Source organism: Ixodes scapularis, unplaced genomic scaffold, assembly GCF_016920785.2.
Source record: "Ixodes scapularis isolate PalLabHiFi unplaced genomic scaffold, ASM1692078v2 PGA_scaffold5__190_contigs__length_132052651, whole genome shotgun sequence".
Classification (NCBI taxonomy): Eukaryota; Metazoa; Arthropoda; class Arachnida; order Ixodida; family Ixodidae; genus Ixodes; species Ixodes scapularis.
The window spans coordinates 5,367,142-5,439,230 of NW_024609880.1; the positions used below are offsets into that span (position 1 = coordinate 5,367,142).

Genomic DNA, 72,089 nt, shown 5'->3' on the forward strand with positions numbered 1-72,089 from the left:
TGCTAGTAGCAAACCATGACTGTGAAATTATTGAAAACTATACCTTGGTCACAGATGATTACGAAGTACTGTGCGTAAAACATAATTTTAACATTTTTTCGGTTGTATATCGCCCACCAAGTGGCAATGTCGCGAAGTTTTTTGATTTTCTGGACAGGTTATTATATTATGCAAACGAATGCAAGTATTATCTCTTCTTAGGCGGAGATTTAAATATGAATCTTTTAGAGGAAACCCCCAGCACTGCTGAATTAATGTTGTCGTTAACGGCAAATAGCTTCTCGAACGTTATAACTTACCCGACTCGCATTACAGCTTCTACATCAACATTAATTGATTTGTTTATTACAAACTATGAAAAGGAAAAGGTCAAGGCTGGTGTAATAGCTTCAGATATAAGTGACCATTTGCCCATATTTATGCTAGTCAACACAACACGTGAACCGCGTAAGCAAGACACAACTACAATAACATTCCAAAACATATTACACCAGCCACACTAGACATGTTTCGAAATAAGCTAATTAACGCAAGTTGGGAAGATGTATTCCATACTCGTAACGCGGATAGTGCCTATAACAAGTTCTTAAAAAAGTTTAAACATATATATTTTGACTGTTTTCCAAATAAAACCGTAAAACTCGCTCGAAAAGGACGGAAGCCTTGGATGACATCGGGACTCTTAAAAAAAAGGACGTAGGAAATACGAACTTTATCATTTATTCCTTGCGACTCGGGATGAAATAGTGCTAGCCCAATTTAGAGACTACAGAAATAAATTAACCACGGAAATTAAAAAAAAAAAACTAAAAATAATTATTATTCCAGTATTTTTGACGCCGACTGCCTAAAAAAGGCCGATATACTATGGAAACGTATAAAGAGCGTTTTTAATACTTCGTGCAGATTAAATCCGATTGAAAATATAGAACATAATGGTGAAGTTCTTAATGGATCGAATCTTGCGAATGTATTCAACAATTTTTTTTTGTTAATACAGGTAGCAGCTACTATAACCCAGAAGGGTCAAAAAATATCTTATCAACTCCAGAATCGCTCTTTATATTCCCAACGGATGAAAGTGAGGTCTTTTCCTCTATCATGTGTATCAATAGCAGTCGGAGCCGTGATGCAGACGATCTACAAATTAGACCAGTAAAATACGTAATTGATATCATTGTCCCATGCCTAACTTTTATATACAACTTCGCCCTATCATCTGGTACTTTTCCGCGAAGCATGCAAGTTGCGAAAGTTATAGCTTTGTTTAAAACTGGAAACAAAAACGAATTAGGGAATTATCATCCCATATCTATACTTCCAGTATTTTCGAAAGGTTTAGAAAAAATAATTCACTCGCGGATTGTAAATTTTTCTGACAAACATTCTCTTATAACAGACTATCAATTTGGCTTCCGGAGAAATCGGTCTACAGAAGCAGCATTATTAGTTCAGAAAGAATGTATACTTAGAAACTTCGAAGAAAAGAAACTGACGCTTGGAATATTTATAGAGTTCAGCAAAGCTTTTGATTGCATTAATCACACTATTTTTCTAGATAAACTCTTTGCTTACGGTATTCGAGATCTTCCGCTTGCACTTATAAAATCATATCTACAATATCGCTCTCAGTTTGTGGTAATTAATGACCAAAAATCAACCCTTTCAAACATATCGTCTGGAGTTCCACAAGGAAGTATCTTAGGGCCCCTTCTTTTTATACTATATATTAATGACTTAGTAAACATTGATCCAAACTGCAAATATATCATCTATGCGGATGACACTAGCATATTGTTTTCAGACGGTTGTGAGCAGAGCCTAAGAAATAAAGCCAATGCATTTCTTTTAAAGTTGAAGGCATGGTCAGAAATAAATTGCTTAAACATTAATGTGTCAAAAACAAAAGCAGTCATGTTCCGACCTCGTGGTTCGGGGGAGAGACTTTCCACACCCCTCAACTTTGGATCTTTAAGTATTGTGTTTGTACACAGTATAAAAACACTTGGAATTATTTTTTCTGAAACCTTGCTTTGGAATGATCACATTAAATATCTTTGTGCTAAACTTGGAAAGATAGCAGGAATTATGAATAAACATAGACATGTTCTTCCCACGTATGTAAAAAGGGTGCTATACAATTCATTATTCTATTCCCATTTATGCTATTGTAACTTGGTCTGGGGCAATACATCCATGTCAAATTTAAATGCGATACATTTACTCCAGAAAAAGGTCGTAAGAATAATTGCAAATGTTCCTTACATACATCCAACACAACCATTGTTTAAAATTTACAAAATTCTTAACATACATCAAATGCATGATTATCGACTGACACTCTCGTATAAGTATGCGGCACATGGACGTAACGATATAATTTTTGAACTCGCTGATTTAAAAGAAAAAAGTTACTATTACTCATCGAGACATCGCCAGCCTTGGCAGATTCCAAAATGCAGAACCAATTATGGTAAGCAGAAAATGAGCTACACGTTACCTATGTTATTAAATGATTATTTTATTCGGAATATAGATGTTATTCAGCTTTCGAAGAATAATATCCTCGAATTGTTTTTTTCTTAAATATTGATCGTACATCTGTTACTTGTAATAATATCCTCGATTTGTTTTTTCTTAAATATTGATCGTACATGCACAAAAAATGAAATGTTCATTGTAAGTACATTTATGTGTCGTGTCGCAGCTGCTGAAGGGGGGGTCCGTAGCTTCGTCAAGCTGCGTTCATGCAGCTTTTTCTCTGGCCTCCCATTCACCACATGTATCTGTGGTGATGAATAAAGTTATTATTATTATTATTTATATTAAGAAAAAAAAAGTGAAAGCCGCTTACAACTCCCTGTAACGCCGAATTGGAGCGCAGCTCTTGAGGAGGAGGAGGGAAGGGCGCTGGGGGGGGGGGGTTAGACTAACCAGGGGGGGGGGTTACGTGACCTTGGGGGGTCATCTGACCCCCAATGCCGATGATGTCATCACTGACGTCACTGATGACGTCATTAGTGACGTCACTGATGACTTCACCAGTGATGATGACGATGACGATGCGAATGTCGGTGACGTCATCAGTGACGTCGCTGACGACGTCATCAGTGATGATGACGATGACGATGCGGATGCCGGTGACGACATCAATGACGTCACTGATTTCGTCATCAGTGATGATGACGATGACGATGCGGATGTCGGTAACGTCACCGGCATCCACATCGTCATCGTCATCATCACCGATGACGTCACCGGCATCCACATCGTCATCGTCATCATCACTGATGACGTCACCGGCATCCACATCGTCATCATCACTGATGACGTCACCGGCATCCGCATCGTCATCGTCATCATCACTGATGACGTCATCACTGATGACGTCACCGGCATCCACATCGTCATCATCACTGATGACGTCACCGGCATCCACATCGTCATCGTCACTGATGACGTCATCATCATTGATGTCATCATCACTGATGACGTAGCCGGCATCCACATCGTCATCGTCATCATCACTGATGACGTCACCAGCATCCACATCGTCATCGTCATCATCACTTATGACGTCACCGGCATCCGCATCGTCATCGTCATCACTGATGATGACGATGACGATGTGGATGCCGGTGACGTCATCAGTGTCGATGACGTCATCGGGGGGTCACGCGACTTCGGCGGGGGTCACGTGACCTCGGGGGGTCACGTGACCTCGAGGAGGGGGTCACGTGACCTCAGGGGAGTCACGTGACCTCAAGGAGGGGGTCACGTGACCTCAGGGGAGTCACGTGACTTCGGGGGGTCACGTGACCTCGGGGGGGGGTCACGTGCCTCCCCACGAAGTCACGTGACCCCGGTGGGGGGCTCGCGCGGTGCATTATGGGATATTTCCCATGATGCACCGCGCGGTTACGCCGACGGCGACGGCGACGGCGACGCCGCTCAAGCCGGAAACGGGCCCCTAAGAGCTGCGCTCTAAAAACTTGCCTGACATGGTGAACAAAACAGCGCACATACCAATTCGCCCAACTTACAGCACTTCTGCAAACTTACTTGAGTAAAAGATAGAAACAAAACAAAATAAGGATAAGAGTCAAGTCTGGCGGGGGAGCGCAACGCTCTTTTTCATAGAAATTATCTCATAAACACATCCTAAGTTAAAAAAAAGCATCAGCACGTAAGGTGAGGGTCCTCATATTATGGCGTTAATTTACTAATTGTTAATACAAATACAAATCCACAACACAGCTGGACCAGTGCTGCGGATTGTGAGCATGGAGTCATGTCCTCGGTACTCTTTTTTTATTCTTATTTTTTTATTGCGATGGATGCACGCCCAAGCACCCCGGGGTGTACCAAGCAACCCCCGTGACAATAGTTCAGCCACATCGAAAGTACGTAAAGTTGGCGGATGTCAAGAAGCTTCATGTGAGTCGAGACAACGCCAGCAGGAACCACGATTGTACGCAAGATCAACGATAATCTCCAAATAGCTTTTGAAGTTCATCGAAATATGCAGCGACAAACAGCAGAGCGGGGACTTAATTGGTTCCAAGCCACTGCGCTCATAGCGCCCTCTAATAAAATTTTCGCATGCGGAGCTGCTGATATAGTGCTCCGATGGCCCCGCTCAATCGTTTCTAGTAGACTCTAGCCGTCTTCTAAGCAGAGGCGTCTGATTGGAGCAACAGCCGTTAGATATCGAAAGGGGGGCTATCGATATCGATATCCCCCCGTCGAGAAGGCGGGGGGGGGGGAGGGGGGGGGGGTCGGTGGTGAAGGCACCGAGTACCGCATTTTTGAACGTCGGCTTCGGTGAGGACACCATTGTTGCCAGTGGTTAGTTTTGGAGGTCTCCAAACCTCGTCGTAGCGCCTCACCCAGCGTAGAATCTTTTGGGAGCCCGGAAGTCGCAGCCAAAACTCTGCCCGAAAACGTCGGCGGACCTTCACTTGCTCGTTGGGAGCTCAGCATACCATAAAGATGACTTACACTCCTGCTAGACGGGTACTTTAGAGGAGTTCAGAACAAACTCGTTTAAAGGGTCGGCGAACTAGCGCAAGCAGATAAGCGGGAAATCGGGAGCTGATTCGCCGATATTTTTAAAGCAGTTCGTTCTGAACTCATTTTAACGTGCCCGTCTGACAGAGGTATTATACCCCAAAACAGCACGGGTAGATGTTGCAAACAAGAAAAGAGACACAGGAGGAGGCGATGAAGACGACGATTTATACCCAAAAATAATCGTTAAAAATACCAAAAAACGAGGCAACACATGTGTTTTGTTGTTCTCGTTTTATCCTAATTTTTTGTATTGTATTGGTAGAACAAAATGATAATGAACTAACAATTCGCGCAGAAATAGGGCGCATTTTTTTCGCTCAGAAACTTCGTCTGCTTTTGTCGAGATCGTGGGAAGCGCCTGTCGTGACACGCGCGGTCTGCGACTGCTAGAGGTCCTCAAGTGAGAGTGTGTTAAAATGCTAGATCGGGGTTCGTGTTTATGGGCGCCATTAAATCGCAAGATTTTGCTGTTGGTCTGTGAGACTACGGGTGGTTTTCAACCAAAATCCGGTTATATACAGCCCTTTAGATGCTTGAATATTTTACGCGAAGAATAAAATAACACTTTTCCATTGACACCATTTTTGTTCCGTTAAGATAAGAATTTTCTAAACGAGAAAACGACTATAATCCGCCATCTCTAACACCGCCACTAAAGTGAAAACACTCTCCATGGTTTGAGTGGAAAGCAATCTTACTTGAGGCTCTCTGGCGATTGCAATCTTACGTGCCGTCACCTGTCGGCTGTTGCGCCAATCAGACGCCTCTCGCTAGCGGAAGAACACCGTAGGTTGGGATTTCAAGTGCTCGATTTCTAACGCTTTACTCAAACAAGCTTGTTCAGTGAACTTCTTACATTAATACCGTGCCCGTTCTTCGGCCACCTTTGTACAAAATGTTAGCTTAATACGTTCACAAAACCGACCTATGGGGTCTCTTCAAATAGCCGTCAATACGCTTGTCTCGCGCTGTCTTCTGACTCCAGCTGGCGGTTGTATTTCGGACAAAAAAAAAACGCTAGAAAGAACAAAAAAAGTTGTGCACACGGTATGATGATAATGCCACAGTTATTTCTAAGTGAACGCGTTATAAAGAGAATAATTAATAACGACGACACACATTCGGAGCAGCTAGTGCTTCATAAAAACAATAAATTTAAAATAACAAGAAAGCCCACTTCTTTCATGCTTACATTACGCGTTCTGTTTTTAATATCAGTAGCGAGTAAAGTACGTACTCATGTTTTGACTCTCAATGTAATGAGTAACGGTGCTTAGTAACTTTATTTCAGTAACAAGTGCATGTTTGGCTGAAACAGTGCGTAACCAAGCGAACATTTTGTAGGGCACGGCCAAACTGGCCTATCCTGGATATAGGCAGAGGTTTGTTCTTGAAAAGATACAGGTCAATTTAATTAAAAAATAAACAATATTCTAGCTAGTTGATAAGTTTTTTTAAACATAGACTAAAGTTGTATTTGATACTTTACCCGAAATGGTTACAGGTTCTTAGTAGTAGCCTAACAATATGTATGTGACCAAGAGATTGTTATAGGTCCGCCATGGTCTCCTGTGTGTGTTTGTGTGTGTGTGTGTGCGTGTGCGTGCGTGCGTGCATGCGTCCGTGTATGGATGTGTATTTGTCGAGCCCCCAGGCTCACGACATTGCTTTCCATCACACGAAAGGATCAATAACCGGCTTCTATATGCTTGATAACATCTTTACGTGTCAGCAAGAACATGTTTGCTGAATTGAGCATCTAAATTTAAAATTTCTTTAAGGCTCTCTAAAGCAAAGTCACGAGGGGTGATCAATGAGTTTTTCCTCCTAGACTAACTTTTTTATTCGGTGAATGAATTGAAATATGCTACATTCGACAGTAAGCTGGGAATCTCGTTTGTTTGTTTTTGCAGGAGCACATAGCTCTTCAATATAGTCCCCACCGGCGGCGATGCACTTCCAATACACTTCCACTACTCTCCGCATGCCGTCGTAGATGATTGAGGGCGCCTGTTGACGGAACCAACGGCGCACTGCATCGGTAACCTCGTCGCCGGGCGCAAAACATGTATCCTTGTGATGTTCCTTTATCTTGGGAAACATCTCAAAAGTCTGATGACGCAAGGTGCGGGTTGTATGAGGCAAAACAACTTGGAACGGCAGCTCCTCCAGCGCGGCGCTGATCTCGTCAAAAGCCGCCCTCAATCACCCCACGATGGCACGCGGAGAGTAGTGCACTGGTAGCGGTTGTGTGTCGCCGCCGGTGGAGACAACATTTAAGGTTTGTGTGCTCCTGAAACAGAGGAGGCTAAAAAATTTTATTTGAATGTAACATCTTTAAATTACATCACTGAATAGAAACGTTACAGCTAAGGAGACAAAACTTATTCATGCACCCTCGTACTGTCGCGTTCAATAGAAGCTAAAACAATAATTTTTCCTTTATTTCTATTTTTACATTTTAGGTGCCTTTTAGTTTTTGAGAGAGCTGTGGTGCGCACTAGGAATGGAATATCGAATTGAGGTCCCATACTTTGGGCCCTTTGACTGATTGAGGGTAAATATAATTTGCGGGGACCGCAGACGCAGAAGGTCGTATCGAGTGATCGAGGTCATAGTGATCGTGACAGTACGCATGCCTATCAAGAAGTAAAACGGCGGGAAAGATTTGCAGGGAATCTTTCAGTAATGAAGAGGGGGCGGGGGGGGGGGGGGGGTTGATTCATTGGCGGATTCAGAGTAGTGGTCCGGATGTACTGACCCCCCTCTTGAATTCCGCATGTGTAAAAGTTTAGGGCTGGGAAAAAGGCGATGAGGGGAAGGATAAGGGGTTGTTTTTCAAACATCCGACACGCTGACCACCTCGTCTGAAAACACCTGGATCTTCCCCCGGGGGGAGGGGGGAGGGGGGTTTATTTATGAGTTCTGACGTGTATCTTGAGTAATGTGGTAGGCCCTTCTTTGAGGGTGTCGGTCAGTTAATTTAACATAGATTTTACCGTTATCAAATAGTTTAACGTGGGAAGCTTACACCAGTCTACTTGAGAACGACGCCGATGGACGCTACCCAACAATACGCCACCTGTTGTGCCTATCTGGAGACATGTGCTTCCTTTTGTTCGCTGTTTGGCGCTGTGAAACACCAGGTCGCGAAGTATACAACAGCGTTTCATGCTCTCACATCATTCACCTGAGGGCAAATACATGAAATGTACAAATTCTTTCAAATAGTTTAAGACACGCAGATTTACTGCAAAACCAAAGAAATCGAGATGCAATGTCACTCCTAATGTGCACCGAGCTTCGGCATTGTCAGGAGCTAGAAGCTTCGCGTAATACTGCTGCAGAAAGCTTATGTTGCATTCGATTTTACGTGCACAGGTTTTGGGTCTTCGCTTGACAACGCAATGTTTCCTTAGTCATATGCTCAGTGTCATCAAGACAGGAGGGGTAGTAGGGCGATCGCCTTCTACCGCCGTCCCCCCCGTCCCCTTCCCCCCCCCCCCCTTTCCAGATATTTCAAAATGTTAAAGGGGCACTCAAGTGGTTTTTGGGGAAGCTATTTTTGGTGCGATGGTGCTAGGGAAGTGTCAGTGAATGAGTATCTTCAGTTTTAGAAGACAGAACCGCCTATTAATCATGCAGGAATAAAATACGTGTGGACTCTTTTCTGTTCCTGCGCCGACCAATGAAGTTATCGTATGTTTGAAAATTTTGGCGGCCTTTGCAAAGTTTCGCTAAAGAAACAATTTTCAGTTCATTTAGATATGTTGTGCATGGTAATCTCACAATACGTAAAATAGTTCTAGTTTAGAATACGCGATACTGCAATTATCGTTTCACAAACAACGGACTACGTTTTCTCTTTGCCTTCCTCCACGGGGGGTGAATTTCCCGTTCCCTCGGGATGCGCGGAAGCGGACGTAACATGAACTGCAAACATGGCGTCGGTGGAGATCGTCGACGTGGACGGCGTGGTGAAAGCCCATCGTTCCGCGTAAAAGCGCTATCCTTGTCTGTGAATTTTCGTCGTGTGTCGCTATGATAACCCATCACGCACTAGAAGGGAAGATCTACCTACTCGTGCGGCGATGTCGTGCCGGCACTCGCAAGACAGCAGAAACGCCCGTGCCGTCGTGTTTGTTTACTTCGACTACAGTGGTGCTTTCTAAGCATTTCTGTCCTCGAACATCGCCCGGATTTGTTATTTGGCGCATTTCATGCGTGTGCTCAAGCTCAAGGTATTACTTCCGCGTACCGTATGAAGGATGCGAATTTTTCGCGCATTTTCATCACCGGAAAAAAGTCATTAGTGTTAGCAATCCTGAACGCTCGCAAGGTCTATCTGATCACGAAATCATCATTCTACGTTGCTCTATCGCTGCTGAGATTACATCGTCTTTTATAATCGTAGAAAAGGCGTGTGGCGATATTTGTTTATATTGGCAAAGTCGTGTATTAGAGTCATGATCGTCCAAGACGGCGTACTGCATCCTTTTCTGTTCTTTTTTTTTTTTTTTTCATCCACTGTACCCTGCAAGCCTATGATGAAAAAAATATAATAAAGGTTTAGGCTATATATAACTGCCTGTCTATATTCTGTTACGGCATTGAGCGGCAGTGCGTCCCCTTTTTAGGGGCGCCGCTGAAACAGCTGACGGCGGCGTAAAAGCGGTCGCCGTGCTGACGACCCGGTACGCTTGTTGCAGTGGTTGCAGGTGTAAAGGCCCGTTCACGCTTGCGACATTCGCTGGAGCGGCCAGCGACTAGCGACTGGTTTTTGGTCGCGGAGGGACCAAAACAGGTCGGTAGCGACCGATTTTGGGCAGTCGCTCCCTGACCGATTTCTCAAGTCGCAAAACCGAGTCGCTGGACGGCGGAGCCAATCAGAGTCTCGTTGGAAGTGATGTGTGCGTTTGTTTACATCCGGTACTGCTACGTGCGCGCGGGAAATAGCGACGCGCTCACGGCTGCGGTCACTGGCATGGAGTTCTCCGCGGAAGCTCTTATTAATGCTGTCAAAGACTATTCGTTTTTTTACAATAAGCGGCACCTTGACCACAAGGATCGGGGCAAAAGCTGCAGGCCTAAAACGAAATCGGCGACATTTTCGGCATGGCAGGTACGTGCAATATAACGGTTGAGGGAGCGCACATATAGCCGTTGTTTTACGTTTCGAAGCACCATTACGTTTTCTTGTTTTTTTCCCTGCCGGCACCTTTGATGAAAAAAATCTTTCAGCCGGCTCGAAAAGGTGTTGATTACTATCCGTTAAGTTGGCAGCGAGCCTGGCGGCTCGTCGGTCGCTCAATCAGGTGTGAACACTGGTGGTCGCCAGTCGCTTGTCGCTAGTCGCTCCAGCGACGGTCCCAAGTCGCAAGTTTGAACGGGCCTTAAGTACGCGCGGCGCAGAGCGGTCGTTCCGGTCGCTCCGGTTGCAACGGACGCAGTCGTAGGTAACGCGCTCGTTGCAAATGTCTGAACCAGCCTTCCCCGTCCTCCCGAGGCGAAAGTCAACGTGGCGACATCGTTTGACATCACGTACCAGGGGTTCGCTGCCATGCCAAACGTTGGTTTGGTTACGAATTGCCCCAAACGCAAATCGAAGAACGCCCGAAAAGGTCTGCGTTTCCTCGTCCTCAGAACCCGAACACGACTCCGAAGCGCTGCTATCGTCCACATTGCACGTCGGAGTGGCGGCATAGGAAATCATGCCCAGGTCGGCTGTCCGCCGAAGAATGTCATTCCTAAAGACGTCAGGTCCTCGAGCGTAGAAAACTCCGCCATGATCGAAGCACGAATGACAAAGAAGTTCGGCCTGTGCGGCTACCTCGGGATCACTGCGCGACGGAACGTCGTCCAACGCCATTGGCCCGAGATCATTTTGATATGCGTGCGATGACCATTGAGAGTGGTTTCGTTTTCGGATGTATCCGAGGTTCAATTACATTTTTATTAAATAAATAATCACCGTATGACTATATTTGTGTTTTGTGTTTAGGGATACTTAGGGCGTCTAAATTCAGTGTTCATCATCAAACCGCGAACTCAAAAAACACTTGAGTGCCCCTTTAAAGTAAAAAAGACGGGGGAAAGCAGAAAAATCTCGCTCCCCCCGTTCCCCCACCATCTCCCGAATTGTTCCGATGCTTTTGCATGCGCTATAACATTTGACTGGCCTATTGTATACCATGATGAGACTGTTCAATACTGGACAATTTTACCACTTGGACAGTTAGTGCCGTCTGCTTGGCTAGTGTCGCGAACACTGCATTTCACCAGGAACTTACGCTCTTTCTATATGTGGTTTGCACGTGACGTCATCGTCTTATGCTGGTCGCCATTGCCACTCGCTGTTGTCGAGAAAGGCAAATCTGGTGGTTTGAAGTGCCTGCGACAGAAGGTACTCGCTCAGCACCGTAGCCACCACTATGGCGGCTGATGTAACGATAGTGAAAGCCATGTATTTGAGGGAAACAATTGTTCTCCCGTACGCTCGTGCGTGCGTGTATGGTACTACACAAATGCGCATTCTTGCATGAGTGTTCATGCAAACAAAGACGTTTCCGCCGCCACGTTTTCTGGCCTCTATCGCATTGTAGATACGTGTACGGGGAGTATTCACAGCACATTATCTTCTTAAACCCCCTCCTTCATCCACCTTTCTTTTCCCACTGAGGTTTCTTTAAAGAAATGATTTTATTACTGAGCGACTCTTAACCTTGGTACGTTTTGGGATGTCAACTTCATAATCATTTTTGTGTCCCTCATGAAACTAAATAGAGGGGGGTGGAACTGGTACGTAAAACTTGACAACATACCTCCTGTGCCACCAAAAACCAAACCCTCCTCCCCCCCCCCCCCCGGACACTTGTTGGTTTACCTAACGTTCAGCTAATAAGTCATATTTAATCCTTTCAATACTTATAGTTGAAGGGACATATATTTGTGACATTTGAGAGGCAAAAAAAAACATGTTTGGGTGCCTCAACAATGTGTGCATGTTAAATGGGCTGTGAAACGATTTTTAGAATTTGAGCAAATATCGCTGAAGACTAATTTTTGAAGATAATAATCTACGAAACACGCACTTTTTTTTTTCTGCGCAAAGGCAGTCGCAGGAAAAAATGCAGCGTTTGCCCCTTCAACTACCTATTAGTAGAAGCGGTCGCGTCATCTGGTGGCGATTACATACCGCCAATGTTCATTACTACAACGCTCTGGGGATGGCAAAGTACAGGCAAAACTACAAACATTCTTAGCATTCGGCTCGTCTTTAATCGAACACAACCCAGTACCCGAATGTATGCCGAGACTTTATTGTCATGAGCCAGAGTCGAGCACTCAGACTCATGGCAGACGAGTACGCCACGGTGTCACGTGACTTACAGTGTCAACAACGAGGAGCTTTCTTCGTATAATAATACTTCGTCGCACGCGCAAACAAAGCCCGGCAGAAGTCAACGAGTTCATGCTGGAGGTAGAGTTTCTACTAAACTCTTAGGCCGTAATTGACTAACGCTAGGTGTCATGCCGAGTTGTAACGTATAGTGACGCCATCTCGAGACACCACGACCGAGGCAGGGACGTCACGTGACATGACCTCATCTACACCATAACCAACGTTACTACAGTCGATAACAGGTTAAGAAATCAGGGCTGGATGAATGGATGGATGTTAATGGTTGTACCCTTTGTAAGGGGCGGTACCTTGCGCCACTCAGCCTAAGACAAAAAAAGAAACAAAAAAACATGATTCCACTTGCCCTTTTTAGCCGATTTTCTTCCCCCGTACTTCCTCGTTTGGTGCCGTTTCATGTGATCTCAGTGCCAATCTGCCTTCGCCTCCTTGTCGACTTTCTATTCCTGACTGAACCTCTGAATTCATGCACAGCACCCCATTGCCAAAGACAGTCCTGGTACCATCACTCCTTTCCATAAGCCTTTTAGCACTTCATATCCATTATATTTCTATGTTGCCTTGAGCATCATAATAGATGAATTTCCTTTCCCTTTTATAATTATATTCTCCTCATGTTCCTCTAGATATTTCCTGCCCTCATTGAGCAAGACTCAAAGATATTTATATTTTCCTACATGGTCTATTACACTGTCTTGTATTTTCGGGTGTTCCAACTTTTTGTTGTTAAACTTCATTACTGCAGACTTGTCACAATTAAAACTCATGCTCAAGATGTCCCCGTCCTCTACATATATCCAGCTAATTCCTGTAATGTATCCTGGTTATCTTCCATAAGTGCCATGTCGACCGGATACGTTAATCCTTGTATTACCTGTACCACATCTCTCCCTCCGTCCACAAACTCACATCAAAACCTAAATTGCTCTTCTCTGATTTATTTTTCATTTCATTGAGATATATCATAAATTGTTGAAGCGACAGTGAACAGCACTGCGCGAGCCCTCTTTTTTTTATGGCTGAGGGTTGTGTAGTTTGTGTTTCTCATGTTATGACTACTGTATTGTCTGTGTACACCTGCTGAAGAAACCTAACCAAATTTGCATCTAAGTTATACTCCTCGAGCTGACCCCAGAGCCTTTCCTGGCTCACATTTTCGTACGCTTTCTGGATGTCCAAATAAGCTAACCATGGAGGAGTTTGGTTCTTCATTGATTTCTATACACTGTGTAGTGACGAATAATTTCTTTTTCAGTCTTCTATTTCTTCGGGATCCGTTTTGGAGCTCACCCAGTATTTGAATATCCTCTGCCGTTCCTCCATTCTCCACTTTACTATCTGCATAGCTAATCAGTATAATACTGAAGTTACCATTATTGGGCGATATGACTTAATGTTGTATCTGTTTCGTCTGTCTTTATTTATTAGTCTTTTACCCGTGCCACACGGGCAGCTCGAATGCAATTTACAACGAATGACATTCGTGAGATCGACGAATCGGCTCGCGATCTGTCGCGCGTGGAACGCCCCACGCTCGAAGTGTCGCCCGCTGATTGGCCGTTCCTTCAAATGTCATTCGTTGTAAAGTAAGTTCGAGTTGGCCCGTGTGGCATGGCTATTATTTTACTTAGTTTCCAATCATTGGGTGCCTCTCCTCAGATTGCCATCGGTATGTCGTCATGGCCTGTCGCTTCTGTACCCGCTGGAACCTTACTTTCTGCCTTGCCTTGTCCCATTATTTTGTAGTCGTCTCCATCGTTACACAATTCTGCTCCTCCTCTACACTGCTGCTGACAGTACTAGCCACCCTCCCCCTCTGCTCAAGCTGGAAGCAATCCTCTTCGATTGTCTACTTAATATATTTCCGTGCCTTTTCCCCTCTACTCTTCTCCCCTCTTGTGTGATCAGTAAGTGTTGGAAACCCTCTGTCTTTCTCTCCTGCGCTTTAATGCGCTCCCAAAAGCTTTTTACCGCATTCCTATCTTTTGTATTTACTTCCATCATCCACTGTTCTCCTGCACTCCCAATTATGGCCTGTACTAAAGCTGATGTCTTCCTTTTCCGCTCTCGGAAGCTCTCCTATTTTGATGCTACTCCAGCTGGCAAGGCTCCCCATTTCTTTCCCCACCTATGCTCTCTAGATGCCTCTTGGAGCCGCAATATGGCTGCTTTGACCTCCTTATCCTACCAGCTTCTTGGTTTGTGTCTTCGTTTTTGCTTTCCTCTTTGTTTAATTCTATGCCACTCTAATTATTTTTTAAAGATTACTATTTGCTCCTTATACATTCATTCTCTTTCTGGTTGTTTACTTTAATACTTTAAGACACCTTCTGTATTTGAACTTCAATTAGTTTCGACTTACCTGCTCGTTTCTGAGTTTGTTGTTTTGGCTCGGATGGCGGAGCCAAATTTAATCGTAATTCTTTTGTGGTCACTCCCTAAGCCTTGTGTGCCTTCCTTATTTATTTACGCACTATCTGATCTGTCATACAGTTGCGGGGGCATGAGGCAGTAGTCTATTTTGACTGTAATTTGTTTAGTTCCCACGTTATTTTGCCGTCGCATTTTACTAGTGCATTAAATAACACTAGGTCCTGGGCATCATAGAAATCTTCTAATTACTTTCCGGTTGCATCTGAGAATTTGTCAAACACTTCTAAGTGGGCACTCATGTCTTCTATGATAATTATTTCCTGACTAAGGCCAATTTCTTTGATGTCCCTCAATATACATGTAAAGTATTCTGTATCTTCCTCCCTTGAGTCATTTTCGGTTTTCAGGAAGGAAAATTCCAGAGGAGTGCTCAGAGCTGTTACTCTACCTTTTAGCCATAAGTGTTCTCTGCAGCTTTCCTTTTCACTTTCCCAGACCTGCCCTTGAACTAATATGCTTAGACCTCCGCCTTTGCGTTCACCTCCCCTCCGGTTGCATCTCATCCAGGAGTAGTTATTAAATACGGTCGTTCCTCTTCATCTCTAAGGTGCATTTCTGCTACCCCGTACACTCTGAAATTTTCAGCATCTAATTGTTCACCAATTTCCTACCATTTTTCTGTTTCTACCTCCCTGTATGTTTATGAACCCATGAGCTTCCCCCGATTCTGCTGCTGGTACATATGGTACTGGCACATCTACACCGGTGCCCTCTAGGAGCTGTGTGGATCCCCAGAAAAGCTTCGACCATGCAGACCCAGCCTCTCCCACTCTCCTACATGTGTATAGACTGGAGTGGGTTCCAACTTGTGTAACACGGCAGGAGCTAGCCGCATAAACCCCCGCAGTTTATCTCTATTACACCGTACTCAAGTCGTTGGCTCAACCCCTTAATCACTCGGTTAGCCTCAATGACCCGCCTCTCGATGTCAAAGACTGTCCCCGGACACGTAGGATAGGGCACATTTCCATATGCACCCCCCTGTCCGCTCTTAGCTTTCCCGGTCCTACCTCCATCTGTATTCCCAGGTTCAGGCTCCTCTCGTTCAACACATTGTTGAGTCTTGCGTGGATTAAAACTAAGTGTCCTCCATCCATGTTGTCCCACAATACCTCCTCCGCTTTGGCAAGGTCATCTACCATATACTTTCCTGGCTGGGCCTCTACTCGCGCCCTTTTGTCCTCTTTCCCCTTGCCTAGCACTCCCTCTACGATCCTTGATACGTTGGAGTCTCTCACTTCTAGGACTCTCCTAACTGTCGATGGCTGCCCTCCCTCTCCTGGCACTATGCTGCTGCCCCCTCCATCTACTACCGGTACCAGATAAGGCTCTATCAATCCATCTGTTTCCTTCTCCTTTTGCTCCCCATCACTATGGGTCCTAGGAACATCGCTCGTGTGCACAGTGTTGCTCCCTATACTTAGCCCTTTGCACCTCTGGCACTACGCTCGCTGTCGACTCCCTCTTCATCTCTTCCCATTGTGCTTCTAGGTCGACTCTCTTCTCGACCTCTTCTCTGAGAATACCCTGAAATCCTGCCATTATTGTTCGGCTTCCTCACTCTTCCTTAGCTACACAAATGAGACGCTCCACACTATTCTCACAATTTCTTTTCCTCTCTCGTAGCCCTGCTTTCGACGCTTCTCCCTGCCTGAGCTCCTTCACCTGCTTCTCGAGTACGGCGCGTTTTCCCCGTTCCTCGTTAAGCTCAGCCTCCATGTGCTCTAGCTTGCTTTTACAGTCGTTAGTGAGCTGCTTCCAACTTGCTCCCCCAGGCTCCCCCCCCCCCTTCCCCCTCTTCGTCAACTCCCCGACCTGCGTCTCATTCTGAACCCGCTTCTCCCGCTCTTCCTTAAGAGCCCCACTCATCCCATCAAATCTAACCTTCCACTCTCCATTTAGCCTTTTAAGGCCTTCCTCGATCTTCTCCCACAGTTGTCAAGTGAAGCTACTTTTCACTGCGTCTGCTACGCTCTCGAAGTCGGTTTACTCTAAATAGAACCACCGCTTGGACTCTCCGCATTCTACCATGTTCAAGTCCCCCTTGACCTTCGTGACTTTTAGACTCGTCGCCTAGCTACTAAAAAAAAAAACCGCGTCTATCACGAAAAAGAACCCCGCCAAAAACTGCACAAAAAAAGACCCTACTTTACCTTCTCATGACCAGCGCGGCCGGCTCCTAAATCCCTAAGCCTGCCGCTATTTATTACCGCTATATTTCGCCATGCACGCTTTAAACACCAAAAATATGAAGGAAGCAAGTATTTAGCTTCGGAAGTCGACCACAGCTCAAGGGTAAACTCCTCCCACTCCTTTCCATTTCAACAGAACGAACGCTTGAGAGGAGGTGATCTCCTTGCCTGCATTTCTCTCTAGCGCCATCTAGACGCTGTGTTTCAAAACATTGTATTTCATAAAACACGCTGCAGTTACCATAGCAGGCGTTTGCAAGACAGTGGTGCGTCGAACGATGGGAGGTGGACTGCAGGGAGAGGGGGGGTACTCATCTTGCAAGCAGCGTCAATGTGCAGCGACGTATGATCTGTTAACATAACGTCTCGTGACCACGCTGCACGATATCACGTGACACGCGACGTCACATAATTAATTGGAATGCCAACACATAGACATCATAAAAGCCTACCACTTCTTATAGTTATTGCAGTTGTGTATCTGACGATTTGATCGATTGATAGAAATGCAGCTGCCAATATCTTATTCCTGAATATTCAGTTGGTTGTACTAACAAGAAAGGAGAAAAATTAATTCATAAACCGGTTTGAACCGGTTCCCGTTAATTTTTTTCCGGTTTTGTTCCGGTTCAGCTCCTAAATGGCGGCGGCGATTTCGATTAGGTTCAGTTCCTATTCAACTAAAAATAACGGTTCGGTACAGTTTCGGTTTGGCACCCTAATTTACCTTGCTACTAATAATAGTAGAAGGAAATTAAAAAAAAAATGCTGTTTTTAAGAAAATGGACTTTGAATGTGCCAGATTTTCGAATTGTTTATTCATTCAAATGTATGTGACCAGTTCTATTTTGTTCATCTAATAGTGATTCATTATTTACGAAAAAGAGCTATATTTCAGCTTTCTGATGATGTCTAGATCATTATTATATTTCAAATAGGTCAGACGTAACAACTTGCCAAACTTTGCTAAATATTATCAAAGGAACACATCTTGACTTTTTCTTAATATTATAAATATATATTTTTATATTCCTTAAGCTTCATGAAATTCATTTCGAGAGTGTCACAAAATAGTCTTAGTTCTTCATTTTGAGAATGGAGAAAATTGCGAGCTGTCGGTCAAACACGCAATCTCCGACCGGTGAAAGCAACATCGGTTCTCGCTTCGGCCACTCCAGTCGTCAGCATCTTGCAACCAAAAAATCCGCAAAGCCCACCGTTTGCGTTCACTCTCTTTATAAAAAAGCTCCCGAAAAAAAAAAAAAAAAAAAAAACTCGTAGTTTCGGTCGAAATAAAAAAACTCGACCCTCAAAACGGCGCCCGAATGGAGTTAAAAACACCCATGTGTGTTTCGATTAATTTCTTAAATACTGCCCATCCCTGGTCTGTTCCCTGTACAACCGAACTCCTCATCCCACCGGATGTCTCTGTCCAAGCCTATGCACTCAATTACAACCACTGTTGCGGCAGAAATGTCGAGCGCGCGGATCTAACAGCGAGGCCTCGGATGAATGCCCGCCGGCTACAAAGCCACTTGGACCGGCCCATTGTCCCACGAGCTCTCCGGGCTGAGTGACGTCAACCACGGCCTTCCCATGAGGCTCGCTCCGGTATCGATGCACGGAGTTCGATCACGACGCCGGTGGCAGAGCCGCTTTAAAAGCAGTCTCGCACACTTCACTAGAAGTAATTGATCACAATTGTAATTACTCTTCATTGAACTGTATTCGATTCAATTGCTCGATTACTTGCGAGAAAAAGTAATTGACCGTTACCCCAAAAAGTGGCCGTTATTTCTCCGATAATTTCAAATTTTCGAAATGACGGACTTTTCTGCCGGGTTAGAAACGGGCCTTTTGTACCGTTTGTTATTGGACTAGAATCACCGAAATACACAGTACTCATCTTCTCAATAAGCCAATTATAGAAGACCATTTCATGCCGGAGCCAATTGGTTCGGCGATTCTATGCCGGGAAACTTGTGGAAACAAAAGGGCGCCATTAGGAAGATACAGGAAGGAACAGAAATGGCTAGAAGCAACTTTAGTACACCCAAAAGTAATAAGATTTAATTGTGTGTTAACTTCATTATAAAATAAATCGCTCGATTACAAAAAAAAAATTACTACAGAAAGTAATGGATTACGAGAAATTTGATTATTTGTAATGAATACCGCGCGAGTCTGCTTTAAAGGCATCGATAAAATGCACTACTCTGCATATTCCGCAAAAACCCAAACAATCTTTGTTCGAGTCGATGGTCGCGTTTTAAGCTTAGGTTTCCGTGATTTCGGTATATACAGATGAACCCCCGGAAACTCACCGCCGACCCTTTTTATGATAGAAATCGCTGGAGGAAACGAAAAACTCCCAAATGGGATATGTGTTTCGGATATATATATATATACACTTTTTTTAACTCCCGCTTTATTTTGTGTCAACCCGGAACAGACTGGAACGTTTTCCGTGTATTCCGGTCCACGACGCACGGGCATTATTTCTTGGTGGTTAGGGCATTGCATAACCGTGTCCCGTTTTCTACTACGCAGAATTGTAGGGTGCTCATTACGAGTTATCAGATTAGTTGTAATCAATTACTTTTGGAGTAATTCTGTAGTCATTCAAATTCAAGCATTAGAAACTAATCGCGAGAGTAATTTTATTCATTTGGAAGTACTAAATTTACTCGTAACAGTTACTATTTCGTCCACCCCTTTCTAGTGCAACCCTTTGTTTCTATGCGGACTGCAAGTCGTCTGCTTCTTGCGCAAGAGTTCCGGTGACGTCAGGAAGACGTCGATCTCTGATTGGTTCTTATCGAAGGATAGTGGGTAGAGCTCAAAGCAAGCTGCCTGGAGGTCTACCCGCTATCTTTCGATCAGTGCCAATCAGAACTCGGCATTCTGACGTCACCACAACCCCTGCAAGAAAAGCAGACGAACTCGCGCTCCGCATTATAGATTCTAACAAATGAATCGTCGAACCGAGCCTCCGAAAGGAAGATGGTTTACAAAAAAAAAAAAAAAAAAATTAACGAATCAAAAATATAAATCGCTTATAATTTGGTGATTTTAATTCAATAATTGAGGGCGCAAAAAAACAGTTTTCAAACCTACAGAAAATATGTCTTTCTGAAAATTGGAAGTAATCGGAAAAGTAACGGTTCCTCTTCGAGTAATGAACAATTAATTTTCTTTTCAAGTAATGAGGTAATCTAATTCAATACTTTTTGACCAAGAGTAATTGAAGTTGTAAAAGATTACTTTTTTTCGAGTAACGTAGTAACGTAACCAACTAGCCCAACAGATGATAATGTATGCGTAGCTTCTACGTGCATGTTTTCTCTGCTTCTAAGTAAGTCCCCTATGAGCACCGTTTTTTTTTTTTTTTGCCCGACACCGTCGATTGAAACAAAAAACACGCCAAATGTATCGGAAAGAAGCAAACCCCGAAAGAACACCCTTAATTTGATAGCAAATTAATCTCGAATAGGCCGATCCCTATATGAAACATAGAGTACAAGAGGCCGATATCATTGTAATAATGTGTCGGCCTCCAATGTTACCGACGCTTCGTATTGTTCAATATTGCGACTGCTTCAAAAATATGCGCTGTATCGACTCGATCTCGTTGGCTTCCCCCGGAATGGCTCTAAGGGTGAATGAAATGATTTCGGCGCAGCAGATTTCTCCGCGATCCGTGTCAAACCTGGAAGCAGCGCTGCTCCGAAACGGCCATCGGAGGACATCCATGTTGATCGCAATCGCCCGGTGGCAGACAGGCTCTACAGAGAAGGCAATCCCGAGAAATTTGCTGTTACAGTAACAAACACGTAGTTTTCCACAGACTTATTCCAAAACTCGAAGCGCCTCATCGTGGCGTAATGCCACGTAATGCATTGTGGGAATCAGTGGGAAACAACATCCATACGCGCTCAGCTCCTGGCCCACAGGTTCCCGGAATTCAACGCGCTGGGTGACGGGTTTATGGAAGTCCTCTATTGTTACGAATGATGAGGTGACGAATAAGGAATAACTGGGGAAACTGAAGCGTTTAATGGGGCGAACTTGTGCCCGAAACGAAAAGCGAGTAGAAGATAGCAAAACGGCGTCGCGGCGTCGAAGTCGGCGTAACAGCGGGATCCAACGCTGGGGCGAGACTGACTCCGGCTCGCCACGCGGAGCATATTTTGTACCCGCATGTGTCTCTGGAACATTCAGCTTACAACGTTCGTCGCGTAGAACATTCGGAACTCGATCAGACAAGAATGTTCTCGAACTTAGGAGAACGCCAAGCTGAAAGAATAAATAAAAGGGCAGTCCGGCTAACTGGAAGCGGACGTAGTCCTTTTGCGCGACAGTCAAGCACGGTAACCATTCGGCCACGCACGCGCTCGCTCAGCGACGTGCGTGGCACTATTAAGCAGACGCCCGACGGAGGGGGGGGGGGGGGGCACAGAGTGCAGCACAGATTTTGGCCAAGCATTGGCCAATGGCTGGTGATGGTCTTTTGGCAAATGGGCAAAGAGTCGCCATTCATCGGCCAATGTTTGGCCGATGACTGATGGCCAGTGGCCGTCGGATAATGGCCAGAGAAAGGGTAGTCATCAGCCAATGGCTGGCAACTGCCTGGCCACTGGCCAAAGGACCATTGCCAGCCATTGGCCAATGATTGGCCAAATCTGTCCTGCTTGGGTGTTGACTGACCGCAACTCGGAGCACGTGAAGCGAGAGCTCGCGCTGCGGCATCTGAGGGTAGTGGACAAACACCCTCCCCGCCCTTGTCGATCTACAGGATTCAATTGAGGAAATTAATATTGGTTCTTCAGCACGCATAAATAAACTGCGCATTGCAGAAAGCCAGCTGAATGTGATGCCAGTGCTGTGGATAAGAGGGGAAAGTTGGACAACATGGCGTCACGTGAATCAAAAGATAAAATAGAAATACGAAATTATTTAAGGAGCTCACGTGCTCCTAAACGTTATACCATATGCAAAAGAAAGCGCCTTCTAGTGTGCTAATGATCAATTTTCAAGTTTCCACAATATCGGGAGTTTGACTTACCGACAGGTACCGATTTGCCCCTTACTGAATGCCCGCCTCTCCCGACTTCCCCTCTTCCTCCTCACCCCAAGGTACCGATAGTTTCAACAGAAAAAATGAAAGACGTTTACCTATTATCATCATCGTTTTTGACGCCTCGGTTCGTCAGCTGGCTTCATGCACTGTTTGAGTAACGCGCGACAAAGTCTGTTTCAAGCGTTGTGTGTATTTATTGAAGTGATATTTGTAGTAAGCCATTTTACCCAAGCTTGAAATCGTGGCACGCGTAGTCGTGCTAACAGACACGTTTGGCGCTGAGGTGTTGAAGCGCTGGGATGGTGGTGGGCTGTACTCTACCACATGTATAAAGGGCTGGATGATGAAAATAGAATATCCGGCGCTTTACGCCACTACAACATCTATCCTGGCGTATAGTATGTATTTTTTATTTCGATTAGGACAAAATAAAACTGAGAAAGGAATGCCTCATCAAACTGAAAATAGGAAAGAGAAATTTGCTCGCCGTGTGTAGTAAACTTTTCAGTAAAAGTGACTGCGTGAATTCTCTTGGTTCCTATGTATTCTGTGAGTGCTGGTCTCTTATTAGTTCCAAGTAGATTTGTTTTTGAGTTCTGTAAACCAGTAAACAAACATTTCCTCAAAATAATTTGCAGGAAGAAGCGGTGGTTGACTTTCGGAGTCTTTTCAATTAAATACCTGCTTATTTACCTGGTTGAGGTGAAACGCGTGAGACCCACTCGTGATCAAAGTCTTAAGTCTAGTAAGTCGATGAAACTTCAGCTTCCCCAAAGATAAGATGTACGCAAGCTGTGAATTACTACCATTCGTCTGTTTAATTTTTCGCACTCAAATGCGTATATTGCGTGATGAGCTTCTCAGCGAGCCATTTTAATTTTGTAAACAATTCTTAGTAAACAAATGGATACAACAAATGAATCAATCGCCTGAATTTGTCGGTCCATGTCCGACAATTTAAGAATTTACTTAAACTTCTTCTTTTCTTTCGAGCAGAAGTTGCGATGTGACCAACGAGGTAGAGGGGCCTAGGGCGACAAACTGGTACGCTGTTCACCAGGCAAAAGTGACCCCCACTTGGCTGCTGCCATGTTGTACAATTTTGACCACTAGACAGGTGACCGTACCAAATTTTGAGATCTTTACACAAAACTAAGCCAAAATTTGTATTGCGATCGCTCTAACAAAAAAGGGCATGATAAACTATTTTTTTTTTTAAATACTGTTAGTTCGAGAGATCAGTTTGCAGCTCCAATAAGAACCCAAAATACAGCACCGCGGCTGACGGCATCTAGCGGAGGTATTGTGAAGCTGCCCGAGTTTTTAGCGTAAAAGCATATGTTGGACTTCAAACGATCGAAACATAACTTATCTCGTCTGTATTGTTAATAAAGATCAAAAAGCAATTATTTGTGCGTGGTACATCGTTAAATTATAGACGTAAAATTATAAGGTCACGTGTCTAGTGGCGAAAAATGTGCATCATGGCGGCGGCCAATTAAGGTTACCAACTTTTCAATGAAGGAAGTCGGGACGGAGGGGAGAGAAGGGGGGGGGGGGGTGCGGGTGCAGCGCAGCGCGAGGGAGGAGAAGGAAGATACAATGGGGTTTATACAAATGATGGTGACGATGACTGGCGCCCATCAGCATTTCCGGCTTGTCATTGCTCTTGCAAGCTAAAGTGGCTAAAGCCTCGCAGCTAACGCTACACACCGCACCATTGCTTCGATCGATTTGTGCGAACTTCGTGTTTCGCAGCGTGGCGCGCAGCGTTGGATCACATATAACTTATATGTGATCCAACGCTATAAGATTTCTAACTCGACCGCCTTGACCGAATCCAGGACATAGAGCTGTCCCGACAGGGATGATGCGGGACTCGGGACGCCTAATGAAAAGTCAGGAGAGTCCCGCAAAATCTGGGACGGTTGGTAACCCTGCGGCCCAGACATGTACGTAATCCGTTACAAGTAACGAAATTAGTTGTAATCCCTTACATTTCTCAGTAATTTAGAACGGAATAACTACGTATTTTTTAGAGTAATTCCCTTGCATTTTTTACGTAACGGATTCCTTGTAACCCGCTAAACTTTTCTTTCAGGGCCCATCCCCCCCCCCTTCTAAAGAAAGGGTTATTTTTATTTTGGTAAAGTCGAGCAAAGTTACACTGCCACGCGAATTGACCAGCGCAAAGCAGACATGTACAAATTACTCAAAAAAGTTAGTTGGAGTCAAAAAGTAATTGGATAGAGTAGAAATTACGCATTTGCAATAGTAATTGAGTAAACTACTAACTACTGTAAAAAGTAGCGAGTTACTTTGAAGTTACTTTCGAAGTTACTTTTTTATATCTTTGTGGTAGCAAAATGAACAGCAGTTTTGATCAATGAAAAACCCTGCGAGCCTAAAATAATGCAGTCTATTTATGGCTTGCGTTTTCACCAGGATAGTTTATTCGCTCGCAGAAGAAATTGACTTTCAAAGTTCTTGATAGGATAGTTTTCCCCTTTTCCATCTAAAGACGTCCCCAGCCAAGCTAAATATACGTTCCAGCGACGGGCTGGATGAAACGGCAGCGTTGAATTTGAGAAACAGGCTGTGCAGGGTCGTGTTTTAGTGTCGGCGTTTTAGGTGTCCATGACGAAACATGTGAGGTTTGCCTCGGGTAGAGGGTCTTTCATAACAAGCTTTCCTCCTTTTTTCTTTTTTCTTCGTCAAGTTGAGAGTGTTATGACTGGCCCCTCTCTATTCCGACGTCGTTCTGAGAGTACGCTGAGCGAGTGCACATTACCGTCAAGGGTTCAAGTCTCGCGCCACGACGATGAGATCACCCGGACGACTGCGCATCTCATTGTAATGCTAGTGCTACGCTACTGAAAAAAGAAATTGTTTTGGTTTAACAGAAGATGGAACCGAAGTATACTTCGCCGCTAACGCCGGGTCCAACAAAAGAATCTCCCAAGGGTAACTCGCAATCCCCGCCGGCGACTACAATATTCTGACGCGCCTGACAAGTAAATCGTTTTTTAACAAAGAGGAGGTCTCCCAGGCATGGATGGTCGGAAGGACGCGAAGGATTACGTGAACAAGCATCGTCGCTCGTATACAGTTGCAGCTGGAAGCGGGAACGTGCTCCCATGAACGGATTATTCGTACCAGGGTTTGTGCGCGGGGGAGTACGGCTTTGCAAAGGCGTATGCGCTGACAAGGCGACCATGGGAACAGGCGCCCAGCTGCGAGGTCATTCCAGTGGCGCCTCCCATGGAACCTACCGCTTGAGTCAGGACTCACTAAAGACACACAACACGAAAACAACAACAACTCTCGGGAGTGTCCCCGTCTTTCACGGTTGCAGCTGGAAACGCGGCGCCTGCGTGCATTACCGGATTAGGTCAATACCCGACCAAGGCTGGTTAAGCATCTCTTCCTGCGTTCGTGCGTGCCGGTGTTACGTTTTGGCTGCTCGTCGCCACCTTGGCCCAAGGACGCCTTCCCGAACAAGGAGGCCCCTTGTTCGGGAATGCCACTTCATCTGCCGGCGCTTATTAATTTCTGCGCTCAAACTTTCGTGATGGGCAAAATTACCACTATATAATTTCGAAAGTAGTTAGTAATTTGAGTAGAAGTTACCTAAAAAAAGTAGTTAAATTAAACTACTAATTACCCAAATCAAGTTGTAATTGAAAGTTACAAAGTTACTCGGAAAAGACTACAGTAATTTGAGTAGAGTAGTTGAACTACGTCCAAGTCTGGCGCAAAGGGAGGCTTGGCACTCTTCAGTTCCGCAAAGCCTTTTTTTTTTTTGCAACACCAAACGTCTGAATTAATTTTTTTAGACACTAACAGAAATGTCTAAAAATCAAAATAAACATTTCTACAACAAAAAAAAAAAAAAAAGGAAAAGGGGGGAGGCAAGTTATATCCGCTTTTTCTTTTGGTTCCTCTGTTTTTCTTTGCGGTCGAAGACGGGGAGAGGAGGACACCAAGTGATGGTATGCCTCTTCGAGGAACTCGAGGCGGTAAGTGTTTAGACAAGAATTAACAATGTCCTTCTCGGTTATAGTGACTACGACCATTTTCATAATGTCACAACAGCAGAGATTGCTCCGTCTACCCAAAAATTCTACTAAGAGAGATGTGATAATATGTGAAGGTGTTATTGCCACAAGCTTGAAGCATCCTCGTTCGTTGCTGCACGCTTATCAACTTCTCTTAGAAAGTCGGGTGTATTTTTCTTTGTTCCTTTCACCTTATGTGGCACTCCTTTAAAAGCTACTTACTGTTTTGTAGCCCAACTTCTAGGGTTGGCCCACTTTATTCGTGAATAGACGATTTGCAGTTTTCCAAGCGCCCCGGCCCGCGCGGGAGGAATTGTGGGATGGACTGTCCCCTGGCCTGGCCTCTCTACCTTGAGATCACATTGCCTTTTCGCTTGTCTCCTCTTAATCCTCTGCTTTTCGATTCCATTACCTATCTTTATCTAGTCTGGTGTATTTTTTATTGCTTCTAAGTGTTTCTATTCCCTTCTGCGCGTGATATTCCTTGCAGAGATATAGTTTTTGTGTCTTCATTTTGCCTTTTTTGACGGGAGTGCCGACAGACAACACGCCGCTTCGCGCGTCGTTCCCCGGGTGAGGACAACCGTTGCTACCGATTCCTATCGCGTTGTTAGCTGTTCATTTTGGTTCATTTGACCCGCGTGCAGTCGAGAGGAGCCGTTTATGAACACCCCCGTACATGTCATATGGTAGGCAGACCTCTGAATCAAAAATCGCGACGCGAGAGCCGATTGGCCGAGTGCGGTGCGATTTAGCCGCCCGCACTCGCTTCGTTGACTCTCACTGTAGCGTGTGCCTTCGAGTGCCGCTTACTTGACTAAGATACAGCACACCGCTGTATCCTCTGTTTCGTTTTCTTTGAGAACCTCTCCAGCTTCTGTATAATTAAAAGAAATTTAAAAATATATACTCAAATGTGACTTTGCTAGCATGTTGCATGTGGATTCATGGTAAGCTAATACAGTCATAGATCAATTATTTATTAAAACAACATACGAGTAAATACTTCCACGTACTTTTCATTTTTTGTTTCTGAATATTTATCTTAAGAAGGGATATTTTCACAACGCGTACACAGCGTTATAATAAAAGTGTAGACAAGAGATTTTCGAAATTTTTGGTTTAAAAATTTTGTATAACAGTTTAAAACTAACACTAAAAAAGCGTTATCGTCCACTTATAAAATGTAATACTGGGTACGCGGCGTAAAGTAACAATATTTACCAGGATAAAAAGTGAGAAGCACGTGGCAATATTTACTCGTTAGTTACCTAATTAACTGATTAATCTGGCTTTATTACCTCAATGAACACAGGTATGAACATAAATGAACATAAATTAACACACTCGCCCAATGAACACAGGTAACATGCAATCAATAGTATCTTTGAGTGTGTATTTATATATTTATTTTAATAAGTTACCATTCACTTTGTACTATGCAAGATGACCTTGAACAAGCACACAAAAGTGACAAAACGCGGCGGACCCGACAGAGGGGGAAGAAGAAGAAGATGGGCTCTACGACAAGTAGCGGGAATGCTCGACGAAGACCACTTCCCGGGCACGGAGCTGCCGCAAGCTCCAAGCAGGAAGTCGGCCCCACGAGGCACGTTTCTGAGGCAGGACCTGTTGATAGAAGGACCGCCTTCGCCGCTCCTTCCGTACAACCCGCTCCTGGTGACTCTGGGCTTGGTCTTCCTGCTTGTGCTGCCCCTCGTCGTCTCGGCTACAGTATACCTCACCATAACCAACCCACTAACGAACCCCGAGACCGAGGAACCAGACGCCGACCAAGTGCTGCCCTTATACATTCACAAGGCGATGAAGGTGAGCAAGTACAATTTTTTTTATTCATTGCAAGCTGTTCCTGAAGAAGTCTGAAAGCACGCGACATCGTGGAACAGCTATAGACCAGTGTTGCGGAATGAGCACCCCCATTCCATTCCAATTCCATTCCGGGGAATTAGAGTTTTCGATAATTCCATCCCTTTCAACTGCTAGGAATGGGGACACTGGGCCCATTCCCACTCCTGGAACGGCTGAATCGTTCCATTCCATTCCCCTAATTCCTAAACGTTAAAAGCGCCACTTGACTGCTGCATTACGTTGCAGGGTTGGGCAGAATTATTCAAAGATGTATTTGGAAATACAAATACTCGGATAGATGAAAATAGTTGCTAAGATACTGATTCTCAAGTCTCAAATATATCTGCAAAAATGTATCGCGATACGTATCGGAAATACATTTTAAAAAGAGGCAAAAACTTTTTGGAAAACAAATACAAGAATACATCTTAGGGAGGGCAGAAATTTAAATCTGATAATGCAATACATTTTTCAAATTTCTTTGAGACGCCAACTGAGGTGAGGCTTTAATTTTGAAGTAGAGGCTTATTTGTTTTTTTATGTCCAAGGTGTTGCCTTGAACACGAAACTTTACCCACGCTGCTGTATTAAAGGACAGTATGTACTTTCGTTGTAGGTGACCTCGTTGAAGACCTCGTTGAAGTTGCATTTGACGTCCGTACTTTCGTTGTAGGTGACCTCGTTGAAGTTGCATTTGAAATTTTTGAGAAAACTGAAGCACATGTCTTATCTTCTGTTACGGTTGAAAAATCGATACGGTAGCATCCCTGTTGTGACGGTCCTTCCTGCCGACTCTCCGCCTCCAACGCATGAATGGCAGTCTTCAAGTTTCGCCTAGCATCATTCAAACAGAGACCTCGTGGGTTGCGACCTGAGATGGCCAGCACAGGTGCGAGCTCTCCGAGAAACAGCGCACTCGAGACGAGTCGCAGGTGTACGAAGTCTGGGTCCGCACAGCGAGGCCACCTTAGGCCTCCTTCCTGGGTATCGGATCACCAGAGCAGCGGGTCACGTTCACGTCTGCTGATGACGTACACTTGAGCCGTTCAATATTGCAGGCGCAGACGCATTCGGATATGTGCTGAACTTCACTGGTGAAAGCTAGGCGCCCCCCCCCCCCCCCCCATTTCCCCTCTGTTCTTTGCTTTGACGCTTGTTTTTTTTTTGTATTGCATTTTTTTTTTTTTGCGTATAAGTCTCTTAGGGCCTTACTTGGGTTCGCAGATTCTCGCTCATTTTATTTCTGAACAACCGACTCGATGTAGCGAAAAACTAACAAAAAAAAAACAAAAAAAAATACAAAGAATTCGGCCCCATTCCATTCCGGACCAAAGGCATCTAATTCCATTCCCATTGCCGCCATTCCATTCCCATTCCATTCCGGGGTCGCGCAAATGCGGAATGATTCTGGAATCATTCCAACTCCGGAGTGGCAACTCCTCAACACTGCTATAGACCAAATAAAAAAAAATAACACCCGCTTGCGTTCAATTTGGATACGCCGCAAAGTGGCGTGCGCAAAAGACACCGTAATAAATGACAAGTTTATCAACTGTATGCGCCGAGGAGCTGAGGGGGAGGAGGAGACAAGAGGGGACGTCAGAACGCCGAGCGCTGATTGGCTGGATTAGTGGGTAGGCCTAAAGCCTTTGTCTCCACTGCACTCGTTGTACGCGTTCGAACGAAGAACGCCGGCCGTCCGGAGTTTGCCTCTCACATCAGTCGGTGGCAGGTTAAGCGTTCAGGTGATGCCCCCTTCCCACCTCTTTCCACTTAAGCGGACCGAAAGTGGGGAGGAGGCGACCTGCTCCACCGATGACGCCAATTTTGCTAGTGTTTTTTTTTGTTTGTTTGTTTGATTCTAGTGCATTTTTGTGCTCGGCACGTCGCATCGGCCGGGTCTTAGTCGACATTTTAATAAACTTTTTGCCAAATTATCTGAGCATCCAAGAGAAATATCGGGAACGTAGGTACATGCGCTGTGCGTGCTGGCGTCTCCAACTGTAAGTGTTCGAAAGAAAAAAGAAATCGCACTTCGTACGCGCGTTCCACGAAAGCTCTATTTTGGTTATTTACTTAGAATTTTTTTGTATAGCAAAGGCGAGCGCGTGCAGCGCGTGTACCTACGTTCCCAGCATTCTCTTGGATGCTTTGGTAATTCAACAAAAGGACGCCGCCTATAGCTGGCTCCGAAGCAAAGCGCCGGCCAACAGATCGGCCGGGGGCGGGTTCGAATCCCCGATGATGTGCCTTCTATCTAACGAAGGCGTGTTGTAAAGAAGTCCCTGTGTAGCTGTGATTTCGGAATGCACATCGAAAGATCCCCAGGCGGTTGAAATTAATCCTCAGTCCTCCGCTGGGGTGGCCAAATGACCTTCGTTCTTTTGGCACGTAAACCCCAGATTTGATTTTGACTTGACGTTTTATTCTGCATTGCGGACTCAGCAGAAAAACAAAGGATAAGAGGATAAAAAAAAAGTTAAGACATAAATTTATAAGGTGCCGACATTAAAACTTTCACCGTGTTTTTTTTTAATCAAAGGAATTCATTTGCTTCTTATTAACGATTCTTTATTTATATATGTATTTAGGTAAAAACTCTAAATTGATCTACTAGTAATACTGTTATATACAATGTTTAATACGAGGAGAGTAACATATTTGAAAGAGGGAACCAAATATATGGCTTCTTTATGTCTGCTTTTGTCGACGTTGCTTTTCACCTCATTCTGATGCTAAATCCTACTGCGCAGAATATCACCAAAACTAACGAATGTTGATAATTCTTTTTTTTTTTCATTTCCTAATGACCAGATATTCTTCGCCCGAGACAGCGCGCTGAGCAGGGCCCAATTACAGATAAAGATGGCTCCTTCACGATCCTTTTTGCTTTTGAATCTTCCAACGTATTAAAGCAGATTGCTGAAATTTTGTAACATTTGCTTTTCGACTCGAACTTGAGGAGGATGGTATGATAGTTTTCTTTTGTGAGGCGCTCGGATAGCCCGCAAGTTTTCTATTGTATTTGGCTTAGAGAACTCTCCATGGACGTTTATGTGTCCTAAGAATCCTTGAAGAGCCCAACAATTATTTTCACGTTAAATGTACTTGATATTTTTAGGGGCGAAGGGGTATTCACACGAGGGAGAAATCCCGGGGATTTCTCCCCGGCACGCGCATCCCACGACGAAAACGTCAGGCTTTGCGATGTGCAAAAGCCTCGCGTTTTCATCTCGTGATGCGCGCGTGCCGGGGACAAATCCCCGGGATTTCTCCCTCGTGTGAATACCCCTAGGCATAGGGGATAGTCATGTCCGTATGTCTGTCCGATGTCCGGCGTCAGGTGCTCGTGCTCACGAGCACGTGAGCACGTGCTTCCGTGCTCGGGTAGGGCAAAAAAAAAACGCATCTCCACGTGGTGAATGATTGTTGATTGGGGCGAAGCTCTTGTGGTGCTTGTCTGCGTAGATGGTGAGCCGCAGCATGCCGAACCTTTCGTTCGTTTTCATCCATGTCAGAAAGAGAATGTGCGGTATGGAACGTGGTTATATACGCATTTGAGCATTTGACCGCAGCGTTACATGGATGAAAACGAACGACAGGCTCGGCAAGCTGCAGTTCAGCGTCTACGCAGACAAGCACCACCAGAGCTTCAACCCAATCAACATCATTCACCACGTGGAGATGCGTTTTTTTTTTTCTTTAATAGTAATTACCATGAACAAATTTTGACAGGGTATATTTTTCTCATTGCAAAATGACGGTATGAACGTGGTAGTTGGAGTCAAGACGCCAACTCTCTCGATACGTAGCCCAATATTGAAACTATAAAAGTGAATTTAGGGACGCAGGCCCGAGTGAATCGTAGTCAGTTAGGGCAACGCTAAATGTAAACTATATAGATTCCCCAATATTGATTTTGTTTTCGAGATGAAAGCAATAGCGATAAATGCCCTGTCTTTGTGGATATTTTATTACTTTAAAGTATTAGTGTCGCCAATTGACGTCATCTTTCAAACTAGGCAATTAGGGCGCTCGACCTGGAATAGCGTTCACCTTGAAATGCTACCGACTCGAAATCCTCGGTACATATCTCATCAGTATTTTTGTTTTGTTTTTGTTTACCGTATTGTTGCGTTGCCAGCCTAGCGAGACGCAGGTGTTTGGCAGCCGGCCAAATCTCTTTGAACGTGTCCTGCCGTAGCCCACGTCACGTTTTAAAGCTAAATCAAAGTTAGCTTCAGCAAGAACGGAATTCTGCATTAAAGACGAACTATCAGTTGTGAGGAGCGTTCGTCTGCAGTATATGTGCGTGACTTTACTCACTGTTTTTTGTGCGCTTTGACGTTACATTGAATCGCGGATCAGTACCGATTGCCGTAGTTTTCGACACTCGTGGAGTTGTTCCCTTTCAGTTACTAGAGGATTTGGGGAGAGACACTCGGGAAAAAGAAAAGACCGGTATACGAGTCACGCCGTTTAGTCAAACTTTTTTGCGCACAGCGTGTTGACAAGTAGATCAAGCAGCATCGAAGCAAGCTAGGAATCAAAACAAAGCTACACGCGCTGCACGGGCGAGCGAACGAAAGCTCCAAGCACATATCCCTGGAGATGATCACGTGTTACGCCACCGGTATTTTGCTCTCCATTCGGGTGGCTAACGTGGTCTCTTCGGCCTTCGACCGCCTGAGCCCACGCTCTCGAACAATACCCGCGGGCAGAAATTAGCCGGTGCCCCCATATGGCGAGGATTAAGCCCCGTGACTAGCATAGAAAGAACGCCGTTGGAAGGGTAAACTAGGGTGCCTTCATGTGCGCTTTGCTTAGGGTGGAGACATCTGACCATTTTGTTCCGACTTTTACATTTATTTTTTGTTGAGAAGCGCGTGAAAGAGCGTGTCCCTGCACGCGTCTGTGGCGCTGGCTGTGGTATGGCGACATTTTGTTTTCGTCGATTTCCTTGTATTTTCCCCGTGAGTGCGTGCTGTCGGCATCGGGTATACAAAGGGTGGCATCACTCTAAACAGAAGGTCATTGAGGCACCCTAGGGTAAACGCGGTCACTGAGAGCTTAGGAAATCCTGGGCGTGGCCTATGGGGAACGAAAGTTCGTCTGCTCCTTTTACAGGGGCTGTGGTGACGTCGGAATGCCGAGCTCTGATTGGCTTTGATTAAAAGGATAGTGAATAGACCTCAATGCTGGCTGCTCCGTGGTCTACCCACTATGCTTCAAGCAGAACCAATCAGAGCTTGGCGTCCTGACGTCACCGCAGCCTCCGCAACAGAAGCAGATGAACTTCCGCTCCGAATTATGTTCATTAGGTTTGCTTCGTGATTTGTTGTTCGGCGTTCTTCTCGGCTAATGACGCCATTGGCTCTGGAACAATATTTGGATGCGCCAATGGCTGTAGACACTTCAAACAGGCGCCAGATTGAGCCGCCATGGCCGACCTTCTCTTGTTTTACCGAGATGCAGAGCCAGTGAAGCGGGCGTTGACGAGCTTCCTAAAAGGCCTATGCTGCACTCTTAGGAAAAATGGTCAGTATAGTCCTCCCTTCAGAAAGGGAGAAACTTTCATCCCTAAACCAGGGGAGCAAAAGTTTCTCCGTCGCCTGCATCTCATTATGGCGGCCACGAATTGAGCAAATCTAGCTCAATAAGGCTTAACGAGAACGCTAAGTCTATCGTAGGGAGCGAGAGGAGCAGCAAATAAAAACGTAACACGAGCTTTCCGCGAACTGTATTTATTTCCAAAGCCGGCTTCCCCCTGCAGGTAAAGAAACTTACGTCTCGAAAGCATGCAGTCACTCAGTCTTCTCGTCGTCAGCACTGCGATGTTAAACGGAGACAAGCGATACCCAGTTACTTCGTGCACTTTATGTTTTACCTTTGCTATTCCTCGTGCCACAATTCCTTGGTCAACCGCACATCACGGAGGAGTGGTAAACCATTCGCCCGCAAAACCAAAGGCCGCTCTCAAAAACAGCAAATCCCAAGCAGCCTCTTGGCTCATTTCAGCACGGTAACACGAAATGATGGCATAGCCGCATAGTGTAAAAAGAGGTTAAATCGCTTGCCACCAGATAGCACGGTCAAGCAGAGTAATCGAAAGTAGTTAGGTTAGGGGGCGATAGGTGCCGCCCAATTAATGTTATACAAAAAAAAAAAAAAAAACATTTTCATTTTCTCACGCCACCGTTCCACTTCGGGATCTTCGGGAGCCTCTATTATACGATAGGAGCTTACCGTTCAGACCAGCGTTCCAACATGACTATCTGCACGTCGATCGATTGCACGTAATCCCTCAAGTGGTCTTAAACTCTTTAAGGTAACGTAAAGCGGAACGTCAACCTGCGACACTCCGCCCTCTCCGATCACGGCCCGGCCAGCGGCATCAAATGCCCGACAGCTTACGTCATCTCATCTTGTTACACCACTGATATGCGAACACACATCGGCAAAAATTCCAGTCTTTTGTTCACAACGCAGAACACCGCCATCACGAAATTGCTGCTCGGTCGCCGACACGCAGAAATACAGAACCACGTTGATTGCCGGTTGGCACTCGGCACGGGAAAACAGAACCGAACTCAGCACGGAAGGCACCCAGGCAGCCGGCAGCAAAACCTGCCTGTCTTGGACGCAGTTCCAGCAATTTCCATAACGTCGAGAACGTCGACACAGTTCCGCGTGGTTCCAATACTGTAGTTCCGCGTGGGTCCCACAAACCAGAGACGGCCATCTTACCATGTGTATGTAGCGCTGCTAGGACAGCTCCGAAACTTCGCTGTTTCTAGCGGCTTCATTTGCTCGTTTGATAAAATTAGTGATAAAAACGTCAATGCAACCAAAATGTTCTCCACGTTTCAACTAGAAGACGGAATTAGATTCGGCCTTCGCTGCCGCTTAAGCTCAATCAACTAAACAACATTTATTAAACAACGTGCGCGACGTCCTCAAAAAACGAAACCAAAAGAAGATGAGTCGGGAGGGCGAAAGCTTGCTCCCGTCCGCCTGGAGAAGGAGAAAAACGTCTCGTTCCTCCCTCCTTCTCGTGTCCGCTTGGCGGCGCGTCAGTAGGAGGGAGGAAGACGCGCCGTTGCTACTTTTTTCCTCCATTTTTTTTTAGAGTTTGGGAAGAAGGACACAGTATCGCCTAAAGTGGCAATAACCTGTCCTGCTGTGGTAATGATGAAGTGAAGCAAACGGAATAAGAGGAAAAACATCTGAATTTCGGTTATGGCGGCGTCCATGCACAGCTGCCAGAAAGCGTCTATAAACCAGTGTCGACTATTTGGTACTACGTCGTCGAGCATAGCGGAGCTCGTGCAGTGCTTCAACGCTGTCGATGCTAGCACGAGTGCGTGCCAATGTATACGCAGTTCTCTCGCAGTATAGTGCGGAGCTGCAGCGCTGCGGAAGCCACGCTATGCGGACAGATGCTGTGGGAGAGGAGGTGACGAGAACGGGATGGGGACGTCAGAGCGCCTATCTCCGATTGGGAGGGTTAGCGGATAGCAGCGAAATCTTTTGTCTCTACTCGTCGTTCGAACGCGTTTGAACAATGAGTAGAATTACAGGAGGACACTAAAGACTGCACTTAAGACGTGGCACGCAGCGCATTCCTGCAAGCAGCGTGCCACGTTTTCCTTTTTCACACGGCGCCCCGTCGGTGACATCATCCTCCTCCACTGCGCAGGAGCGGCGAACCCCGCCGGCTCCACGGCTTCCGTGACGATGCATCTGCGTTGCTGCGCTTTGCTTTGTGTTTTATTTCTGAAGCGCTACCGCTTGGGACCTCGAGCGCCCCGGCGGCTTGCGTGACGAAGCATCTGCGTTGCTGTGCTCTTGGTCAATGGGAATTTAACTGCCGTTTCGCTGCTAGAGATGGTTACAGACAACGCCGCCTTCGCTCCACGGGACAGCTAATGCTTTCGCGTTAAAACGCAACTAGATTTGTTGCTACCCGCTAATCATTCCGATCGGAGCTCGGCACTCTGACGTCCCCGTCCCGCTTTCATCACCTCCTCTCCCACAGTTTATGTCCGTATTCTCCGTTTCACTCCTAGTCGGACAGCAACCGAATCTACAATACAATCAGGCAGTGCCATAACCGCATCGGCAAGGCGCCTATTGTCTTTGTCCGTTTGGTATACGTCTGAGTAACCCAATCACCCACAATAAATGCGCCACGATCTTGCGTTTTTTTTTTGTTTTAACTCTGCGCGTGATTGATTCTGTTGGTGACAGCAAACCCACAAAAGGCAACGGATGCCGTGACAATGCACTTTTATCTCAGCTTGATTAGCTACATCGAATCGTAGCGTCGGGTGAGGTTAGACTTGATGTGAAACGGAGTACAGCATCAATGATGTAGCGCAAGATGGCCGACGCCTGTAGGTACCCTTCGTTCGAGAAGATGAATATGAATGAGTTGCCTTCTGGTGGCGCTAAGTGATTCAAATCGTTTCAGTAGTTTAGTGTATACATACATGTTTTTGAAAACCGGAGACGGCGGACGAAAGAGAGGACAATCACGAGAAAGCGGCTCGACTATTTGTACCTTACTTGTTCAGAATGCCGAATCATCTTGTCACGTGAAAAGAGAAAGGAAACGTACCGATGCAAGATTGAAGCTCGTGAGTGGCTGCCACCGCCACGCGAAACTAATATGTCAATCAATGACTGTGCTGTGGTGGAAGTGTTCAGGATGTTAGAGATTAGTGTAAGAAACGAATTGTACGAAAAAGAATACGCTACAAAGTCCCGTAATATGTCCCCTTTGCCACTTCGGGAATGCGGGACCCATCTCAATGCGTATTCCGATCTCCCGAGTCAATCCAGGGACCCTAAACTGGGCGCTCGGCGAAAATGTCAACGAGATTTCTGACTGTCGCCTTTGCCCGTGATTGGCTCGTTACCTTGGTGCTAGCCAATCGCGGCGGTTGGAAATCTCGCCGACTTTCTCGTCGAATGTCCAGCTTAGAGTCCCAGCTCTCTCTGTGTCAAAGATGTCGTGACCGTTCTAAACCGTACCTGCTACACGTCGACGAGAAACACAATGGACTAGAAGTAAACTTGACCGGAGGGTCGGCAGGAGTTTGTCCTCATTGCGCTAAAGAAAAAGGATAAATAAGTGGCAAAGCACCGTCTTATAGCAACAACCGCATTATGCCTAACGCCCGGGCTTGGTTACCCAAATATTGATCAATTGCCGCGGCTACTCAAATCTAAATATTGAGTGAAAAAAAAAAATTGCATACATAAGCCAATAAACAGTGCAATAAAATTGTACAAGGATGTCCCGACGGAATGCACTTATGTCATGCCCAGATATTATGACCATAGTTTTTTTTCTTCTTCTTCGTTTTTAGTACGAGAATAAAAGAAATAATAGTCCCTATGCAGCAAAAGCAAAAAAAATATATATATATATCAAGCCGTTTTATTGAAGCTGTCAGTCAATGAGACAGATTTCTAAGATGTTTACGTTCTACTATTCCCATGCCGTACCGCATGCGCTCTAATCTGCAGTATCTGCTTTAGGGCATTAAGACGGCAATTCGGGCGGTTTGAAAGTGCGCTTTTCCTGATTCGCATTAAATGCCTTCTGTCCTTGTCTTCTGGTGTTTTAACTTCAAGACCGCTTTAGGGAGTTCCTCCCTAAGACGTCTTAATGCGTATGTATGATGTAGTGCCATACAGGAATAGCAGTTTCAACCCGGCGGTTTGCTTCTGTTCTGATCCCGCGCATAAGGAACTACAGGGTTTTCTTTTCTTGCATTTTTTTTACAGAAACCTACACTCAGAAACTTTGAGTATATGAGAAATTCGCAACTTAAAAAAACAGCTTTCTTAACAGTTTCATTGCACTCTGTGTAATGGCTTATGTGTACAAAACTGTGAAACCGCCATAGAACGCTCAGAAACAGATTGTAAACCAGAATGCCTCTCGTCGACACCCTGGGCATTGCATTGCGCGGTGCGGGAAATTCTGGGGCAGTTCCGCTGTACGCTCGGGCAGGCTCGTACCGTAGCCTCCAGTATTCTCATCTCCAGCGACAAATAAGCGAACTTGGGTAAGTTACTGTTCAAATGTAATTAGTTAAAGTTACAGTTATTCTCCCCACAATGTAATGAAGTTATGGTTACCGTTACTTAAAAGGAAAACTAACGCGTTACTGTTACCGTTACAATGGCAGAGTCACTTAGTTACTTTCAAGATACACTCGTGCGCTCGTTTTTACGATACTAGTGTTTAAAATGTACAAAAGAGAAGCAATGCGATGCAGCACAGCGCTACTATCCTTAAATGCGAGTCAAAACTCACACCGGGGCGCTTGTGAAGAATGGATGAGGACTTTCGGGCCGCATACTCTTTCCTTGTGGTCTCTGCAGCGAGCAGTGAAGCTATTCCCACTAAATTTAATCGGGTTAAAGTGCCTTTCATACCTTGACCACAGTAACGGCTGCCGACCGTCCCACGTGATGCGATCCGTTTTCATCACCCTGTTTCTCTTTTAACAAATAATGTTTTACATGGCTGGAGCTGGCCATGTGCGGTTAGGTGCCTGCAACGGAAGTCGACAGGCCGACTTCTAGTCCAACGCCGACGCCGCTCTCGTGAATTTCTTCCTCGAGTGGCTACGTGTAACTCCCGGCAGGGGAGAAACATCACGTGTTCAGACATAGAGCGGCGCTCTGTTACGTGAAAGGAGCGCGCTCCCGCCTCTCCAGAGAAAGAGCGAGAGAAAGGCAGACACTAGAGAAGAAGAGGAAGCAGACTCTGACTCTACCGCGAGTGTTGGGTTCTCTAGCTGGCGGCAGGGCTCTGCTCGGCGCTGCCGCGCTTTGTTATCTTTCGCACGCTCCATCTACTGCGCCTCGAGGCCTGACCGAGCATGATACTACAAAAATCGTGAGGCGGCACGATCCCGTCAAAAATCGTAGAAATTGAAGCGTCCGGCAGTCCGGTGTCTGTTTGAACCCCGGCCAAGCAAACATCACGATTTTCCTCCTCGTTCCGTCCGCTTTTCGGTGACCTCGGTTCTTGTTAGACTTGACGCCACACGTCACCTGCCAATGCTGTCCATCTGTTCTGCAGGGCCCTCGAACTCTTGGTCGTGCTCCAAATTTTACTCCATCTTACTCCAGGGTAAGGGTTTTGTACCTTTGCATTCGAAAACCCACCCGCGTCCAGCGTCGCTCTATCTGTGTTATCACGTGACACGACCCGCCGGAAAGCAGCTCGGATCTATTTGGGTAAGGGTTCGGACACCCCTTCCCTTTCCCTTTTTCCGGACCTGAAGAGCTGAGGCGACCTTAAGCGATTGACCGAGTCAACAGAGCTCGTGAGTTAGTGGCTGTCCGGACCCACGTGATTAGCATGTTCAAGGCACCCATGAAAGAAACGGGCAATCTTTGGCAAAAAAGAAAAAAAAAATCTTTTTCCGGCAAGGAAAAAAAAAAAAAAAACAAAAAAAAAAAAAACGGACGCCAGTGGAGCGCCGCACGATTTATGTCGGAGTCATATCGCCTCTTGATTTTTGTACTATCCCGTTTGGACAGGCCCTCACACTCCAACAGGCCCTGAGAAAATCGCGTTTACACTGTAGCCGCAGAAGATGGCACCCACACATAAAGATTGAAACACATGTAAAGGAAAATCGCGTTGCATCGCACCGCTGCGGCGTGGCGGAAGCATTTAGAAACCGCCAATGACAGCAAGGGTTATCATGTTTACGGCGCTCGGCGGCACGATGCGACGCGATTTTCGCTCACATGTGCTTTACGCTTAAAACATCCACGAACAACCCACGCGCTTTCCTTGCAGGACGCAGGACTTCACGCCATCCAGTTTCCACCAGTGTAGCGGAACGGGCACCCCCATTTCATTCCAGTTCCATTCCGGGGAATTAGAGTTTTCAATAATTCCATTCTTTTCAACTCCTAGGAATGGGGACACTGGGCCCATTCCCACTCCTGGAATGACTGAATCGTTCCATTCCATTCCTCTAATTCCTAAACGTTAAAAGCGTCACTTGACAGCTGCATTACGTTGCAGGGTTGGGCAGAAATATTCAAAAATGTATTTGGAAATAAAAATACTGGGAGAGATGAAAATAGTTGCTCAGATACTGATACTCGAGTCTCAAATATATCTGTAAAATGTATCGCGATACGTATCGGAAATTCATCTTAAAAAGAGGCAAAAAGTCTTTGGAAATACAAAGACAATAATACATTTTAGGGAGGGCAGAAATATAAATACTGATAATGCAATACATTTTTCCAATTTCTTTGAGTCGCCAACTGAGATGAAACTTTAAGTTTGAAGTGGAAGATTTTTTTTTTTTTTGGTCCCGAAATTAACTTTTTGCAGGCTTGGCACTTCGGCTTGAAGGTAGTGGTTCAGGACGAAGAGTCCTCAAGTCAATGGGTTTAAAAAACGTTCCATCAAGAATTGACCGCGGCATCCTGTCTGGCTGACCAGTGATGCGAAAAGACTTCGACCTCTAAATAAATTCCATCAAAACATCAACACTTCCCTGTCCAATAAGGGCGCACCTGTCAGCACTGATCACATGACGTCACGGTGGGATGAACTAGTATTCTTCAATCTGTAGGTGTTGCCTTGAGCATGAAACTTTACCAACGCTGCTGTATGAAAGGACAATACGTACTTCCGTTGTAGGTGACCTCGCTGAAGACCGTGCAGGCAGTTGCATTTGGAATTTTCGAGAAAAGTGGACCACCTGAAGCATTCTGAAGCACATGTTACGGTTGAAATATCGATACGGTGGCATCCCTGTTGTGACGGTCCTTCCTGCCGATTCTCCGCCTCCAACGCATGAATGGCAGTCTTCAAGTTTTGCCTAGCATCATTCAAACAGAGACCTCGTGGATTGCGACCTGACATGGCCGGCACAGGTGCGAGCTCTCCGAGAAACAGCGCGCTCGAGACGAGTCGCACGTGTGCACAGCGAGGCCACGTCTGGCCTCCTTCCTGGGTATCAGATCACCAGAGCAGCGAGTCACGTTCACGTCTGCTGATGACATACCCTTGAGCCGTGCAATATTACAGGCGCAGACGCATTCGGATATGTGTTGAACTTCACTGGTGAAAAGCGCCATCGCCGCCCCCCCCCCCCCCCCCCCCCACCCCGTCCTCCCTCTGTCCTTTGCTTTGACGCTTGTTTTTTGTATCGCTTTTTTTTTTTGCGTATAAGTCTGTTAGGGCCTTACGCGGGTTCGCAGTTTCCAGCTCATTTTATTTCTGAACAACCGACTCCCTGACTGGTTCGGTATAGCTGAACGTGAAAAAAAAATATAAAGAACCTGGCCCATTCCATTATCATTCCATTCCGGGCAAAAGGCATCTAATTCCATTCCCATTCCATTCCCCTCAACATTGCCACCATTCCATTCCCATTCCATTCCGGGGTCGCGAAAATGTGGAATGATTCCGGAATCATTCCAACTCCGGAGTGGCAACTCCGCAACACTGGTTTCCACATGTGTACACATTTTCTGCACACTACACATCACAATCTGTTCTACCACTGCCTTTGCCACGTTAGTGCGGCAAAGGGGAGACTTTTTCAATCGTAACGTTTTCTCTCTCTCTCTGCTTATCATACAGACGTACAGACCGGTTCATTATAAGGATGAGGAGGGGATCAGGTAGCCACACGATCTGGGGCTGGATGATGCAAAAAACCGCTGGAATCAAATAAATTCGAAGAAATCGGAATAATAATCGTGTTGTACGTATGTTTATACCGCCGGAAGTAAGTAAGTCTTAAAGGGGAACTAACACCTTAAAGGTCGTCTTTTTTTTTTTCTTGTCTAAAACGATGCAATTTATAGTCATGGACACGCAAAAAATACCACAGCGCGAAAAAAATTTTTCCACGCGCGCACCTTTTCCTTTTGGCGCTCTTCTCTCCCACTCTTCACCTCCTCGCTTCTTTTGATTTGTGACGACAAAAATCATGAAAGTTAAAAGCTTCGTAAACGACATTTCTATAACATTTAATAACGGAATTCGTAAAACATGTTTTTTAACACAATTGCGAACGCACTTTGGCCCTTCTTTTTGAAATACCGAAAGTCGGAGTCCGGTGTGATGTCGCCTCCTGGCTTTTTATCGACTTTCGGAAAACATGGCAGCACTCGACGCATGTAGCCGGTGATGATTGGTGAGTCGGGGAATCGGACGAAGTTGTCTTTTTTAAGTGCCAAACGACCTCTAAGACTTGGAAAAGGAAATCGTGAAAGGACCAAACGAACTGGGTTTGGAGTCTGTTTATCGTAGTTTCGGTTGTGACTTCGCCGGGGCAGCCTTTCACGCAGAACCGGCGCGGCGTGGCCCCTCACGTCACTCACAAAAGTCCATTGCGCGTTCTCTTCGACCTCACACCGTTTCAAAGAATTTGAGATCGCTGAAAGGCCCCTAAAAGAACTTCAAACTTGAAAGTCAAGCGTCGTCTGCTGGCAGCGATAGGCGGCAGGCACGGAGGAAGCCGGTCGGGTATCCGGTTTCGAATACAAAAGAAACTATGATTTCGATGAGTCAGTGCCCCTTTAAGGGCGTCTGGTGTCTCAGCTCTCATGGCCTCCTCTCTACTCACAAAGCCTGGCAGTTCGACGACGGAGCCTTTAGGGCCGCCCACACTAGCGAGAAAACGCGCGTGGCACGCCGATCGCGGCAAGTAACAAAATGTCGCCGAAGCACAGTCAGCGCCACGAGCGCGTGCAGAGACACGCCCTTTATCTTCCCGCTTAACCGATTTATCGGCGCGCCGGGCGCGTTTTCTCGCTAGTGTGGGCGGCCCTATAGAGTGCCCGGTCGCAGATTTGGAGGGCGGGGATCTGGTAGCACAGAGCATTTCACAGGGAGCCTGTAGTCAGCGCGCAGTTTTGCAGTGGCGAGGACCCGAAATATGGTTTTCAAACCCTACGAGAAAAGAAGCGGTAACTCGACAAACGCGAGAAGCACGAGCGGACATTCCATCGTTCCGGAAAAGTGTGTTTTGGCGTCTCGCCGCAGCGGGGCGCCCGTTACATGCCTCTTGTCTGTCGCGCTACCTTTCCACTTTGGGCGGCCGCGTCTCGTGGCGATCTGCCAGGATTTGGGAATATAGAGGAAGTTATGCAGCTGTATATGAGAAATTTAGCCATTGCAGTGAAATTGCTAGCCTGGGGTTTTTAACGTGCACCGTTAATTAGTGATACACGACCGCGCACCTGTATAATGCTCATCCAAATCGAAAAAAGCAGAAGTGGGGATCGCTTCCAGCATTTTCGGGCACTTCAGCGCGAGCTTTCGATACATTTGCAGCATTCGAGCTGAGGTGCGCTAGCCCATTCGGCCACCAATTCCCGCATTGCTGCTTCAACGCGGGCACCATGTAAATTCTGGAGGCGCTAGTAATCGTGATGACGCAGTGGCTTTGAACTTCGCGATCGAGGCCGCGACCCCCGCCTTTTGAAAGCGGACACTCGTTCCGTAATCGCAAGCAGCGGGCACACTTCTGGAGGGCCGCTGGAAGGGGCTTTCCCAAAGTCAGATAGTCGAGGAAACGAACAAACGTACGCTCGAGGGACTTTTTCAGTAAAAAGGAATCAAGAGGAATAAATAGTCAACGTGCCGACCAATCTGGGTGGAGCACGCATCTAGTCTAGCCCCATGTTGCTGTATAAAAAACTGCGAGCTAAAAACATACCTTTTGTGTAAGGGTAGTCAAAATATTAGGCGCTGAAGAAAACCAGTCTTATGCGTTCGTCCTTACTTCAAACTCCTTTTGCATGTTTACGTTCCGTCCATTGAAATGCCAAGCGAAAGAGCCCATGTACACATAACAAAAACAAATACAGCGCGAAGAATAGGACAAGGTACACTGGTAACCGACCAGACACAGCGCTGTGTGCAGTCCGGGATAGTGCTTTTATCTCTATCCCCCTACGCGAAGGTTATGAGAAAAACAAATAAAGAAAAACAATTATTTTCTCTTTTTTAGGGGGCGCCAAACACACTTTCGGAACTCGGACAGATGGCTCTACCAGATCACTGGCAGGAAAAATCTTCTCTGCTTCCCGACGAGGGACTTTCAACAGCGGATCCCACGTGGTACTCTAGGGCTGAGAATGCCACGAGGAATATACCAAGGTCTCGCAACGGGAAACACTCCACCAGTTCAAGGATGGATCCGTCAGTTGGCGAGGAATACGACGCTGAGCATCGTGTGGATAGACGGTTGCACAATGATCCCAAGAAAACCGTCGACCGTACAACTTCATGGATGCGTCTGTTCACTAGCAATGAGCGGAGCACGGATGAGACATTTCCAGAGCTCTTCAAATTCACCAGGGTTGCCAGGACAAGAACTCCTTAGCCAAGTGCCTATTTTATCAAGATTAAAGGCAACCAGTTGGAGTCGGATGAAGAATGAGCCCTTTTATTCTTTTACACAATTTTCATGTCAACAACTGCAGTTTCCTTATCATATATTTTTGTATTGGTAGTATTGTTCTGAAAAGCATAAAAGTTACGCTTCCGTTCAGCCTTCGACTTCGGAAGTGCTCACAATTATTTATAAACATTTTTCCTCGACCCTGGTCCACAGTCACGTAGCTCACACCCTTGTTGTGGGCGAAAAAAAAGGCAAGGCATTACAACAAGGAACGAGTGAAAAAAAGATACATTAGAGGAACAACAGGAAAGAGTCACAATCGAGATAAGAACTTGAACACTTTATAGGTGCGTGAGGAGGGCCAAACAGTAATTTCTCCCATACCGGAAGTTCCACGATTAAAGATGGCGACGACCACACACGAAAGGTTCATAATTTCTTTGCGGATTTTTAGTCTTCAAGAGAGACAAGACGGAGACTGTGCGTCGACTCCATATCATTGAGCGAGTACGAGAAAACTAACTCGATGTTCGGCGATCGGCAGATCTATGAGACTAAGCGCCGAATGCACTTTCTGCCAGTTACAGCTTTCGTACTCGGGAAAAGCGCTTTAGTCGGTTCATGTTAAAAGCAAGAAGGTTGGCGTTAGCAATGCACTGTGCTGTACCTCACAAACCCCTACAGCATAGATAAAGATTTAGGCGCGGGGGCCTACATCAGCAGACTGCGTTGCTTGCGCTAGGTCCAGCGGAATGCAGGGGCGTTGCGGAGGGGTTTGTTCATTTCTGTTAATTTGATAGCACACAGGGCATATTCTTACCCCCCTTTTCACATATTATACACCCTGAAACTTCAGTTCAGCGCACAGCGCGCTGACGTTGGACCAACGTTACCAACTTTCATAGCGGCTTGATAGCGCAGTTATACAACTTATTAAAATAGCCAACGTACGCTTGGTTGGCTTAAACAAAATGTAATCGGGGTTTTCTTGGCTTTACAGCAAAATCTCGTGCTATTTTGCTGTCTTTGATACGTACACTGTTAGCAAAAATAGCACGCCCGGACGTGTATAAACCGTTGTCCCGTAGCGGACACGTCCAAACGTGCTCGTTTTAGACCACCTGAGACTGGGTGGAAGAAACGCGACGACGTTTCAAACACAGCTAACCACTTTATTAAGTGCTCCCTCCTTTTCTTCATCCGGAACCCATACTTCTTAAAAAATGGGTTCAATTTTTTTTTATTTTTTTGAGGACAAGCGTGGTTGCCAGGTCAAGGCGTGTCTCTTTGATGCCATTGTTTGGAGTGTGTTCTTTCTGGTCTCCATTTTGGGTTCAGGATGTATGAAAGAAGGGAGCACTGAATAAAGTGGTTAACTGTGTTTGAGACATCGTCGTCTCTTCCACCCAGTTTAAGGTAGTCTAAAAAATGGTAAACCTACACCAGCTCGCCTGCGCCCTAACTGTTTTTTCATGCGTTATTCGCCTACACGTGAGGTGCCGTGTAAACTTTACCACGACACACCGTGTCTGCCTACCGCGAAACACGACTGAGCGTGTTTCTTATAAAACATGGCGGCCAGCAGCCAAGAACAGGCGAGAGACAAGCCGAGCAAGCCGCGTGCCTTTTTGCCGAAGTGAGAGCACATAGTACACGCTACCTTTTATTCGAAGTCTTTTATACGCAGTAAACAGTTTCCAAGCGGCGGACGTAGCTACGTGCAAAGGTACGCACGTGCGTCGGTGGCGTCGGTAGCTACGACGGGGCGGCTAGACATGAACAAATGCTAACTTCTTATAAAATAGATAAAGGACTCGAGCAAGCAAAATATTACAATCGGGCGACGACTCGCGACACCTAGGTGTAGCGACGTTGGGTAGCTACACCGCAACTGCTAGACAGACAAAGGAATACCGAACGTACATGGATAAACCTAGGGTGCCTCAATGTCCTTCTGTTAAGGGTGATGCCACCCTTTGTAGTACCCGATGCCGACAGCACGCGCTAACGGGTAAAATACAAAGAAATTGACGAAAACAAAATGTCGCCATAGCACAGTCAGCGCCACAAACGCGTGCAGGGACACGCTCTTTCACGCGCTTTTGAACAAAAAAGAAAAATATATGTGTGGGACAAAATGGCGAGATGTCTCCACCGTAAGCAAAGCGCACATGAAGGCACCCTAGATAAACCACTCGAGCAAAATATTTGGAATCGGGCGGTAACTTGCGCCACCTAGTATGATTTCTAGCAGCCTATCAAAAAAAAAAAAAAAAAAAAAAAACGAATCTGTTAGTACGCTGTGAACGATCACGAGTAGACAGCAACCCTAATTACATTGCAGACAACACGAGCACCACGTATTACACCGCACCGACAAAGCATATAAACAAACACTACAACGACACTTCGCCCGACACTTCCTATTCGACATGCTTTTCTCCCCGCGGTGTATATAAGCTTGACATGTGCGGGTGAGCTCTTTGGTCACTGACCGTTACATATTTATAGGTGAAGACACAAAACACGGCGCAATAGACAGCCGTGTGTAAGAACTGCTTGCATTTAAAAAAAAAACGTATGGAGGCAAAATCTATAATGTTAGACCGTTGCGGAAAATAACGATGTATTAGAAATGAATCTTAAACCAGTCATAAAAAAAGTTCAAACTTTTGTTATTTTCTTCCTTAACCAGTGTTATGAGCAGTCCGACTAGCTTGAATCACATAGAAAAAAAAATTATTCGGATTTTATCAACATGTATTCAATATTAAATGGATATGATCCTTGCGCAATGTATTTGTTATATATTCTTGTGAAGGACATCCGCCCAACACTTCACTTCCGCTAGTTCGCGTCCGGGAGCATACGCTTTCACTTTTGGGGCGTTCAGTTTGTTGTCGTATGTCGTGTCGGTGCCAAGTGGAGCGGTGGGGCTTGGGAGCTTGTGAACGGTGTTATTCGTGATCACTGGTGTGGGGATGATGCGTTTTTTTTTTTTTTCATACCGCCACCACCCCGAACTTTGAAGATTATCGGGCCCGTAGCACTGCATTATGCTGAATCGCGAGCTCCATCTCTGTTGACGTCACTTTCCTGGTACCACTCGTGGATACTGCAAGCGTTTAAACAGTGTGCACCGTCTCGCATACATCCCCGGTGACGTACTCAACCTGTTGAGACATTGCTTTCGTCATTTTAGAGAACGCAAGGCAGTTATCTCGCGGCTCTGGTTTCGGTTCCCAAAGCAAGGCAAAACGCTCGTAGTTCCCGCCCTCAGTACAGGTTGGATATCTTCCACACTTCGACACCGGATAACTGGATGAACGAGGATTTACATATCCTTCAGAGGTAACTCTCACCGCTTCCTCATCGTCGAGCAGCAGGATCAGCTGGCGACAAGCCGCGGATGAACGGCTTGAGCATCAACAGTCCAAGTGCACTCGGTGCCGATGCTGGCGATGCGGGTTTCTGTCAACCGGTTGGCGAGCACAAACCGTGACCGTTCCAGCTCTTCGTCATGACACGGTGTTGTAGAGAGCTGGGTAAAATACAACTACACGGACCACCGAAGCAAACACGCTCTTATCGTAAATCTTGGCGTGTGATCGCGCCTTTGTAGTTAATATTATTCATTCTGCTGGAGAGACGCAAACGACGGGCATTACAAAATCGTACGCATATTCTACGTGCCTCGCAAAAGCACTTACCCAGTCACCTTGCGAAAAGCGCGGAACACGGAGTCCGCACCGTCCTGACTTCCCAGTCTTTTACCTGCTTTAGAGCAGTTTGTACCTGTTAGTGCCTACTGAAACTGAAACTTGGGGCAGTGCCAGAGAGAAAAGAAACATTCGGGAAAGCTTGCTCCCTCTCCTTGATTTCTCAACTCTCAAGTGATTCTACCATAATAAATGCACCAACGCCTCTTTCTAAAATAAAGAAAAACCACTATGTTCACTACGTAAAAAATTGCCTCAGTTCATGCATCTGTGGGCAGGTAGGAAATCTCGCCCTAATTTATTCACACCGCATGATGAGCGCAACAAACTCAGACGAGATTTACAGGAAAATATCTAGGGTGACTAGTTTTTCTAAAATTCTGTATAACCAGTCGTTTGCAAGACCGAATCATCTACTCGAGCGGTGTGCGTCGCTGTGCAAACGCGAGCTGTGGAAACGCAGTCCAGCACCATGCATAAAAACGGCGGATTTAGGACAATAATCCAGAATTCATTTTTCAATTAAAACGACGTAATTTTGTTGAAAACAGCCGCAGTGTTTTACTCACGGTATGCGTCGGGAATCTTCCACATTTTGAAACGGAGCGAAGGAAGATCCTTTTAGAAACGCTCGCTGCGTCCTCCCCGACCAGCTGGACCGGATCAGCTGACGACGACGGACTGAACCCGTTGAACCTCAACTCCACAACAGCCAATATGCGCTCCGTGTTAGTGCGGGTTTCTACCCCCCAGGGGCGCCGCACGAATGTTTCAGCTCTGTCGCATCGCTGTGTTGCACCAAACAGAACGAGATCGCCGAAGTCAACGCAGCGCTGTCGTAAACCTTGGCTTGTGGTTACGCACTCGTGGACCCTGTGACTCCCTTCGCTTTCAAAGCACACACGACGATTACGAATGATACTTTCCGTCTTCCGGGAACATCACAGGGGCACTTATACGCGGTCACGTCTTCGCTGCATGTGGTCGCAAACCGCGGAGCTTCTCGCGTCCCGTCACACCAGAACAATACCGGCGTCGTGTTAAACGTGATTTGTTGCCAGAGTTTCTCCGACCAAACAAAAACAATGAAAGCAAACCGGCTCTAGCTTCCAGCGTGCATCGGCGTGCGCCGTGGCCAGATTTTTTCTGTGAGCTCTAACTTAAAGATGACCTACAGATGCAGCAACACTGGTATAAAGTTTTAATGCAGGGGCCACCACGGAGCGCCGTAAATTCTGAGGAGGGCGCATGAGAAGCGGCGACTCCTCCCCCACCCCCCCCCCCTTTCCCCCCTGGTGTTACACGGCCGTCTCGCTTGCAGTTGAAGGGTTGAACCCAAAACGAAACCAACTGCAATGTCACGCGTCCAAATCGAGGACACGCTTTTTATATCCATTTTAACGCTTTAGAACGAGTAATTAGACCCATAATTTTATTTGTGGTGTGTAAGAAACTATTATCAAGACCCCTAAAATAAATACAAAAATGGGAGACATGAGGGACGCCCCATTGCCATCGGCCAGAATCAATGGCAGCGCGCGAGAAACGCGGGCTTGGCCCAGTCCCGCGGCATGGAGCAATTGCTTTTGCTACATATCTGTCTCCCAGACATGTTTCTTTCCGTGGCATTTGTCTCCGCCGTCCTTTCTAAGTGTGTCCCCAAGCATTCTGGTGCTTCGATAGCCGGCAATGCTGCGGTCGTTGCCGGGGGTGATGCGTATTTACGAGGTCGGTTACACGGTTATGCGTGAATGACCGAACCAAAACAGGTTTTTTACAACCTCGTATGATTTTTGAGCAAATTATTTCTTTCTCAACGTGTAAACTTATTTTAATTTGTATAAATAGCTTGTTTTAAACTTCGAATATTCACCAAACACACGGAACTTGCTAACAGTGTACTTTTTCTGTTTAATATGTTATATCCCGCCGTTATCAGTCGCCTCGTAAAAGTTGGAGCCGTCAGTTCGACGTTAATGCTCTGTATGTCGAACTGCAATTTTGGCGAGTATTTTATGTAACAAAGGATGTAAGGGGCACACTCTTTTTTCTTAGAGTGCAGGGTAGATGTTTGTAAAATGAGGTATAGCATAGCCTCTCATATACTCACAAAGCCTGGCAGTTAGACGACGGAGTCATATAGAGCGCCCGGTCGCAGATTCGGAGCGCGAGGATCTGGTAGCACAGGGTAGCACAGGGCATCAAAGAACCATTTCTCGGGGAACCTGGACGTCATGCGCGCAGCTGTTGCAGCGGCGAGGACCCAAAACACACTTGTTCGCTCGGAAGAAGTGTGTTTCGGCGTCTCGCCGTAGCGGGGCGCCAGTCACGTGGCTCTCCTAGCTCATCCGTTGTCAGCCGCTTTACGTTTTTCATTTCGGCGACCGCTCCTCGTGGTGATCTGACAGGCTTTGCCTGTATATAGAAGGCTATGGGTATTGGCGTGCTCACCGCCTTTCAAGTTGGCAAAAGTTGACAAGAACCCAAGTCAATAAATGAATTAAAATATGTTTGTTATAAAAAAAAGTACAATGAATGTCTTGTCACTAAGCATTGAGCCAAGGGGTTTGATTAAATGTTGATATTCAGGGTATTACGTACGTAGGTACTAATGAAGTAGTTACGTTATCTACACAGAGCAGATGTTGCTTACATTCACCTTTGAAAACCTCCATTTGCGACGTATTCGAGCAAAGAGTCAAAAATAGGAAGATATCCATATTCAACAACAAAACACGGAGCACAGAGGAATCTCTTTCGAACGTCCAGGCTCCGGCACGCCAGGTTGCCCTCCACGGTGCTTTAGCTGCGCGTGCACTTTCAAAGGTCACGAGACGCCAACGTGTCTAAACACGCGTTCACACAGACCCGTTTTCGTTCACACAGAAGGCTTGGTCACACAGACCCGTTTTCTTACGCTACGTTACGAATAGTCACCGGGAAATTTGCGCTTCGTATACAGCGTGGCTATCAATTGAAGAGATAGCCCGGCACGCGATTTTCGAGACAGGAACGTTTCGGTGACGACGAGCGAGGACGGTGAGTAACCGTGGCCACCATGGACACAAGGCTCGTCGTAACGTAACGTAAGGAGTTGAGCTCGGTTCATCTTTTCACACAGCACCGTTTCCTAACGTTACGTCTAAGTCACCGAAACATTTGTGTCTCGAATGTCGCCTGCCAGGCTATCTCCTTGAATTGGTTGCCACGCTTAATACGGAGCGCAGGTTTCGCGATGAGTTTCCGTAACGTAACGTAAGAAAAGATGTCTGTGTGAACGAGCCCTTAGGTAGAAAGTTCGCGCTGGAGCAGTACCACCTCAGACGACGAGGCCTGCGCACGACGTTATCGTTTGTGGATCCCCCACCCACCCCAGGCGGCAAACACGCTGACGCTCGATCGCCGCCAATCGGCCCACGCGTCCGTCTCGGCGGCGCCGAGTGCGTCGCGATCGTATAGTGAGACGCTTCCAGACGCTGTGGCGGTAATGACGCAAGGTAAGTTGTGACGCGTGGATCCACCATACTTCGTTTCGGCTACTTGAGTCCAGACACAGCCAACGGTACCAGCTGACGGGACCAATCGGATGTCTTCAAGAGCGCACCGTCGTGGTGTTTTGTGAATGTTCAGTACGTGTTCAATCAGCGCTGAACCAAACATAAATTGAAAAGCCCCAATGACTCGCGCTTTTTACGCTGCTTGATCGGTCCCATTAGCTCGTTACATCGTCTGCGTCTGAACTTGAGCTGAAACAAAGTATACCTAGAAGCCTTACCTGATCTCTACGTCACACGACAGTGTACTAATCCTTTAGCGACGCCTTAGGTCAGACCGCAGCCAACGCTACGACTTGATTGAGTTGGCGTTTGCTGCCCCCGGAGTTGGTGGGCTAGAAGGGGGTATGCGATGTAGTGGTGCAAAACCATCCATAGTACTATCGATAGTTTCGATAGTCGCCAGAAATCTGACTATCGATAGTAAAAACTATTGATAGTACTATCGATAGTCGACTATTGAAAAACTATCGATACTACTATCGATAGTCGACTATTGAAAAACTATCGATAGTACTATTGATAGTTTCGATAGTCGCCAGAAATCTGACTATCGATAGTAAAAACTATTGATAGTACTATCGATAGTCGACTATTGAAAAACTATTGATAGTACTATTGATAGTTTCGATAGTCGCCAGAAATCTGACTATCGATAGTAAAAACTATTGATAGTACTATCGATAGTCGACTATTGAAAAACTATCGATACTACTACCGATAGTCGACTATTGAAAAACTATCGATAGTACTATTAATAGTTTCGATAGTCGCCAGAAATCTGATTATCGATAGTAAAAACTATTGATAGTACTATCGATAGTCGACTATTGAAAAACTATCGATACTACTATCGATAGTCGACTATTGAAAAACTATCGATAGTACTATTGATAGTTTCGATAGTCGCCAGAAATCTGACTATCGATAGTAAAAACTATTGATAGTACTATCGATAGTCGACTATTGAAAAACTATCGATACTACTATCGATAGTCGACTATTGAAAAACTATCGATAGTACTATTGATAGTTTCGATAGTCGCCAGAAATCGATAGTAAAAACTATTGATAATACTATCGATAGTCGACTATTGAAAAACTATCGATACTACTATCGATAGTCGACCATTGAAAAACTATCGATAGTACTATTGATAGTTTCGATAGTCGCCAGAAATCTGACTATCGATAGTAAAAACTATTGATAGTACTATTGATAGTCGACTATTGAAAAACTATCGATACTACTATCGATAGTCGACTATTGAAAAACTATCGATAGTACTATTGATAATTTCGATAGTCGCCAGAAATCTGACTATCGATAGTAAAAACTATTGATAGTGCTATCGATAGTCGACTATTGAAAAACTATCGATACTACTATCAATAGTCGACTATTGAAAGACTATCGATAGTACTATTGATAGTTTTTATAGTCGCCAGAAATCTGACTGTCGATAGTAAAAACTATTGATAGTACTATCGATAGTCGACTATTGAAAAACTATCGATACCACTATCGATAGTCGACTATTGAAAAACTATCGATAGTCGACTATTGAAAAACTATCGATAGTCGACTATTGAAAAACTATCGATAGTACTATTGATAGTTTCGATAGTCGCCAGAAATCTGACTATCGATAGTAAAACTATTGACAGTACTATCGATAGTCGACTATTGAAAAGCTATCGATACTACTATCGATTGTCGACTATTGAAAAACTATCGATAGTACTATTGATAGTTTCGATAGTCGCCAGAAATCTGACTATCAATATTAAAAACTATTGATAGTACTATCGATAGTCGACTATTGAAAAACTATCGATACTACTATCGATAGTCGACTATTGAAAAACTATCGATAGTACTATTGATAGTTTCGATAGTCGCCAGAAATCTGACTATCGATAGTGAAAACTATTGATAGTACTATCGATAGTCGACTACTGAAAAACTATCGATACTACAATCGATAGTCGACTATTGAAAAACTATTGATAGTACTATTGATAGTTTCGATAGTCGCCAGAAATCTGACTATCGATAGTAAAAACTATTGATAGTACTATCGATAGTCGACTATTGAAAAGCTATCGATTCTACTATCGATAGTCGACTTTTGAAAAACTATTGATAGTACTATTGATAGTTTCGATAGTCGCCAGAAATCTGACTATCGATAGTAAAAACTATTAATAGTACTATCGATAGTCGACTATTGAAAAACTATCGATACTACTATCGATAGTCGACTATTGAAAAGCTATCGATAGCACTATTGATAGTTTCGATAGTCGCCAGAAATCTGACTATCGATAGTAAAACTATTGATAGTACTATCGATAGTCGACTATTGAAAAACTATCGATACTACTATCGATAGTCGACTATTGAAAGACTATCGATAGTACTATTGATAGTTTCGATAGTCGCCAGAAATCTGACTATCGATAGTAAAAACTATTGATAGTACTATCGATAGTCGACTATTGAAAAACTATCGATACTGCTATCGATAGTACTATTGATAGTTTCGATAGTCGCCAGAAATCTGACCATCGATAGTAAAAACTATAGATAGTACTATCGATAGTCGACTATTGAAAAACTATCGATACTACTATCGATAGTCGACTATTGAAAAACTATTGGTAGTACTATTGATAGTTTCGATAGTCGCCAGAAATCTGGCTATCGATAGTAAAAACTATTGATAGTACTATCGATAGTCGACTATTGAAAAGCTATCGATACTACTATCGATAGTCGACTATTGAAAAACTATTGATAGTACTATTGATAGTTTCGATAGTCGCCAGAAATCTGACTATCGATAGTAAAAACTATTGATGGTACTATCGATAGTCGACTATTGAAAAGCTATCGATACTACTATCGATTGTCGACTATTGAAAAACTATCGATAGTACTATTGATAGTTTCAATAGTCGCCAGAAATCTGACTATCGATAGTAAAAACTATTGATAGTACTATCGATAGTCGACTATTGAAAAACTATCGATACTACTATCGATAGTCGACTATTGAAAAACTATCGATAGTACTATTGATAGTTTCGATAGTAGCCAGAAATCTGACTATCGATAGTAAAACTATTGATAGTACTATCGATAGTCGACTATTGAAGAACTATCGATACTACGATCGATAGTCGACTGTCGAAAAACTATCGATATTACTATCGAAAGTATTACTATCGCACCACTATGGAAAGTGCTCGGGCTAGTCTGTTTCCCATTTGAAAAAATAAAGCGAGAAAAAGAGAAGAGGAATCGACGCAAACTACTAGTGTCGCAAAACTACCGATTGTAATGTCGTCGACAGTACTATCGACAGGTTTACGATAGTCGACTATTGATAGTTTTTCCTTAGATGATTAACGATAATTTTCCGATAGTCCACCATCGATAGTACTATCCATACTCAGCGATCGAAAAGCTATATAGTACTATCGATAGTCGACTGTCGGAAAATTATTGTTAATCGGCAATGGGAAAACTATCGGCAGTCAACTATTCTAAACCTATCGATAGGACTGTCGACGGTTTACTATTGATAGTTTTGCGAAACTAGTAGTTCGCGTCGATCCCTCTTCTCTTTTTCTCGCTTTATTTTTTCTTTTTCAAATGGGACACAAACTAGCCCAGGCACTCACCATATAGTGGTGCAAAACTATCGATAGTCGCCAGAAATTTGACTATGAATAGCAAAAAAACGGTCGATAGTACTATCAATAGTCGACAATAGAAAAATTATCGATAGTTGACTATCGATAGTTCTACGGCACTATCGATAGTTTTGGAAAACCTATCGATAGTATCGATAGTCAATTTATCGATAGTTTTGCATCACTAATGAGATGACCGCTCGCTTCGCCAATCATGGCAAAAGTGATCTCGCGGTTTAGTCCGCAGAGCGGGGGCATCTGTAAGGTCGACGGCAGAGCCGCGACTGAAGACCGCGATCGCTTCCACATTCGATCGCACACCCAGACCCACTCACTGGAAGTGCTTAGGGTCCTGCTGCATGTGGGCAGAGAAACGACTCTGCACCGTGTTCTGAATCGCCGTATTGCTCTTAACCGTGCGATTGCTACACCTCTGCTTTGGGATAGAAGGCCAGGGGGGATAATCGCTAGCCCGCCAAACTGGGACTAACCGATGCAATGATGAACGAAGAATGCAAACATTTTATACGCCGACTTACAATTACTTTGCCTGGAAGACACCTGGGAGACACCTGACATTAATTTCGATCGTTTAACTTAAAATTCAAATCGTCTTCGAGGTCCCTTTAAGGTGAAACAAATTATGTAAAGAATAACGCCTGCTCATCCCGTCAACGTTAGCTGATCCAAGACCCGCTCCAATCGGCAACCACCCTGGTAACTGGACCAACTCACCGTTTTGTTGCAACCACCCTGAAGCTGAACGAAAGTAGGTGGCAAGGACACGTGCTTTGCACACTTTAGGATTATAAAGCGAGGTGGCGTTGAATAGAACACAATTTATACTTTTTTTTTTCAACCTTCAATTTAGTAATGCAGCCCTTATAATTAAGAAGTAGGGTGCTGTTGAGTAGAAGACCCTTTATGCCCTGAAGTGTGTAAAATGGTAGCGTAAAAAAGGGTTGCGTCGAAGTGCTGGGAAGCAACAACAAACCTCCTGACACAGCTTTAACGGAGGTAGCGGCTGCATGCCTGTACCAAACCATTTTACTGGGAGCTACTACCCTTCAACTTTGGCATATTTTGCTTTGGATATTGACGAAACGATAGCAGCATACTTGTAACCTTCGCCACTGCAGAGCCGGTCGTCTGCAAACGAGTATATTTCAGTTGTCAAATTTATCAGGCGGGAGGGGCAGTCCCAGGGTCCTGATTCGTTTAGTCTGTGCTTCATTTCGTCTCTATTTGCTCTTTCCGTTCATATTACATGTCGTCATCGTCAATCGGGAAAAGAGAGAAACGACATCCATGAAACGATAAAAAAAGAAATGATATATTTACAAGAATGAAGATAGGAACGTGTCAGAAGCGGTACAATAGGAAAAGAATTAGCAATAAGAAAAGCAAAACACTGAAGGCAGTTAAAGTCACGTCAACACACTCAAAGCCCGCTCCCGCTACCGTCCTTGCCTTAAGTTCAAGTCTTTCCCCTCGGTGCCTTGCGGAGCGTCGCCGCTTGATGTGATGATCCGGAAGCCGGTGTCTCGTACTCCCCCTGAAGTTGCTCGTAGCAGGCGTCGCCGACCGTAGCGGCTGGTCCTCCCTCCGAGCTCTGGTCGTCACCGTGCGTCGCTGCCCGACCCTGGCTTTCACCGCTGCTTCTCCTCTCGCGCTCGCCGTTCTCTGGAACGCGCTCGTTCCCTTCCGCTTCTTTCCTTCTTCCACCCGTAATAATCGTCACAGGCACGTGAAACATGTATTCGGTATGTGCTAATAGCACACTTGTTTCCCCCCCCCCCTCTTTGTAAAAAAAGACAACAATATATCTAGTATGCTTCTAGGATTAATTAGGATTACCAAAACCCTATTTTTAGGGTTTTCACCTTTAAAGTATTCACAATCACCCAAGAGGTTTTGTTGTAACACTCTTGAGCTGCCGTCATACTTCTGCTAATACATTATACAGAAACAGTCCGGAGACGCTGGCTGAAGTCTTCGTTGTGGGACGGTTCTCTCTCTCAAATCGGTCACGCAAAAATGGTCTGCCGGCATGCTCAAAACATGTGCGAAGCGACCATGTTCAGGGCATGTTGAAGCGTGTCCGCGGGAAAATGTTGTCACTCTGTCTGCAGAGAACAGTGTGTCTATAGTACGATGTTCGAGCAGTGTCACTGTGACCTTAGGGTATTAGCCTTAGGGTGTTAGCCCTAGAACAAGCTGACTGTAAACTTTCTCGTGTGTAAAAACTATACTGACGGTTTATTCGAGTGTATCCTCCTAACCTTCAATGAATACGCCCGGAAATCTACAAATTCACCAGCTCGCAACACTTTATTCTTAACGAGAAAAGCCAATCTGGAAAGGTCGCTTTCTGGTTCAGTAGACTCCGAAGAGCGCCTGAGAGCTGCCCGCGCGGGCCTTGATCCCGCAGCGTGAACAGCGAACGACGTCGTAATTCAGTCTCGGCCGAGGCTCGCGGGACGCGCGCCAGGGCATACTTGATTCATAGCACGGACGCGGTGGGGGCTTACCCTGCTTACGATCTCAGATATGGGCACGAAACTCGGTGTAGCGTGATGCGGACTGCCTAAATCCCTTTATAAGACACGCGCCACGACGGAGTGGCTTCGTTCGCAGAATTTACGTTCCCGTTTTAGGCCGAATAGTGGTTGGTAACGCAAACACGACGACTAAGGAAGAATTACTGACGCAATACCTTTTTGCGTGAGAGAAATCCTTCGAGTTATTTTTTACGTTCGAAATATGTATGTTTTTGTGTTGACACGTGGAGCGCCGTGCTTTTAATATTGCGCGCAAAGGTAAAGGAACATACGAACATACGAAGGCCGAGGTTATGTTGAGCCATACAATAGATACTTCTTAAAACCCTTTCGGGCAGCACTGGCAGTCGCCATTTCTTGAGGAATATTGGCGACTCCCTCATCTTGGTTTTTTGCCCGATCCCCCAAAGGTCATCCTGGTGATATCCCACGCTGCCTGATGAGAGTTAGCGGGACAAAATTGACTTAAAAGGGCAGAAGGAATCATATGTTTGACTGTTAAGACTTAGGCTAGGTGGCGCAAGCTACCGCCCGTTACAAAGGGTATAGCCATTAACATTCATCGAACCATCCATTGGTCACGAAGCTTGCTGAAGCAGAACTCGTTTTCAATACAAGCCGAGCCGCTAGTTCACAACGAACGCTGACTCAGCAACTCGACATTTGAGACGTGAATGGTTTGGTGACTTATACGTAACTTAAGAAGACGACGTTTTGTGAACCAGCTTTTAGAATAGCGTACGTAAAAGCTTCGTGCACGCAAAAATAAAAAAAGTGCCGTCACCACCAAGCACGCGCCGAACCCAAACCTCGTTTTCAAATGGCGCATCGCGACGTCGTAATTTCCCTGCGCTCGCAAAACACTCGCGTACGCTATTCTAAAGCTCGCTAATCTAGCGTTGACGAACGCATGGCCCAATTGAGCCATTAGTTCTACATTCTTTTCTTCGGAACAGTTACTGCTGTAGACGTCATCGCGTCTAGCTCATGTAACTACTCTCGCAACATGATCCCTAGAGCTTGGTACTTTAGCAACATGTCTACGCGGAGCGGAAGTTTGTTTGCTTCTTGAGCAGGGGTCGCGGTGACGTCAGAACGCCGAGTTCTGATTGGCTCCGGTTGGAAGGATAAGGGGTAGAACTCAAAGCAGCTATAGTTCGTCTCATCCTACGATGGACTAAAGGACAAATTAAGCCACGGGCCGCCAGGTTCAATCACGTTATACGCTAAACTATGACACGCTTAGCGTTGGTTAGGTTTGGACGAATAATGCTCCGAATCCAAAAACGCTGCGTCATTTTTATAGCTTCGTCACTGCAAAGAGCCAGTAAGCCGTGGCTTTCTTTGCAATGTAAATTCGTTGAGTCACTCATTGCTCGATCCGAACCACTGTCGGCCAATTCCCGTCGGTGATCCGAGGCGCGGGCAGCGATACGTGCTTCGAAGCGGAATACCACACGATATCTAAGTAGCTCGTGATTGGATCTGCCGGTTCGTAGCTTCTGCCTTTAGTCCATCGTAGGGTGAGACGAAGTATAGCACTGAGATCTACCCACTATCTGTCCATCAGAGCCAATAAAAGGTCAGCGTTCTGACGTCAGGGCAACCCATGCGCAAGAAGCTTATAAACTCGCGCTCCGAACTGACTATCTTTGATATAGACACCCACACAGCATTTCGTGAAGCCACCATATCTGAGCAACACGCAGGATAAGTAGAAATCCCCCATTTTCCAAGCATACTCACTGACAGCATGAAGACGAAAAAGCGTCTCTTTCTGATGTCTTCAGTACGCGCTCGCTGTGTTTCGTCGTACTTCGGCAGCGCGTGCATGCTCTCGAGGCTCGTGACTAGCCGGACCATCATCGAAAGTATGCCGAGCTCACGTTGGTTACAGGAAAGCTAGAACCTCCCTGCCTTTCTCGTCATACCCCTTTATCTTGCCGTTGTTATATAATGTCGATGTAAAACAGAAAATGAGCTACTGCTTTCTGTGCGTAGACTGAAATCGAAGCTTTCCACAAGTTATGACGGCATTCCCAAGTTCAATACTAAGGGATGCGCTGAAATCCTTGTTCCCGCTTTACAGCGTGTTTAATTTGTGGTTACGGTGCGCGGTGTTTCCTTCTCGGTGAAAAAGGTCTGCAGTTGTCAGAAGGGTCAGATATGAAGGTCTATGTTTTTATTTGAAACAGAAAATATCACCATTGCAGCATGGCTCTCTGAAAGGTTGGTTAACCGGAACAATTATGAGTGTGTTCCTCGGCAGCCAACCGTGGTCTAAGACTCAAGTTGACACTCTTTATTTCAATATGTCAAAAGGCATCTGACGGGCTTTCACACAACATACTTTTGTCAAAAAAAAGGCTTATGTTCCACTTACTGTTCATGGTTTGCAAGCCACTAGGAAGACTGCCAGAATAAAGTTAGTTTCTCACATTGTTTGTCTCGGCCGTTCGATTCTTATCAGGTATGCCCCAATGCCCTAACCTTGGGCCGTTGTTGTTTTTACTGTTCATTACCGACTTTCCGTCGCTGGTGCAGAGCTCAAAATCATTCGTGTGCGACAATGACTTCCAATTGTTCAGCATGGTAGATAATGTCAAGGACTGTCCTTTGTTACAAAACGACGTATGTTCTATGTTCTATTGAGCGGTGATGGAAAACAAATGGACTGCAATTTAATCTAAAAATAACAGGTCATGTAAAATCACCAGAAAACACGAGAGCGTAGTTTTCAACTATAACCTCTCCGGAGAGCAAGTACAGCGCGCATCTCTTGTATTGGATCTCGGTGTTCAAGTGGACCACAAGCTAAATTTTCAACATATGTTACAGATAGCCAACCAGGCATCACGTTGCGTTGGCTCGGCATCGCGTCCAACAAAAACATTTCGAAGCCCCCACTGCGTTTGCTCTTTTTATTGTTCACTTGTCCGGCCGCGTTAAGAGTTTGTATCTGTAATGTGGAACCCTGTTCCTCTACCCCCCCCCCCTCCCCCCCCCCCAGCAGCAATCTAATTGAAGAGGTACTGCGGAAGTTTTTTCGTATCATATATGATACGCCCATTGGTCTTCGCCGTTTTTAGAACTAAAGTCCTATCTTGGCAAAACCTAAGCCTTCAGTCTCGTCACGACAGCGGGCTTGCACGTGTTAGGCCATTTTTACGCCAAATTATGAGCGGTACCCTTGACTGTAATGAACAGTCAGCGTCGCTGTGCTTCCGTGTTCCGTCTGAGAAAACCTGTAAATGTCTTTACACGTCTTACACAGTATTCATTCATAGAGTCCTATGACACGGTTACAATATAGATACAATTATCTGCTTTTGAAAGTTGAAATTTCCAATTTACTTTTGTTTTACCTTAGTGTGACATGTCAACAACAGTGTTGTTATATATTATATTGAGTTCATTGTTAAAAGTTATATGAACATTAGTTTTACATCTTACATTGACTCCATTGTGACCCTGGGAACTGGTACCTTGCGTACGGCTTCATATTCAAGCCTCCATGTAGACGACAAAGTGTACAGACCAAGCGTCACGGCAGTTGACAAGCACTAAATAAACTTAGGATGCCTCAATGACCTTCTGTTTAGAGTGATGCCACCCTTTGTAGTACCCGATGCCGACAGCACGGGCTCACGAGGAAAATACAAAGAAATTGACGAAAAGAAAATGTCGCCATAGCACAGTCAGCGCCACAGACGCGTGCAGGGACACGCTCTTTCACGAGCTTCTGAACAAACAATAAATGTAAAAGTGGGAACAAAATGGCCAGATGTCTCCACCCTAAGCGCAGGGTGCAAAGCGCACATGAAGGCACCCTAAATAAACTATGTATCTATCTATCCTTGACAATGCATGGCCTGCACTGACGTAACACCAGCGGTCGTTGTTGCGGCTCTACTGCTAGCGAGTGCATTCAGCCCCATCGAATTCACACCATCGAATTTGTGTAGCACGCTCACCGCTTACTGACGCGAAGCTTCCACGGGGCATTCCCAACGTGCATTTTGCACCATCAAGGTTACCGATCTTTAGATCCTATAAGTGTGAGCTCGTTATGAACATGCCCAGCGAACAGTGCACTCAAATATGCTGTCCAGTGAATACCCCTTTAGTCCCGAGATGCTTGGGTGGCGCCCTTTTATGGTTTCCATCCGTGGCGTGTCGAACAAGATTGGCCTCGCGGTGACGTCAGGAGTTGTAACCCTGACTACTCATCATAGGATGCAATGACAAGTTCGATTATTTGTTTAAAAAAAGAACCGCGGATGTCAGGAGTCACCGTGTTTCTAAAAGGGCAACTCCGGTCAATATTTACGAATTTTGGATTACGACTGTTTTCAGCTTTGTCAGTGCCTTTAAATTAGAAGGTATATATTATTCTGGATATTGTGTGTAGATTTAAACATCAGAGGTGCACCTACGGCAAAACCGAAACTATCTGCTAGAGGGGGATGGAAACACTGATCATTAGCTGTGCGGCCGCGACATGACGTCGCGGTAGTGCTGCACTGCGCGGTACAACGTGCGGAATCAACCGCAGCACCACTGCGACGTGACGTCACCGTGGCGCTGTGGTACGCTTCGCCCAGTGTTGCTTGGCTAAAAGCTAACCCGCTCGCCACCCGGTAGAGAGCAGGTGATCGCATCCTGAAAATTGGTTTTAGTAGAGTACGCGAGTTCACTTTGACGTAATATTTCGGCTGGAATCATATTCTGTGTCACTAAAGCGATACCAGTCATTTATTTTGTTTCGTTTTCGACTGGAGTTACCCTTTAAACCGACACCGTCGAAGTTGACAAGCTGACAATGCAATGCTCTTATGCTCGTGAACTGGCCACTTGCAAGAAAGCCGAACACATACACGATTTTGATCGCACATGAGCTTGTACTTTTACTGGTCACGCTCACTCGTGCCCCGATCGCGAGAAGCTCATACCAAAACTTCCGGAACTGGTGATTTCCCAAAGTCGGGAATTATTACGGGCTTCCCGGCTCAAAGGTCAGGCAAAAGGGGATTTCATGAGTATTCCCAAGGCGCAAGAATCCTTCAAACCAGTGCATACACGCTTACCTATCTTTTTAAATGTGCATGTGTGCGTGTGAGTATTAATCGCTAACTTTTTCCTCTGGTCTTGCAGTGCCGTGGGATTGCAGCACCAGGAAACTACGCCGTCGTGCGTTGTTTCTAGATTTTTTTTCCGCTCATTTGACCGTGACGGTGTCAAAGAAATATCCAATTTGTAGGAAGCACTGTGCTGGGTACAGCCATTAAAATCGTCTATCACGCAAAGAAAGCCTAGTGTGAGGCAACAGATTGACTAAACTCGAGTTTGGAGTAAACGCTAAATCCCGATTCACACTGCGCGATTTGGCTTGCGATTCCAGAGTTAGCGACGTCAAGCACTGCAACTTCCACCACGTATTTCTTTTTTTCGCATGGCCGACGTCGCAGTTGCCAAATTTCAAGCAGAATTCCATCAAGTAAATCCGGCCTAACACAGCGCTTGTATCTCATTTGTGCACCGCATTTTACTAACGTCTGAAATATACTGATTTCGTGCCATCCACTCGGGCGCGTGTCTTCGTATTATTTCTTCACCAACTTCAAAAATGCCACCATTAGCACGTCACAGACGCAACACGCTCGGGTTATGACAGTAAAAACAATGTCCAGATTGACTTTTGGAGAGGAAAAAAAATCAAACTAGCCGTTAATTGCTTACACAGCATAGTTTAGTCTTATTATATTGTATTGCGATTATAACACACACTGTAGATGGCAAAATTTGCAAGTGCAGTAGGATTGCTACCCTAGTATCTTTAAGGTGCGTACGCAGTAGTGATACGCGACCGCATGCCGGTACGATTCTCTCCCGAATGAAAAAGGGCAGAGGTGGGGTCGAAAATAGGATCCCTGGTTTTAGTGTTGCCGAATTATAAAGAAATTTTTCCTATCTTAGGGGAAAACAGCTCAAAGGGACAAAGGACAACTTAAATTGTACAACTTAAAATTATAGAAAAATTTCGATCCCTTCAGAAATGCAAGTGTTCCGCTTTGTGCTATTCTGATATCCTTAATTCAGATTTTGGCATGCGTGAACGCTTCAGATATAAAACCAGCAGAATCCAACGCAATCCGCCGGTAGACCCCAAACAATATCCGCTTTAATATTCAGGTAAAAATCACGTGGTTCCAACTTTACTCGTATTCATGTCATGAACCGTAGTAAAAAAAAGACCGGCTCCTCGGTGAGTATTACTGATTTACCCCAATCGCTTGGAAATAGAATACTTCCATCAATCCGTCACTGCGCGTGTTGCATTCTGGGAACCTCTGAGCCAAGAGCAGAGCGCTTATGGATTATGCTGCCCACTGACTACGGCAATGCATAACCTGGAATAACGCCGCGATGAGGCGCTTCTGGCTTTAGAATGAGTCTATTACGATATACGTGGGTAAATTTTAAGTCAGCTTATCGTCATTCTATCAAAACGTACAAAGCATCGTTCCTTCATCCGACAAGCCAATCTTGTGAGAACTATTTTGTGCAGCGCACGAATAATCAGCAAAACTTACTCTTTCTTTTTTTTTTGTGACAACGATTTCAAAGTCAAACAATCACCGCGGGCCACGCTCGTTTTCAGCGTCTACCCAATCTCAAGTGGGATGAATCGGCGGGAAGCGGTGCTCACTCGTAAGATATTTACAAACTCCACTGCCTCCCCAGCTCTCAAGCGGCAATGGGTGCGCGCTCAAATCCCCCTGCAGAAGCGGACCAGACGCAACTCCTTTGGGGGTGCTCTGCCAACGCCTTCTGTAGAAAGACGCCTGGCAGTTAGCTCTCACTCTCCTTGAGGCAGGACGGTCTTTGAGTTGCAGACGAGCGCCACGCGGAGGTGCACAAAAGCGGATACATATTTTAATACCGAAATGTTGTGACCGCGAAAAATATTTTGCGAACCCAGCCTTCGCAAATATTTAACCCACGGAAACAAGGTCATTTACGTATATACGTCCATGCGTCAATAATGACCCGGGGGAATCGTCTGTGAATTCGGGGTTTTAGAGTGTTGCAGCTGTTGTGTAAATCGTGTTTTAGGAACTGGCGTTCAAGTGCGGTTTTCAAAAGATATTTCCGACAGATATTCTAAATGAAAGAGATGTCACAAATTAAAATAAACGTACATAGCATAACATTTAATTGGGCATTTTTGCAGTCCGGGTCTAGGCGCCAGATGCTTCTACAACCTCAACACTTCGCGGAATGGGGGTCTCTGCGCGAAACACTTTACGACAGTATTCCTGTCCGTCACTCCCAGATCATAATTGCTGAAAAGTGCCTTGATACATTTCCTTGTAACGAGTTCCAGGAGATGATATCAGTGATCTTTGTCCTAGTTCCCGCAGACGACGTCATCGTCGTCGCGCGGTCGGAGGCCACCGCCTCTCGCGGCCATTTCGGGCGTTTGGTAAGAGGAGAGTCTGCGGCAGGACGCGCGGCGCTCGTATGACAGGCATCTAGTTAGAGGAGTCGTTGTCTGCGCATAACAAGAAGTAAGAAAATAAAAACACATCCCACGCGGTGCACTATCAACCATAGAAGAATGGACTCATTCTCCAGGCTCTCCTGACAAAAAACTCGGCATCTTTCGTGGCATAATGGAGCGTGTCCACGAAGCGGACCTCCTTCCACATTTGTGGATCCTGTTCCTTTTCTTTCCTCCTTACTCTTTTCCATCTGATGAATGGCATGGCGAATGGCCTATGCAGCTTTAAAGTCGAAAATAAAAAAATAGAAAAAGCTAGAGTCACTAAAGAAGTCGCTCTTCAGGGAACGACGGTTCAGCCATTTTGGTGCTTCAAACCTTTTATTTTTTTTCTGTTATCCAAAATTCTAACGAAAATGGCGGACACAATTTTTCTTTGACTACAGACGGTGCCCGAAAGGCGTCATAACGGTACCCGAAAGGCGTCTTAAACTGGCGCGTCGAGCGTCCTGCTGTCTCGCCAACACATCGGAAGTTGTCCTAAAGTGTCAACAAATGACGTCACAGAAACCGGAGTGTAATGCTGTCGGACGTGGCGATCCTGGCGGTTGAAGCATAGCCTTCTATATACTGACAAAACCTGGCAGATCGCCAAGAGAAGCTGCCGCCAATATGGAAAAGGTGGTGCGGGAGACAACGGATGAAACGAGAGCCACGTGACTGGCGCCCCGCTGCAGCGAAACGCCGAGACACACTTCTACCGAGCGAACAAGTGTGCCTCCGGTCCTCGCCGCTGCAAATGCTGTGCGCTGACGTCCAGGTTCGCCGAGAGATGGCTCTTGGATGCTCTGTGCTACCAGATCCTCGCGCTCCAATTCTGCGACCGGGCACTCGATGGCTCTATCGTCGAACTTGCAGGCTTTGTGAGTATACACCAACTCATGTTTACAAACATACCGGAGCGCCCCTAGCGGACGCCACCGGCGCCGCGCATTCTCTATGGAGTGTGGTCGTCGTCCATAAACAAACCATTGAAATGCGATGTTGTCGGCGTCGGCATGAGTCCCCGTGCTCTTTTTCGCGTCGGAATTGCTGATTCTACGTCTTTCTGGCAATGACTGACCACTTGAGCGGCCTCAGTGAAATTGGCGAAACTCGTTACACCGCGAAACATCGCGTGAATAATGTGACATGCGGCGATTCCTTCCGCGTGGACGCCGCAGAATGGACGCTAAAGCCTGATTCGCATGATGAGATTCAGCTCGCGATGTTCAGTCGCGACGTCGCTCTGGTTGCAAAATTGGGAACTGTAGCTGAGATGGTCGACGTTGATACTGAAAATCGCAAGCAGAATCGTACCAAGTCAATTAGGCATAGCAAGTCAGTGATGGTCACTCGTAACAATGATCATCTCCTTCTGTTTACTGTTTACAACGAGAATGCTTACCCCAACCAACCTTCCCACTTATAAGTATTTTGAGGCGTGCACTTACTTCTTATCGCAACCGTAGACCAGACGTAACCGGCCAACGTCTGGTCTACGGGCCGGTTACGTCTGAAAGAGTCATCAAAAAGCAGAAACTTTGAAAAAAGAGACGACAGTTTGAACCGTGATGTGGCCTTTTGAACTTGAAGACGCACTGTACGTAGTCCGCAGGTTGTCCGTACAACTTGACGATTTTCCCGCGTTCATGTTGGAACAAAACAAATACATTTGATGACCACAAGTATCCGTGAATTCAACTCAAAGTGCTTCACGCCTGAGCAATCGTGGCGCGACGGCGCCTGGTTTTCCCTTTTCACGGCACATATCCACGCAACAATCATATGAAAACTGACCTTCAAACCTTTCTCGACTCTTTTGGTACAGCCCCAGTCGCGGCGTTTTGACGAGAAGGCAGGTTTTCGTCTAGTTTCTTTGAAACAACGCAGGAATGCACGTCTCGCATGGTGGCTTCTGCCCACAGCCCCAGACCGGAAGTGCGCTCGACGCGCCACCACCGCGCCGCGACGTAACAGAGTTGAGTTGGCGTATAGAGGAGGCTATGGTTGGAGCTAGAAGTCCCGGCAAAGAGGACGATCGAACGCGAGTGTCGCTGTCATCGCAGAGTGCCAACTCCCGGCTGCGAAAGCTTCCGTGAACTGTCCGGCTGGAGAGAGCGACCTGCAATAGAACAGGCGCCTGCCACATCCGCCACCGCTGCGGTAACTCCGCGAGGATCGCGACCGACGACAGCATGATCAGTGCCGTTTATATTGAGAGAGTTTGGCCAATGGGCGGAGCTTGTTGCCCGCTAAAACCAGCGGATTTGGCGATGACACAAAATGGCATTACTTCTTTGTCTCGTTTATTCCTGAGAAATCTCATAGAGTTCCTATGAGTCAGAGCCAAAAAATGCGGACCCCCATTGTCAGACTACGCTGCTGTGGTTGCCAGGCTGTAAAAATCTCCTTAAGAAGGCCAAGCTCTCTGCAGTATGACGCTTGTATGGCGTCAACAGGCGGAAACAAAGGAACGATTTTTTTCTTGGACGCGGTAAACAGACCTGTAAGAGACGCGCTCCAGGCACTGTGCCTCCTGGGCTTCTTGACACCGGCCGTGTGTAAGGCATAGCGAGTTCAATATTCTAACCGTAAAGGCTGGTTTACACAGCACTGTTCTCTTGCGTGACGCATAAGTCACCAAAGCGTTCCTGGCTCGAATGTCGCGTGCCAGGCTGTCGTCTTGAACTTGTAGCCACGCCTATGCTGCATTCACACTGGCGTTCGAATCGTAACCGCGATGTGAATCCGCTCGTATTCATCATCAGATGCACGTGACACTGCACTGAATCTTTCAGCAACCGCATTCGAAACCTCTTCACGAAACCGGTTCAACCGCCAGTGTGAACGAGGCGTTAAAGGGGCGATGCAACAATTTTTGTTCTTTCAGTAAATACGGTTTAGAATCAATCCTTGATGTCTATAGACTATGAAACACACAATGATTTTTTTTTGTCTACGCAATAGCAATCACACACAAATTCCGAGAACAACAAATGCCGTTTTCCTCCTTAACTCGCAGCGAGAAAAAGCGGCCACGAACGTAATCTGGAGCCAATAATAGACGCTGTGCAGCAGCTCTGCATGGGCGCCGCCTTAAAGGGGCGATGCAACGATTTTGTATTTTGCGGAAATACCGCTTAGAACGGATCCCTGACGTTAGTTACCTGTGAAGTCCCCATTCGTTTTTCACTACACGCAATCGAAGTTGCAGAAAAAAATAAAGAAAAACGAGCAGAGTTCACTCCCTCAGCTCGCAGCCCGAACAAGCCGCCACGTGATCTGGTGCCGATTATATGCCACCAATGTTGGTCATAGCCATGCGCTGGGGTCGGCAAGGCACAGGACACGCGCTCAGTTTCAGACATTGTTATGGTTCGGCTGTTGTAGTCATTGCAGCGATTGGACACAGGACACTACCCGAATGCTTCTCGAGCTATCGATTATCACGAGCCCAAATCGAGTGTTCACGCCATGCTCGGGTCCAATCTATGAGCCGCATTCAAATATCGTCACTGGGCGGTATTGCTACCGCCCAGCTACGTCATCAGGTTTTGCGAAGGAGAGATTGAATGAAAACACTCGGTTTTGTCCTCAAAATTACAGCGCAATAAAGGAGTTTCTTGGTCAGTGGCGTTGCGTGCGAGTATCCTTGAGTCCCACTAGTGCCAGTAAGCTCGTGTAAAGTGAAAAACATTCCAATTGAATATCGTTGCACCGCCCCTTTAAAGGGTAACTGCAAAGAAAAAAAGTGTTTTTTTAAACAGCCTAATTGGGACAAGCATGTCAAAAAACAAATGTTCCGCGAAAAAAATATTTTTTTTTAGCAATATTTAAGTCACAAGACGTAATTTAGTCGGAGTCAGAACCTCTCCACATTTGAAACTCCCGCCCATTGGACCCCGCGGAGGAGAACTACGCCCAGCCCCTCACTGTTGGATTTCCTCTTTTTTGTTGACTTGGCGTCTCGACTTCTGGAGGTTGCCAGATCTTACCGCTTGCCGGTAAGATCTGGCAACAACGCGACAACGCACGTTAGACATGGCGCCGGTATTGTTTCGGTTTGACGGTTTACGAGAAGCTGCGCGGTTTGCGAGCACATAGTGAAGACGTGACCGGAGATTTGCCCCTGTGATGTTCCCGGAAGACGGAAAGTATCATTCGTAATCTTCGTGTGTGCTTTGAAAACGAAGGGAGTCATAGGGTCCACGAGTGTGCAGCCAGAAGCCAACGTTCACGACAGCGCTGCGTTGACTTCGGCGATCTCGTTCTGTTTGCTGCAACACGGCGATGCGACAACGAACTGAAACGTTCGTGGTGTGTGTGGTGCAGTGCTTGAAAGTAGACACCCACAGTAACACGGAGCGTAAATCGGCCGTTGTGGGGTTCAGGTTCAACGGGCTCCGTCCCATCGCCGTCAGCTGATCCAGTCAAACTGGTCCGGGAGGACGCAGCGAGCGTTTTTAAAAGTAAATCTTCCTTCTTTCCGTTTCAAAATGTGGAAGATGCCCGACGCATACCGTGAGTAAAAAGCTGCGGGCGTTTTCAACAAGTTTACATCGTTTTAATCGAACAATGAGCTCCGAATTGTTGTCCTAAATCTGCCGTTTTTATGCTTCGTGTTGGATTGCGTTTGCACAGCGACATGTTGCGCTCATCGTGCGGTGTGAATAAATTTGGGCGAGATATCCTACCTGCCCACAAATGCATGAACTGAGACCATTGTTTACGTACTGAACAAAGTGTTTTTTTTTTTTTTTATTATTTTGGGAAGAGACGTTGTGCATTTATTACGGTACAGTTACTTGAAAGTTCAGAAATTGGGGAGGGCGAGCAAGCTTTCCGAACTTTGTCTCTTTGCTCTCTGGCACTGCCCCTAGCTTCAAGATTCAGTAGACATACCTACTAGCAGGTACAAACTGCTCTAAAGCAGGTAAAAGACTGGGAAGTCGGGACGGTGCGGACTCCGTGTTTCGCGCTTTTCACAAGGTGACCGGGGAAGTACTTTTGCAAGGTATGCGGAATATGCAACCGATTTTGTTATGCCCGTCCTTTGCCACTCTCCAGCAAAACGAATAAGATAATCTACAAAGCCGCGATCACAAGCCAAGATTTACGATAACAGTACACATTCATTCAAACAACTTTACGTAAGAGGCTTCGAAAGCCGAGAAAAAGAATCTGTCGGCTAACGCAGAATTCGGACGTCCGAGGGCTTCTGCGGACAGCTATTACGTAATCACCTGGATGTGCCAGGTTTTTTTACGTAGCAGCTGTGTCTGGGTCGCGGACGTTCGATGCCCCCGGGGCACCCGGTGCGAATCTCGACGGCCTCCGGAGCGATATGACCAGAACGTAACTGGAGACGTTTGTCGCTACGCGAACGCCCGATTGCCTCCAGCCAAATAGAATTCCTTTCGGGGCGACATGGCTGCTGGAAGGCTCGCTGTCGGGATCACTCATTTGACATCTCCGAAAAGTCAGCATTTAAACGCGCAAACGCAAAAAAAAAAAAAAAAAGACACGCTAGGCAAGCAAAGAGGAAAACGAAGACCCGCGCTATGAAAGCCAAAACCCCGCGTCGCTTCCTATCACTAACATCTGCGACAGCAGCTGAACACACACTACTTCATTTCAAGAGGACGCACTCAAGCACCTTTTTCAGCAAGAAACACTGATCACTTCGGCGAAAAGATTAGTCGAGGTAGGCGAGACCAGCGCCGAGACAGGCGGGAGCAGACTTCGGCGGCCATGAAAGATTGGGGAAGCTTTTGTTTTTTATGGTATGAATCCAAACGGAAGTGCCCGTCTTGTAATCCTTTTTTTAAAGAGTAATAACTCTCATCACATGGGTTATTCTTTAAAGGGAAGCTGAAGCGGTTTGAAATATGAGAAAAAACACCTGAGCCTAGTTAATGAGACCTCAGCCATCACGAATATTGTATTGGTTTGGTCATTTTCTGTGCGGATTAACCGAAAAAGCGCCTTCAAAAAAGGCGCTGAAGCCACGCCTCTCCGAAGCAGAGGGAAAGGGGAGAGAGGAGGAGAGGAGGAAAGGGGAGAGAGGAGCCGGCGTCACAAAAGGACCGGCTGGGGGACCCCGCCGCGGCTGGCCATGCTTTCCTCGTAGGCTGCTCTACTGACTTCTCGAGCCGTTGTCCTTCTGCCGCTGCAGGGCGCTTGCTTTTATCCATTGACCGGTCGTGCCATTGACTCAGTCGCCTGACGTGTTAATTCTTTTCTTGTTTTTTCACGTATATGCAGAATTCTCGTGGTACCGAACCAACTGACTCGTGCTGTTGCACAATGCCGTACACATGTGTAGCCGCCAGCTTCCACGAACAGCGCTCGTCGCAGTTGTTCTTCGCGCTTACCGTCTTTTACACTCCGACCCCGAGATTTTAAAGGGGGGGGGGGGGGGGGGGGGGATAAGCAAGTACACCGTTTTTTCATCGAAACGGGTTTCG

General features: G+C 45.8%; 1 protein-coding gene across 1 annotated transcript; it reads left to right on the top strand.

The window, feature by feature from the left end:
* The first annotated feature begins 27,729 nt into the window (after nucleotides 1–27,729).
* Nucleotides 27,730–44,536, top strand: LOC121837987. Its single transcript, XM_042293934.1, has 2 exons — nucleotides 27,730–28,086; nucleotides 44,148–44,536. Exons 1-2 carry the CDS (start codon nucleotides 27,796–27,798, stop codon nucleotides 44,520–44,522), a joined length of 666 nt encoding a protein of 221 aa, XP_042149868.1. The 5' UTR covers nucleotides 27,730–27,795; the 3' UTR covers nucleotides 44,523–44,536.
* Nucleotides 44,537–72,089: the final 27,553 nt, after the last annotated feature.

What these genes read in the sequence shown, in the direction of transcription:
- LOC121837987 (XM_042293934.1), top strand. Translation starts at nt 27,796, where the DNA reads ATGCTCGACGAAGACCACTTCCCGGGCACGGAGCTGCCGCAAGCTCCA. An exon ending in ACATTCACAAGGCGATGAAG is followed by an intron (nt 28,087 to 44,147) that starts GTGAGCAAGTAC and finishes TCTCTTTTTTAG; the next exon opens with GGGGCGCCAAACACACTTTC.